This window comes from Diabrotica undecimpunctata, chromosome 9 (genome assembly GCF_040954645.1).
Source record: "Diabrotica undecimpunctata isolate CICGRU chromosome 9, icDiaUnde3, whole genome shotgun sequence".
Classification (NCBI taxonomy): Eukaryota; Metazoa; Arthropoda; class Insecta; order Coleoptera; family Chrysomelidae; genus Diabrotica; species Diabrotica undecimpunctata.
The window spans coordinates 68,122,294-68,186,502 of record NC_092811.1 but is presented as its reverse complement, the minus strand read 5'-3'; the positions used below and the strand labels follow the sequence as shown (position 1 = coordinate 68,186,502).

The window sequence follows — 64,209 nt, the reverse complement described above, 5'->3', positions numbered from 1 at the left end:
TTTGACGAATTGGCTTAGCATTACCAGTATCAATTTTATGCTTAACAACGGTAGTTCTTCCCGTCTTTTCTCCTTTCGAGAGGCCCATGTTCTTAGTGAAGAGTTTGATATAATCCTATTAACTGAAACATGGCTTATAGATGGAATCTCCGATGAAGAACTTTTTGATAATCGCTACATAATCTTCCGCAAAGATAGGGCCAGTGGCAAGACATTGGGTGGTGGAGTTATGGTAGCATTAAAAAAGAAATTTATTGTAGAAAGTATTAAAGTTAATTGTAATATAATTGTTGAGTGCTTGTTACTTAAGGTAAGGTTTAAAACATATTCATTTTATGTCTCCTGTGTATATATACCTCCTGGTATAAGGTTAGATATTTATGAAGAACTTTTAGAACTTTATAACCAAGTATTGTCAGAAAATGTTAATATTATCATATTTGAAGATTTTAATATTCCTGGATTTATTAACTTAAGTTGTGAAAAGAGCAGCTTGCTTAAGAATTTCAAAATCTAAACAATTTAAATCAATATAATACAATTTCAAATTGTACAAATAAACTGCTTGATCTTATACTGTCAAACATATCCATAACCAATCTAACTAGGTCTGGGTCTCCTTTGGTACCTGAAGATTATTATCACCCGGCACTAGAAATGTTACTAGAATATAAAGATAATTCATACACTGAGAGTAATATACAACAGTCTTATAGGTATGATTATGCCAGGGGGGAATTTAATCTTCTGTATCAATTAATAAGGGACACTGACTGGTCAGATATGTATAACTGTATAACTGCTACAGATTGTATTAATCAATTTTACGATAAATTGTATGACTGCATTGATCAAGCCATCCCAAAAAAATTATTAAAAATAGACAAAAAGAGAAATATCCAGCTTATTTTAGTATAGACCTTATTAAAAAAATCAGACAAAAAAACAAATTAAGCAAACATATAAAAATAAGGAAAGCTAGTGCTATCGATAACAATAAATTCAAGAGTCTTAGAAATACTATTAAAAAGCAAATCAAAAATGAATTTATGCAACATCAAAATAATATTGAAGATAACATTTTGCATGACCCAAATAGTTTTTGGACATTCATAAGAAGTAGGAGACAAACTAGCGGTTTTCCTCACGAGATGTCTTTAAATGATCATACATATACAGGCCCTCAGGATATTGCCATGGCTTTCTCTCATCATTTTAGCTCCATTTATCAGGTATCATCCACACATCAGGGTAGTTCACAGGGATCTTTTAACTTTTCAGGTATTAGTGAAGAAGATGTGAAGGTTAGTATAAAAAAATTAAAGCCAAAAAAGGCCACTGGTAGTGATAATATCCCTGCCTATATCTTTAAAGGGTGTTCTGATATATTTCAAAAGCCATTATCACATCTATTTAATCTATCTCTTAAAACTAACACCTTTCCAGACAAACTCAAAGAGGCTACCATTACTCCAGTTTTTAAATCAGGTAATAGAAACAATATAGAAGACTATCGTCCTATAAGTATCCTTAATTTCCTGGCTAAAATATTTGAATCTATTCTCTATATGAATATACTGAAAAATTTTGAAAATGAATTTGCTCCAGAACAACATGGCTTCTTGCCTGGGTTATCCACAACTAGTAATCTGTGCATTCTGTCTAATTTTGTTAGTGAGGCAATAAATAATAAACTCTAATTAGATTTAATAATGACTGACTGCTCAAAGGCCTTTGATATGGTTGACCATGGCATTCTTTTATCGAGATTGAATGAGTTTGGTTTTTCGCATGATGCTTGTACATTTATAAAATCCTATGTGGATTCAAGGTTTCATCGAATCAAAATTGGTAGGTGTTTATCAGATAAATTTCAGGCTATATCTGGTGTCCCCCAAGGGAGCAACTTAGGGCCTTTGTTTTTCTTAATTTTTGTCAACTCACTACCACAATCTCTTAAATTTTCTTCTAGTTTGATCTATGCCGATGATTTTAAGCTTTTTAAGACTATACATACTTCAAATGATTGTCAGTTACTACAGGAGGACCTGACCTCAGTTGTGGAATGGTTTAGGGACAACAATATGATCTTGAATATTAAGAAGTGTAGAGTCATATCTTTTACTCGCAAAATCGACTACATTCAAAATAATTATAGAATTGACAATTGTGTAGTATCTAGGAAAACCAAATGTAAAGATCTGGAAATATACTTACAGGCTAACATGAAATTTAATGAACACTATATAAATATTGTTAATAAGGCCTACTAAATATTGGGATTTGTAATAAGAAATTCCAAACACTTTAGTATAAACAAAACCATTAGACTATATAACGCTTTAGTCAGACCAAACTTGGAATATGCATCAGTGGTATGGACTCCTGAAGCCAAAGTTTATATTAATCATATAGAAAAGGTACAAAAAAGATTTCTAAGGTATTTATACCTTAAGAAATACAATGTGTATACTCACCTTACGCCATCAAAAGAGTTGCTTCAAATATTTGGCTTGCAGTCATTAGAGCAAAGAAGAAACATGCATTGTGTTGTATTTATTCATAATATCATTAACAATGTTAAATATAAGACATGTGGTTTGATCAACTTTATTAGGTTTCATGTGCCAAAGGTCAACCTAAGGGTAAACAGTAATGACCTATTTTCTTGTAGTCCATATAACTCTTGTGCAATAATAAACTATATGCAATATCAGTGTAATGAGTTAATAAAGATCTGTGATATAGACCTCTTTACCTGTAGTGTAAGGAATATTAAAAAATGTTATGAATAGATAAGTAATGGACTGAATTTTAAAATTTTATTAACTTGTGTCTTTTTTTTAATGTGTTTTACTTTCTGTGTTTTTATTTTGTACTTGTGTCTATATTGTAGTTTTTGTGTGTATATTTTTATACCAAGTAATGAGCACTCTTACATGTAATTACTACCTAGGTGGTGTTTGTAAGTTTTAATAAATAAATAAATAAAATAAATAAATAAATGGGCTCGTAGAAGGTTCTATCACACAGTCTTTCTTCATTTCCTAAACAATCGTTTCGGCTTCCTCTCTTTTCGCCTGTGGTAATCGTCGAGCTGTTTGACGAATTAGCTTAGCATTAATAGTATCAATTTTATGCTTAACAACGGTAGTTCTTCCCGTCTTTCTTTTTTTTTCGGTACGAAAATATCACGATACAGCCGAAGAAATTCCCTTAATTTCCTTTTCTCCATCTGATTTAGAGACTGTCCTGCAACTGCAACCATTTGGTCGAATTTGTCGTTGGCATTATCAGATGTTGTCGCCTGACGGATTATGGATGCCACAGGTACACAAGTTCCTACTATTGTCTCTTTCTTGATGGTCACTGGGTAGTCATTGATATTGATAAGTCATCTCACAGGAATTTCTTTAGCCGAAGTCACCAATTCCTTTCCAATTATGATTCCACGGCCAACCTTGTCATCATGGTTCCAAGGCTCCATCATAACGGGTGTCCCCTCGTCCACAATTCCCTGTAGCCGCGCTACTATGATCGTTTCGCTTCTCGCAGGCACGACTGTATCTTCTGTAATGGCTGCTTGCACAGTGTTGTCATTATGTGGATGAAGAAATACCTCTTCGTGGCCAACTTTGATTACCTTATTCTTAAAATCCAATTGGAATCCATGCATATTCATTACGTCCATGCCTAATATAACATACTCTTCGATGTCAGCAACTATAACAGTATGGACGAACTTTTCTGCTCCAATTCCCAATTGTACCTGGATTTCTCCATAAATGTTGGATTTTCACCTGTAGTGGTCCAAAGTCGCAACCTTGTTGATAACAGTTTCTTACGGCTGTTTATAACTATCTGGCGTATGATGGTTCTGGTCGCTCCGGTATCAACCAACAACGTATGCCTTTTACCATTTATTTCTCCATCAACATATACACTATCTTCACAACATTTCAAAGAAGCTATTAGTATGAGAGGGTCTTTGGAAAAGTTCCGGGTCGAAGCTGCCCCCCTAAGGCCGACCCGTTCTAGTTTCCCTAATGGTGAGTTTCTTGATTGGCATCGTACCTAGGGTGCTTACATGAACTTCGTACGTGTCCTATTTCGCCACAATTCCAGCATCTTATAGTCTTCGTTTTCTTGTATGTCATACTTTTCATCATATTAACGAGGTAGTCCAGTTTATCTTCATCTCCTTCCTCTTTTACAGTCCTAACTTTACTGTACCCGCCAGAGGCCTGCGTAGCTGAGTCGTATTCGAGGGCGGCATTCTCTGCATTTCATGATCACGAAGATCATCAATAAACGTTTGAACGGCCATGTAGTTGTTCCATGACGATTTTCCATCGAAAGTTGGGACTTTCACATGAACAGAACCTCCACTTCCTTCTAATTTCGGCCGTGTTTCCAACTTACATTTCGTCTCTTCTTCTTTTGTCTCTACTGTAATTGGATTGTTTCCCCTCTCTGCTGTCCCTGTTTCCTCCATCTTCCTTTCATCTCTTTCCATATCTTTTCTTCGAAGGTCAACATATCGGCAGCAACTTGGTCTTTTAACGAAGACATTCTATCGTCGAGGGCAGAGATCTCAGAAGTGATTTTAGAGATGTTAGCAGAAACTTTACTTTCCAGAGAAGAAATCTCGTTAGAAACTTTGTTTTCTAACGAAGCGATGTCGCCGGAAACTTTCGAAATATCGCCCAAAACTTTGTTCTCCAATGATGCGATGTCACCAGAAACTTTGGCCACATCAGAGGAAACTTTCGAAATATCGTCAGAAACTTTGTTCTCTAATTTCGAAATCGACGAGATGACAGCATCATGTTTATCTTCAAATATATACTTTTCTGGATTAAACCCATCTTCCTCCAAAGCGTTCTTTAGTTGTTGGAATAACTCAGCCTTTTTTCGGTAGAAGCTAATTCTCTGTCCTCCAGATGACTTCTTAAATTCGTCACTGTGAGCTCATAAATCGTCGTCATTTTCAAAATTTAAAAAGATTCACTTGTTATATTATTATAAGTCTAATTTATTTTCGAGTCCACTTCTGACACCATTGTTATGTCTTTATTAATTTTAATTTATTGCTTATTTTAATTTACTAAAACGCGATCATTTATATCAATTTATTAAACCACTGTACAACAATTTATTTGACTAATAATTACATAATTTATCTATACGGACGTTACATTTGATACGCGCGCGATCTTTTTTTCTGACTGTCCGTTTTCTCCAAAAAGGTCCTGTTATATACCCAATACCGTTAGACTAGAAAAGTCGATGGCCTTCTTTACTAGACAGAGCAGCGAATGGTTTCAAAACTGGTATTTTTACATCGACTCGTCTCCAGAAAGTTCGATTGTTGTTTTTATAGCGGAGGGGGACCCATCGTGTGTCAGGTAGGTATTACCTAGAAAATACGTGAATGAATGAGAATATTAGTAATAAATATGTTTACGGTTTTGGGTCAAAATTTAATGTAACAATAGTATTATCCGAGTGGATGGCCAGTTGCAGAAGTGAACCTACGAATACGATAAAAAATATCCAATAATTTTGTCATCTAAACATGTACCTACTAACACGTTTAATTTTAAAATCTGAGCATCAACGATTGATGTATTGTGGGCCAACTATGTTGTTGGCTTCGATTCGAGAAAGCTTTTGGCCAATATTAGGACGTAAATTGGCAAGGGAATTGGCAGAAACTGTATCTCATGCATTAGAGCAAAACCTATACCTGGTAATTACATTATGGAAGAATTACCAGCTACACGAATAACCCAATATTTACCTTTCATTAATATAGGAACGGATTTCGCTGGTCCGTTTTTGTTAAAAGATCGATTGACTAGAGGTTCTAAATTAATAAAAAGCTATGTATGTATATTTGTATGTTTATCGACAAAGCCTGTGCACCTAGAGGTTACATCTGATCTAACCACTGCTTGTTTTCTAGCTGCTTTTAGACCATTTGTGAGCAGACGTGGAAAACCAAGTAAGGTTTATTCAGATAATGGAAAAACATATGTAGGTGCAAAAAAGAAACTACAAAGTCTTAATAACTTTCTCAAAAATCAAGCGATATCGGAAGAATTCAATAGTTACTTCACCGAGCAAGGAATAGATTGGCATTTCATACCTTCCAGAGCGCCAAATTTCGGAAGGATCTGGGAAGCTGGGGTTAAGAGTTTTAAATTTCATTTTAAGGGGGTTGTGGGAGAAGCACATTTAAATCTAGAAGAATTTCACACAGTACTGGTTCAAGTCGAATCAATTCTTAATTCACGTCCTTTATGCTCTATAACATCCTCTCCTGATCAGTTAAATCCTTTGACTCCCGCTCACCTTCTTCTGGGAAGAAGTTTAGTTTCGCTGCCAAACAGAGATGTCAGTCATATACCAGAAAATCGTCTCAAGCGTTTCGAGAGATCTCAAAAAATTCTCCAGCATTTTTGGAGAAGATGGAAGAGATAATATCTTGCTGAACTACAAATCAGAAGCAAGTGGAAATAACATTCCGAGAGGACCATCCAACCAGGAGATATTGTCCTAGTGATAGATGAACAGACTCCAACCCTAAGTTGGCCAATGGCTAAGATCGAACAAGTTCATCCAGGAACTGATGGAGTAGTGCGAGTGATAACAGTCCGCATAAAACAAAAAATGTTTATGTACGACCCGTATCAAAACTTTGTATATTACCGAATGAAGCACAGGACATAGTTGAAAGTGTTAACACGTTTCAAGGCGGCCGGTATGTTACGGAGAATTAAAACATAAGTGCAGTTGCGGTGAGAGTGGGCGCAGTTGTCCACATCTTTTGTTGAGAAGTGACAGCAGATGAAAAAAGAAGAAGACCATGAAGTTAGAAACAGATTTAATTTTGAGCGTAAAAATAATTTTTGTAATGAGATTTTTGTAAGTTTCTTTTAATAAAAATAAAGTCTACTAGTGTATCAGTTTTACGCAAGCGAGTTATCAAAACAAGCGATTTACCCCAACACGTGGAGACTTTTACGAAACACTGAGTTGCCTGAATCTAATGATATACTAGCATTTTGGAGTCAAGTAAGTGAAATGAATTATGGTAGTGGACTAAATATGTTCCCCAATTTATCCCTACTACTTGTTTTTAATGTATTGACCTTACCGCATTCGAGTGCAAATATAGAAAGAATTTTTCGGTTGTCAATACATTAAAAAATAAGCAGAGAAATACATTAAGCACAAAGCCTATTGAGACACTACTACATAGCAAGAGAATAGTTGGCTCCGACGAAAGTTGCTATAATTTTAAGGTAGAAAATGATATGGGAAAACTTCTTAATAAAAACATTTACGAGCAGAACTCGGACATTGACGAGATCTAATGGTTGATTTTTTATAATTCAGTGTTGTGTTTTGTTTTACCATATTTTTAGGTTTAGTTTTGATTTCAGTTAATGTTTTTGAAGTTTATTTAGGTTAATTTTTTAATAAAAATTATGTTTTTAAAAACATTGTATGTATTTTCTGGTGAAAATAAATTATAAATGAATGTACTGTTAAAAAAGGCATTTACATAGAACATTGGCATTAGATAATATAAAAAACAACAAATTTGACATCTTTATGGTATTTCTACCGTTTTCTACCGTTTTTTCAAGTTAGCCCTACCGCAAAATGGTTCATGTCACCTGGCAACACTGTGTGCTATGATATTATCTGCTGGTTCGGCGTTGGCGTGCCCCTATGGGATCAGCGATGCCAAAACTACCGATTTTTCGGTAGATCTACCGATTTAGGAAGTAATCTACCGATTTTGTAACCTCATCTACCGATTTTTATTATTATATTATTGTACTATTTTAATTTTTGTTTGTATTGTGTAATAATTGATTTTTATTTTTTATAAATGTATTCGGTGGAGAAAGTGATAAAACTTCCGAAGGAAAATGTACAAATTTATTAGACATTATTATATTATTTCTAAGAAGTTTTCAGCTGATATATAAACAATAGTACATATGTACAAACGATAATACAAACAAACAAATTCTTTCTTAAAACTATTGGTAAGTATTCCGCTGACGCATCAAAACATCAATGTGGGACGTGGATGTGGATGTATATCTCGGATGTAGTCTAACTAAACAAAATATTGAAATAATAACATAACTAGGATGATGTAACATATTTATGCAGATAGGGTTCTTCTCGTCTCGTATAAACATATTTTGCTGAATTTAAAACCCAAATCCTATTATTTTTCTATCATACATTGATTTATTTATTTATTGGTCCTCTAGATTTTTTTCAGTTCTTAAAAGGTTTATTTATAAGTCAAATTAGTGCAATGTAAATATTTTAGATTTTTACACAGCAATTCTTATCAGTAGTGAAGACGGGAAGTCGTAAATTTTTATTACATCTTTCTATGTGAGATAAAATAAAAATGCGATTATGAAGAAACATAATATGTCATGTTTATTCGATATACTATATACCTACTCGATATCATTATTACCACGTGCAAATCCTACTCTGTCGCCTAATTTCCTATGACATTTATACATGGGAATACCCTATTTATGTAGTATGAAACTATTTAACTTGTCTTGAAAGGATATTGTTTATAGTTATCAGTTATCTTTCGGTTTTATTTTGGCTTTATTCAAGCAGAGTAAAAATTAAACTTGACTTTAATTAATATTAAATTAAACATGTCATCAAATGAGAGTGAAAGTCGTGAACCGAAAATGAAGAAAATTAAATATTTCCAAAAGTATAAAGAAGAATGGGAAAAATTACCAGAGTTTGTAGGATGGTTGAAAAAGAGTACCAAAGGTGAACTTGCATTTTGTAAAAGTTGTAATAAAGACATTAATATAAAAAATGGAAAGGATTTAATTATTAAACATTCTAATACAAATATTCACAAAGAAAAATGTAAGGCTATTGCTACACAGAGACCAATTACTTGTTTTATGAAAACGGGTATATCTTCTAAAACACAAGATGAAGAAATAAAAGAAGGTAAGTCATACTTATTTACTACAAACGGTATATTTTTCAAGGTATTAAACAGATTCATGTTTTAGCGGAAATACGTTTGGCAGCATTTACCGCAGAACATAATTTACCATTTACCGTTATTGAACATCTCCCAAATTTAATTAAAAAAATTTGTCCCGATTCTAAAATTGCTGAGGGACTAGCATGTAGTCGGACAAAGACATCAGCGATAGTGAAAAATGTTTTAGGACGTCAAAGTTTTCAATCAACTTGTCAAGAATTACGAAGAAAGAAATTTTCTTTGATTGTGGACGAATCAACAGATAGAAGTACAATAAAACATTTATGTTTAGTGGTTAGGTATGTTAATGACAATAATGATATTCAGGATATTTTTTTGGGTCTCATTAGATTTACTGGGGCGGATGCAGTGACATTATATAATCATGTAATAACATTTTTTAATGAAAATGAAATTCCATATAAGGATAACTTAATAGGGTTTGCATCGGATGGTGCCAATGTTATGTTTGGCTCTAAAAATTCATTAATGACATTATTAAAACGTGATATATCCTCATTATTTGTTATGAAATGCATATGCCATTCTTTTCATTTATGCGCTTCTTATTCATGTGAAAAATTGCCGAGGTTTGTGGAAGATCTTACCAGAGACATATACAATTATTTTGGTTCTAGCCCTAAAAGGATTGCCGAGTATGCAGAATTTCAAAAATTTTGTGGCGTTAAAATTCATAAAATCCTGCGTCCATCGCAAACTCGGTGGCTATCGGTACATAGTGTGGTTTGTAGAATTTTAGAGCGATATTCAGCACTACAGTTATTTTTTTACCGACTGTGTAGCAAATAATGATCTATTATCTGCAGAAAACATTTTACAGATACTTAACGATCCTTGTACAAAGTTATTTTTGCAGTTTCTTGAGTTTAGCTTACCATTTTTTAATACTATTAACAAAGAAATGCAATCAGAATCTCCAAAATTGTACAATTTATATAATAGGATTACAAGCGTGCTTAAATCTATTTTTGATTGTTTTATTAAAAGGGAATACTTATTTAAATAAAACTCAAATCGAAAATGTTGAATACGAAGATCCTTCGAACTATTTACCTATTGAAGAAATTTATTTTGGTGCCAATGATACAAGATCTTTGATACAGTTGAATTTAACAAGTGACCAAAAAACTTTTTTTAGATTGAGGTGCTTAACTTTTTATAAAGAAGCATGTAGCCAAATAGTTCGAAGATTTCCACTTAAAGAAAATGTACCTAATTAAATTCGTTAAATAACGTCAGTTACTGAGAAACACTGACGAAATTTAATAACAATAAGTCAAAAACCTTAAATTGGGTGACAATTCCGAGTTGTTTAATATCGTAAGTTCGTTTGCTTTCCATATTATCTTTGCCACACTCCTCGGCTCTAATGTCGAACGAATTTTCTCGGCTATAAATTTAATGAAAACAAATCAGAGAAACAAATTAAGTACAGAAAGTATAGCAGGCTTGTTACATACTAAAAAATGAATACAATTAGTACATTAATACTTTGTAGGTAATAATTACTGTTATACTTTCCGTATCGAAAAACAAATGTTATCCTACATGAATAAACATAATTTATTTAATTTTTCATCATCAACTGAAAACTAGATTAGTTTATAATTTTTTTTATAGCCGTTTAACTTTTTTGTAACGTAATTTTAACTGTTCTATACCTTTTTTATTAAATAAATAACATTTTTTAAATTTGCCGCCGTTTTTTTAAATCTACCGATTTCTACCGATTTTTTTTGTATCAACATTTGTATCATTTGTATTTTGTATCAAAGAATATAGACGCTTAGCGTCTATATTCTTTGCGTCTATATTCTTTGGTATCAATCTACCGATTTCAGAAATTAATAGGTTGCAGGTTGGGTTGGCAACGCTGGACGGCTGGACACATAGATAAAATTACACTAGCCGGTCACGGGAGGAATGAATCCTACTGCAACGCCCCTAACGAACATTTCCGAATTAGCGTTCTTAATTCTTAATTTGTTCATGTCACATTGTCACATGTCATCCTTTACTTTGACGGGAAGGTTGAAAAATTCTGGAAAAAACTGATGGATATAAAATAAGTTGGATAAAAAATGAAATAAAAATATTCATTTTCAGTTTTATTGTGTAGTAGTGTAGTTAGTTATTAATGTTGAATTTTAGATTTATATAAAGTAATTATCAGTAGAATTTTAAAATATCAGTTACGAAATTTAAATGATTATGCTCAAATATGATAGCAAATTAAAGTAGCAGGAACATATCAGAAAGAAAAATCAAGAGCTTAAACTGAAATACTGAAACTGAAGTTATATTGGTTATTAGATAGAAGTTCACAACTTACAATCAAAAACAAGGTAATAGTTTACAAACAAATGCTCCAACCAGTATGGTCCTATGGTTTACAATTATGGAGCTGTACTAATGAGAGTAACTATGCTATCCTTCAAAGAGTCCAAAACCGAATACTAAGAAACATAGTAAATGCCCCATTGTATATCCGCAACAAAGACCTACATCGGGAACTTCGTATAACAACAATTAAATAAGAAATAAAGAAGATTGTCAAAGGTCACGAAAACTGACTCCACAACCATACAAACAGGGAAGTGTTAAAACTTTTAGATAATCAAGACCTAGTCCGCAGGCTCAAACCCACCAAACCTTTTGAACTTGTGTGATAGTGATCAATCTATAAATGTCACTGTCAGTTTAAATTCGGGCAGTTAGCCTAGCCACAACAGTGAAGTGTGCAACAATAATTATTAGATTCTAAGGTGAACCCTTGGGAATACCTAGGAAACTACAGTAGTAGATTAAGTTAAACATAATATTAATAATAATAATTAATATGTTTATTCAAATTAGAAATTGTGCTAAACGTTTTATCACAATATTTACAAAGGTTTCTTGTCACTGCTTTTGTTTCCATTATAAATATAATATATTATAATACAAACACAAAACCTCGAAGTAGCCGAAAATAAAATCCAGGATATAAAATTCACAGTACGAATAATTATAAAACAATAAAAGAGTACATTAGATATAAAAGTATAAAGGTAAAAATAAAATGCAGGATATAAAATTCACAGTACGAACAATTATAAAACAATAAAAGAGTACATTAGATATAAAAGTTCTAGGTTATTTTCAAAATTCAAATTCAAAATAAAACCGAACTTGTCAATAATGAGTTTGATATATTTCCGCTTGGTGCGCCACAGTAGAAATCATTCCTCCCGCGACCGGCTTGTTAAAATTACACCTAGATTGGTAACAGGGATAGCCAAGGTCAAATCATGTTCGGATTAGGCGCCCATTCGTTTGGTAGCGCTGCTAGTCTCGTTCTTGCGCGGAGGGAGTGTGCTGTGATCAAGTCAAAGTTGAGTTTAGACAAATACGGCGCCATATTTGTATTTGTTTTATTTGTTATAATTTATTTTATAATGTAAAATTTTTTATATAAATAGTGCAAAATCGTACAATTTTCGACGATTTTTTATTATGTAATCGAACACATTACATGGAATAACAATGTAGAGACGAAGAACTGAACAAAAAAGATGTGTTCCAGATTGCATGGATACTACTGGCAAGCAATACCGTTTTTTAAGTCCAGGACATTATATGGATATGTTTGATAAATGGGTGAATGCTATTAAGAGCCCTAATTAGAGAATGCTGCATTTTAAAGAGGAAGATATAGTCAATGTTGGAAATAGCGGTATTACGAGAACAGCCGTTCCGAGTTTGTTTTTACCAGGACCAGGTAAGAACTATTATACCACTGACCTATATTTTTATTCACATTATATCTGACCTTTTACTTATAAAATTAGTTTATAAATTTAACCTAAAATTAAGTATATATTATAAAACCAGTCTTACTTAGCTTAGTATTTGAATTATTTGTAGGTGGTGGTTCAACAACTATCTTAAAAAGCATCACCTTAGAGAGGGTTCGGCATAAATTTCTACAGGTGTGCGCCTTTCAAAGTTGGATTAGATTAGCAGACCATGACTACACTATCATGGAGAGGTCTATGAGCTTGCCTGCTTTATGTGTGAGGAGGGACCTGTCCCTCTCTTGTGAGTGAGATTGGTCTTAGAGTACCATATTACCATGGTTTGCCTCATCTATGTACTTTTAATGTTCCATTTTGTAGAACAACCTATGGTGCTAATAGCCCACTGAATAGATACGTTTCTTTGTTAAACAACCTAAATGTAAATGTATTTAATATGTCCCTCAAAATATATAAATATTAGTAGAAGAGTTACTGGTACCATAGAGTATACATATATATATATATATATATATATATATATATATATATATATATATATATATATATATATATATATATATATATAAAATAAATATATATATATATATATATATATATATATAAAATATATATATATATATATATATATATATAAAATATATATATATATATATATATATATATATATATATATATATATATATATATATATGTGTGTGTGTTTGTGTACATAATATATTTTTATTTCACATTATTTAATTTTATTATCTTAAAATACTGTGTACTTAACCACTATTTTGTATATTGTAAGTTGTAACATTTAATCGGCTTGTCCCGTATATTAGCCTGCATCCACACAGACAGCGGTAAGGCATTCAGAGTTATGAATAAATAAATTTGAATGTGTCGACAGGGATCTTTCCTATTCTGTTGATGATAGGGATCGGATGACTGATCTTAAGATGACATACTGGTGAAAAAATCTGTTGATTGTAATTGTGTTTGTCATTTCAGGCATAAAAACATTATTATCCTCTGTTGTTTGGAGTTTATACTGAGCAAATAAAGTTACTATATCAGGTTTTAGCAAAGCTTACATTCTGGGTGAAAACTTTAAGCATACCTTAGAAATAAATTATTTACCTTATCCATTGTTTGTTTTTTCTATTTGCTATCATTTGGTTATTCCTCATTCTTGGGTTTTCTTTTTGCAAGAAGCAATATTTTGCTAATCTAATCAAAATCATAATTTTGTTGATAACCAGAATATTTTTCTGGAACTTATATTATGATTCTGATTTATATATATATATATATATATATATATATATATATATATATATATATATATATATATATATATATATATATATATATATATATATATATATATATATATATATATATATATATATATATATATATAAAGTAGTTAGGTATTATTGACTGACACGTTATGTAAAATAAAGTTTTATTTTGAGGTTGCAAATAATAATATATAATAACAATCAAGAACTAGTTATCAACAACAAAAAATATAATAAACAGAAACGAGTGTCTTTCTGACATAAATCAAACAATCAATGTCAAAATGAATTTTTACAAAATTAAATTAAATTGGAATATTGTACTTACATAACTGTATAATTTTTAAAATAAGTTAAGTTTTAATGTTTTGCAAATTTGAAAATTTAATGGATTAACCTCATGTTGTAAGTTTTTTTACTAGTTTTATACAATGCTATTTAGTTCTAATTTCGTTGTATTTACTGATACCATATTTTAGCATATCCTGAAGAAGCAAATAAATTTTGCGAAAGCTTGATTAAAGAACAAAGAGTTTTACTTTCCTGCCCTATTAATGACTGCAACCTCAAAATAAAACTTTATTTTATATATATATATATATATATATATATATATATATATATATATATATATATATATATATATATATATATATATATATAAAGAATTAAAGTATTATCATATAAATATATAACATATAGTATGAGTATAAATGTATATAAACTTCTTTCTAGAACTAAATCATTTAATTATTGTTCTGTTTTCAACTTAGCAGGGTCCTTGAGTTCTCTCTTTCTGTGAGTAGAACGCCAGACTGTAAGAGTTTTCACTGACCACTGATAGTGTGTGTTATTACATTAGGATGAAAGTACTACAAAAAACTCAGAATGTCTGATGGCTGTCTGTTGCTTATTAGGCTTTAATTTGACATTAGAATTACAAAAAAATTATTTAAATACTGACAAGTTCCTGTCACAACATTTAGAACACTAAATTATACTACATTCACCCGTCCCTATTTTTGAACAAAATATTGCAACTATCTTGGTTTATTTTTAGCTCCAGCTGATTTACAGCTAGAATGAAAATCTGAATTTTCCAATCTTGGTTCATCATTATCATCAGGTTTTTGAACAGGTAAATTTTCTGTCTCATCTGGTATTTATTTAGTAGTGGAATTGTCTAGTGTGTTATTTGGACCTTCATCATTATCTTGATTCAATAATATAACAATTCAACAGTAAACTTCGTATATAGTGCAGAGCACATGGTAAAGCAGTTTTCCATTAAGTGAATTCTAAATTTTTGGTTTTCTATGCTAGATTCACCAATTTCCAAACTCATTGTATTTTTCGACTTAACCATTTCCTTCATGATTATATGGTGTTGTTCTACTTGAATATATTCCTTTAGAGTGTAGATAATTAATAAATTCTTGTGAAGTAAAGCTAGTTCTCCTTTTTAGATTTGATATATACCGTCATTCTATATAAACCAAATAGTGATTTAATCTGTAATTGGTTAGAATTGCTTTTCTACCAGATAATGTCTGCATTTTTTTTAATACTTCAACTCATTTGCTTTTTTTCAATTGCATAATGTTTTCATTCAGAATATGTGAGGGTATGTGTGAAAAAAGCAATTGGTTTTCCAGATTGATTGATTCGCTTATGTAATCGTAGATTAATTTTTTAAAAGCATGTACTTATCTTTATCTTCTAGGGATTTATCTTTAGATTCATTGCTTTCTAAAAAATTCTTGAATGTTATATACTTACCAATGTTTGAATTCTTTGGTGGAAGTTTGACAGTTTGGATCAGCCTCTAGTTTATCTGGTCTAAAGTACTTCCCCATTGTAAATTCATGCGAATAAAATTGTAGTAAAATGTCTTTTGCAGAATTAGACTTTTATTCACATAAAACTTGATAAGAATGACAAAACAATTATTTAAATACTGACCAGTTCTTGTCACAACATTAAGAAAACTAAATTATACTACACGTGGCTTGTATTATTAATATTTCTTGTAACACATATAATATTTCTTGTAACATTTTTATAAATAAAGATTTTATTCTATATTTTATTCTTTAATTTTTTTAACCACTTTGGCATTTTAATGTAATGGAAAATAAATATAGTCCCAACATAACAAGAAAACCCAAAAAGTATACGAAAAATATTTATTATCGTATAGGATAAGGATTTTTCTTGTTATTTTAGGATTATATCGATTTTCCTTTACTTTAAAATGAGTTTACAATCCTAGGTAATATTACTAAACTTTTGAATTTAGCGCCATGTATATATAGTTACGCGCCCGATCACTAGGTGATGCGCCAATCATTGTTTTATTCCTTAACACGGAAGACGGAAGTTTCAATGCTAGGTCACCTAGGTAGTAGTGTGCTATGGCTGGACATATGGCATGGCGAGCGAGGCGTATTTGTGTAATGCCACCAGTAAATGTCAGCAACCATGAATGTATTTTTTTCGTGGAACAATTGATGTAAGTAATATCTTTAGATTATAACTACTTATTCATCCTATTCTTAATATTTTCTCTGTATTTTCCCAACTTTAATCCTATTCTTTAATATTAATCCTATGCTTAGTTGCATACATTTCCACATAAATAAAAAATCAAGATGGTGCACAGTATCAAATATCACATCCCAAGGCGTTTTTGTGTAGGCATTACCCTATTATTTGTTAAATCGGGATTTATTTTCCTTAGGAATAGTTAATCTAGACTTTGGTGTTGGTAGGTGATCTAGTGATTAAAATTCTCTATAAGGATATATGAAGCCACGCCCTTTGTGCTGGCCACTTGAGACATTATGTAATGTTGAAATGCATATTATCACCTAAATATTGTAAAAAATGATTTACCTAATTTTCTTTTAATAAAACCAATGTAAAGAATATATTAATGAATGTTAAAATCAGAGTGAGTCTTAAAATGACATCTTGTTAATTTTATCTAATGCCTGCCATTATGCCCAAACATATCGTAAAAAGGGTTGTCCATTGTAGGTGGCTGACCCTTTATTGTTTTCTTCCATGTTTTTCCTCCATTCTGATCTGTTCTTTGCTTTATTCCATACATTGTGTGGGGCTTCCATTTGACCTTTTTCCCAATATTGTCCTCTCAATCTTTTCTTTGGTGTTTTCCTTTTGCTTCTGATGAGCATGGCTCATCCAACGTAAATTTCCAATCTTTATACTTACATGTTATAATGTTTGGTTCTTTGTATGCTGGCTGTAGTTCAAAATTATATCATCTGCACCATACATTATTTTCACTCAGTCTTATCAGGGCTTTTTATATTTGGCATTAGGTTTTTGTGTTTATATCAGATCTGAAATTGCTAATTAAACCATTATATTTTTTTGTTAACAATCTGCATCCTTCTTTAAGTCTTTCTGACATTACTTTTTAATGTAATTTTTTTTTAATATCCATGTCTCAGCTCCATATAATAATATTGAAAATATATAGCATTTAATGTTGTACATTTTTTAAATTGAGATGCATGTTAGGAGTGACATCAGTTGTATAAATGCTGATCTGCCATTGTTTGTTTCTTTGTCAAAGTTTCTTAGTATTGATATTGTCAATATTTGTTCCATATTTTGTGATTATTTTGTAATAAGCATACTATATATTTCATTTGTTTAACACTTATATCAATTCCCATCTCTGCACAATTTATATTTAAAATTTCCACTGCTCTTTGCAACTATCAGTGTCATCTGCATATTGTAAGTTTTAAGTAATTTTTTATTGTCAGTCCATTAAATTGTACTGTAGCACTCTGGTTCTGCTATCTTGGTTTGTCTTTATAATTTGATTGTTCTTATTAATGAGTATTGCTATTAGGTTTTCCTGTCTTAATCCATCTAAAGGTTTTTATAGCCAACATGAGTGTTGTTATCACCATATAATAATGTTATCACCATATAGTATATTATAGCAAATAATTCTCTAGTACCTATTTCATTTTGGAATATGGACTGTGACCCACCAATCTCCTCTTCTAACTTTTGATAAATTCACTTATGGCTTACGTATAACTGATAATTGCTAATTAGGGTAATTTGATTGTTAGATTTAATTTCTTGTGCACAATTTCATTTTTCATTTGAGTGTTAGATTAGAATTAGAAGAGGTTTTATTTGAATAGAATAAACTCAAGAAATGATTTTTATTGTTGAAATAAAAACAAAAATCTAACAAAATATAAAAATAAGAAAGTAAAACAATATAAAAAATAAAAATATAATATATATGAATTCCATCATCAAACTATCTATGATTAAAGTCATAGAAGCAACTTTTTCTAGTGCAATACATAAATTGAGATTGTACTTCATGCAATACATCTGAGTATCAGCCTTTTTAAAATATTTGCACCTTTTATTTCTGGTTTTGTAGTGAATACCTGGATTATGACCTATACCATCATATACATTATCTGGTAGATGAAGCTAGTTTGGTCCAGTCCTAGACACTGGGCTAGGCTTTCCGATTTGAGGGTATTCCTACAGCACAGATTGATGCTTATTTGCAGACACCAGCTGCTATTGGCTAGCGAAACAGTGGCAATTTGATCTTGGTCACTTCTATGTTATTCAGGTGATAAAATATCCTTAGTATGGGATTTTGAGTTTTTGGTCAAATGTGGTACCTGCCCATTAGACCATCCATAAGATCAATACCACCCATATGACTATTGTATATACGTTTATTGCAATACAATCCTGCTTAGTAAATTCACCACCAGTTGAATTTGAAAAAAAGGCATCCTATTCTTCTTTGGTAATGGTAAATGAGGTCGTTTTTTTTTCTAATTTTAACAGTAATTGTATTGGAATAAGTGTAGTAGTTTTAACAGGACATTTTCGCAATGAAATGTCTGCAGTAGGCTCAGCAGAGTACAATGTTGATGGCATCGCTGCACCAGTCATAATGGAGATGATATTTATGGAATAGCTTCTTCATTGATATTGCTAAAATTCAGTGGTAAATTATCATTTATAAAGTCCATTTACAGCATCCATTTCCTTCAGATAATGGGACACAGCGAACTGAGTAGTCTCCTCATATTTCAGTTCTCATCAGTGTCAGACGAATAATTATTTTTTACTGAATCTAATATATATTAGCCACTTCATTAGTCATTTTAGAAAGATCATATCCTTTATGACTACTTTATTTTATACAGTGGCGATCCAAAAAAAAAACATGAAGTAAACTGTTATGACCTTAGATGGTCATGAATTATAATGCTAAAAATTGTAATAGCTTATCTAAAACCAATAATATATTCCAAAAATATATATCATGATGTACTTACAGTAAATTTTTCAGCAAAAGATAGACGTTATAAACCAATTTTTCACTTATATGAAAATTCTCTTCAGATTACAATAATTTATACATCCATTTTGGCAGATGACTAAAAGCAACTGCTTGTACCTGCTAAATGGGACAACAAGTAATGTTCAAATGCCTATTAATGTGCATCTGTAAGCTCATTTAAAATCAATACCATTTAAGCTATTTATGTATTAAGAATTCTGGATTTAACTAGAACAAAAGTAAACACTGTCTACAGACAGTTAATATAATGGTTAGAGAGTTAAGGTTCAGTGTTCGATAATCTGAGCACTTTTTCAGGGATAGTTATAAATGCTGACTTCAACCACTTTTGCAGTATTATTTCCCCGTCATATACTGTTTTGTGCTCTGTCAACACTTCAAGTTATCTTATTTATTTGACATAAACCCCCATTACAGTATATACATTTAAGTCCATGGTTGTTTACCCCTTTGTCATCATTTAAGCACACGAAATAAGTTGGAAATTTACTCCAATCAATAGCAAGTGACAGAAAATGGCTACTGCTCCAATCACGGATTATATTATAAAATTACAGTCACATTTGAAGTAGTTTAATAAATTCTTTTAATATCATTAGTGATTTATAAATAAATAAACAATCTATAAAAAAATATAATTAAATATACAATATTATTTACAGTGTGTTAATTATTTAAGTGTGTTGAAACATTATTTAGCTCAAATAATATTGTTGCAAGGTTTTAAACATATGTTTTCTTTCCTCATATTTCATTTTCATCACCTTTAGAATTTGAACTGTTATCTCCAATGTTAATGATTACAGGATCAATATTAATATTACACATATTTTCTTCTCTAACAAATTTGTGGTAAACTTTCTGGCAAAATGATGTCTCCTCTTTTATTTCGTCTTAAGTCAACCATTTCAAAAGTGTCACTGTTGAATGAAGTTTTATATTGAAGATATCCAAAATTTTCTTTGTTCACTCTTACGATCACTGATTTTGAAATTTAAAATGACTATGTCAGTATTTATTTTCCAATTAATAAATGGACCTGTTGAAGAATATAAGCATTCAAAATTTTTAAAATCACTGAGTTCCATGTTCACAACTTCGTATTTACTAGAATACTGACAAATAAATTGTTGCCAGTCCCAGGGTGTTAATATAGTTAGACTGGGTAGTTTTTTCCGTTTTCTTTCAATATTTTATTTTTAATAATTTATAATCTATTATTTGTAGTTTCGGATATCTTTGTATGAGGTAAAGTGCACACATAACTACACATAGGTTTTTGGTCTAGCCCCAACAGTAATCTGCCTATATGGTGACACATTCGACGTCAGATGAAAGGGTATTTAGATCAGCCCACTTTAAAATTGCTGAAGCAATTTCATTTCCTCCTCTGTTCGCTTTGGTTTCATCCCATATTATACAATACGCAGCACTGTTATATCCATTGTATAAAGTGTAATTCAAAGTCCATAATTTTCGCTTATAAAATTTTTCACAATTACTTTTGTAGATCACCAGTCAGTACTTTGTGCTTGATATTTGCTTTTGCTTCGATCATATTAACAGATCTAAATTTATATCTGCATTCTGCTTCTATTAAGTGCATATCTTTCTTATTTTCAATCAGTTGTTTGTCAGTATCAATATGAGCTGCTCTTATTTTAGCTGCAAATATATCACAGTCGTCGCAAGGGTCTACTTCTGGAGGATTAAGTGTTAAATTGAATTGCTTATTAAATATATCGCAATACAGCCACGGCTTTGTTATGAGTTCAGTAACATCATTATTCTATGTTTTTTCCTGTTTGTATAATTTATACATTTTTTCAATTTTTAAATCAGGCCCCCAAATAATTCTTTTTGGACTTTTCCTGATTGCAGTGACACTCTTATTTTATTTCGGAAAAGATGAAATATGTGATACCACAGAATCAATAATTGTTTGTGTTGTCTTATTACTTGGCTCATGAGGGCCCCTAAGATCTGATTGAACCATGCCTCTATCCTGCCGCTTTGATAAAGCAGTATTCACTACTTGTTGTGAAATATATAACGTATTTAAGAACATGGTTTTACATACTACAGTTCTAATACTCTTAGTTACAAAAAAGTAAACTAAAATATTTGTTCTTAGTTTAGATTCATCCTGAGTGAAACCTATGTCGTTATGTAGGTTTCTTTTGGACACAAGATGATATAAATTGGTTTTGATATTATGGTCTTCTCCAATATTTTTTGAAAATATCTTCCCTCTAAGCTTCAGATAATTTTGAACTATATTTCATGCGGCAAGATATTCCGCGCGACACTTTAAGGTTTTGCAAGGAACATTCTTACCCTTCTTACTAACATAGGCCTTTTCACCGCCATGGTTTCTTTTTCTCTCATTTGCTTTCCAGTGAAGAACATTTCGTGTCATTTTCTTTCCAGTTTGCTTTATTTTTGTTTTATTGACAACTTTTATCTTGGTCACTAGAGAATTGGGGTTTATAGTCCCTTCTACTATATAATAGCTACGGAGCCTAGTACAGCATTAGATGTATTTTAAACACCTTCTGACAATGCCGGTAAAATTGCAAGAAGTCTACTTCCACTTTATCTGAATCTGGTTGATAATCTTTATCCTTTATTGAATCATCGCTGCCACTTAAATAAAGGTTGGCACTTACCACATAATTTTGATTATAGTGCTTTTCTTCTGCAACAGTAGCTGGTTTGATGATTGCATCTTGGCCACATCTATCGCTAAATTCTTGATGTGGTGGTATTTCTTTATCTGCACCTGCAAGATATTTTTGTTACAACGGAAGCAGACATTAAGTAAAATAATTATTAACAAAATTGATTTTCTAATAAAATTTAGAAAGGCAGTAAACGTTGCATTTATATTTTTTCGATTGATTCAAAAAAATAATAATTTAGTGATAAAAATTTACCTTTTTGTAGTCTGGGGTCTGTGTTTAAAGACATGGGCATATCGGAGAGCGACAAATCTAAAATTCTTAAAGTTCTTTTACAAAGAGCCATTTTTAAAGCAATAAAACAATGTAGACTCACTAAACACATCTAATTTTTTTTGGTTCGAATTAAACTGAATTGAATACAAATCTTAATAAAACGTTTCTGACTTTTAACCTGTTTGCTATGCTGGTAGGTTAAAAACTAAATACTATATCACAGAATGCGCCTGCCTGTCAGTAAGTAATGACCGTTTTTCGTTTAGATACTGCTTAGTATAATCTAATAAATAAAGTAGAAATTATATATTCAATCTCCAAAAGTCGTAAACGCAATCAATTGGAGGGCCTACCATAAAATGAATACATAAATTGTAAACACTCACCACTTGGTGTGCACTTAAAGATTATACTACGCGTTTAACTTGAGTTTGTTAAAAAAATAAATATTAAGTTTTAAGAAAATGCACTCCACGTGTGTGTATTTTATTATATACTGGATGTCTTTTCATTGAGAAGCATAAAATCCTATATTGGACTTAGGATACGATTCATAATTTTTAATTTGAAGGAATATAAGTTTAAGTCCAGATAAGATTATATACCTTTAAAGCAAACTGTACTAGCAAAACTATACATAGTTTCTCGTTTGATTTTGTTTTTAAAAGCGTTTGGACTTAGTATAGTATTCTCCTAAATAAATTAGGATATTCCTATGCGTCATGTAATAATATATTTTTCTAAAAAATTGGACTTAATAGTATACTTCCCATATACAGATATATATATATATATATATATATATATATATATATATATATATATATATATATATATATATATATATATATATATATATATAATATATATATTCCCATTAAAAATAGTTAATATCACAAATTTTTTATTCCACTGATAGTTGGCCTTAACGTGAAACTCTCTTGCTTAATATTGGCTTGAGATAGGCAACGATGTTGGAAATTAGTTTTGAGCTTCGCAATCCACACATTAGTCTATTGCTTTCGAAGTTTAAAGGGTTATTAAAATTTGGAAATGCCTTAAAAGCGCTTCATAAAACGAATTGTGCAAATCTGCTGATAAATTAACATTAACATATAGCCAGATCATGTATATACCAACCTTTAATCTTTTAATATTATTAAAAACAAAAACAACTAATAGGTGTTGATTTACTATAATTTTATTTTTTGTTTCAGGTTAAAAGTAGAAGCCGTGCGCAAATCACTGTCTGAATACATATAAATGGAGTTTTGGTTAAGAAGTGCAGACATCATCGAGTTTGATTTTCTGCTTACTACTAAAGTCTTTCTGCAGAAGATGTAATTTTAAGTTCGGTTTTTTTATGGATTCGAAGAATCAATATGCTGGTGTATCGGATCAACGATTAATTGAATGCAGAATATAAGAAATGATAGCAGGAATAAAGCAGAAATAGCCGCCTATGTTTAGAAAAAATAAAGAGATAACGGCGAATAGCATTAAAAATCTGGGTCTATTGTATAAATATATTGTTAATATTAAATGTTGTTTGTTATGGTGTTTTATCAAGTTTTGTTCAAACAGTTAAAATAGTAGATATGTTATAAGTTTATTTGTAATAATCAGTACGTTAGTGTCGGCTTTATATTAAAAAAAAAAAAAATAGATCTATACTTATACAATAAGGAATAGAGAAAAAAGTAAAATTCAAACGACGCCGATGGTACTTACGAAAAGATATTTATTGTATTTTATGAAGTGGTAAATGGTAGATCATGGTCAAGGATTTTCAACACCAATGACGACATCCTGTACATAATAAATTTATTATAATAATCATAGTTTAACATTGACTTCAAATTTGAAAAGTCAATTTATGCTTATTATAAAACAAGATATTGGAAGAACATTATAGTCTTCATCAGAGATGAACAGGACGAAAGTTACTTCAAAGTGAGGCAGTATCAAAGATTGGTTATAATTTGACAGAAAAGTTTATATTTTGAATGAATGTTGGTCACAATATACTTATACCAACCCTTCTAGTTACTGTAGTATATAAAAGGAAATGTCGAATAAACGTGGTTCCAGCAATGTTAACACACATTTTACAGTGTGCCATGGTAATATCGCACATGTTAGAACAGTTAAAGTAGTCTATATGTTACAAGTTTATTTGTAATAATCATTACGTTAGCGTCGACTTATAATTTAAAACAATCGATTTATGGTTATAGAATAAGGAGTCGAGAAGTGAAATTCAATATTTATTTTTATGGCCTGAAAACTGGTAGATCAGTATCAAGGATTTTCAACACCAAGGACGACGTCCTGTACATAATATATTTATTTATAATAATCATTAGGTTAACATTGACTTTAAATTTGAAAAGTCAATTCATGATTATTATAAAACAATAAATTAGAATTATATGAACAAGAAGATTCTACAAAAAAATCTATAACTGTCGACTATAATAAGTGGATTGATCTGGAAGTTTCGGTAGCGCCTGATTTTTTTGACAATCTAAGCTCAAAATCAACAAGTTATCTTTGACCTCCTTAAGAAGGTCATAAAATGCTGTATATTTTAACTTGTGCACTCACTTAGTTATTATGAGAGTAGCTTTTTGCTGTACATCTTTGCATACTTTTATTTACTCTGTAAGTGACAAGCAAGTTCAACAAATATCTTCCCATGGGCTACCAAATCCTAGTTTATATTCTGTGTTAAAAATATATTTAAAGTATTGCTCTTTTACTTCAACAGTTTTGTCTTGGAACAGCCGTTATGTATTTTCGCCAAAGTTTCCATACATTAAGGTCAGCTAAGAGATACTTTCGACCCATCTTAATTGCACAATAATGTGTTTCGCTACAGTTCGAGCAGTTCTATCCCCTTCTTTCTTTTGGCATTTCACCAGTAGTAAAGGAATTTTGGGATAGGCGATTCACCCTAAACCTGGATAAATTTAAGGTTTCCAAAAATGTAGTATAGTAAACTGAGACATTTTTCTTTTCATTGTTTCGTATAAAATATTTCGCTCTGGTTTGCTGTACTGTATATTTTTAGGACGCCTTCTTTGGATTTGCTGCATAGTCAAATGTTTTAAGATAAAATTATCTTGCGATATTTTATCCTGTGTTGAATAAAACTGTGTGAAAGCGTCTAATATCCTGGGCTGATATTGTTCTGCGTAATAGTGCTCCACTATGGTGGTTGCATGTCGGGAAGCTTTTGCCGTATATCTAAAAAAAATAACGGAAGATAAATATTGGTTAGATTGGCTATCATCTATTTTTTATCTGAATATTCAAGTTAAGCAAGACATCTTGAATTTAACAATGCACAGTTAAGATTAAAGTTAGGTTAAATACCTGCATTTTTTTGCCTCACTTCTCTTCCATTTTTCCGGTGCTTTCACGCGTTTCCTAGCAGTTTCACCAATACTTTTATTTACTGGTCGTACAGTTACATGCATTATTTTTGTATTTTATTACTTTAAATATTGAAAAAAAAAAAACAATAACTTAAAAAAGGACTTCGCTTGTGTGTAACTAATTCATAATAAACTAAGCCGAAAGGCGAACACTGCCGCTAACAAGCAGCCTAGGTGGCGCGTGACCGTAGCCCTCCACTCTTATAGGCTAAAAGGGAGAACGTGAGTTCTGCAAGTTAATGTGGCGGTAAATGTTAGTTTTGAGATAACGCGATTTTTATTCATTAATTTGTATAAGAGACTGTTAGTCCTGCTCTCTCAAACTTTGAAAAATTGTGTATATCAATGTGGAGAATATGAAACAACTAAAAATAAATTTTTGGCAAAAAGTGGAGAATGTGACTTTTGTATCTATACCCTTCATATTACGTTAGTGTCGACTTAAATTTAAAACAATCGATTTATGGTTATAAGGAGTAGAGAAGTCAAATCCAATATTTATTTTTTTGGCCTGAAAACTGGTAGATCAGTATCAAGGATTTTCAACACCAATGACGACGTCATGTATATAATATATTTATTTATAATAATCATTAGGTTAGCATTGACTTCAAATTTGAAAAGTCAATTTATGATTATTATAAAACAAGAAATTAGAATTATATCAACAAGAAGATTCTACAAACAAATCGAAAGCATGTGGTTATAATGTGACAGAGAAGATTCTATTTTGAACGAATATTGGTCACAACATACTTATACCAATGCTTCTAGTTACTGTAGTATACAAAAGCAAATACCGAATAGAACGTGGTTACAGCCACGTTAACACGTTCATCTTCCGTAAGATATCGCTTATGCACGAGAAAAGTGTAACATTTCAAAAAAACTACTGAGATATTTCCATTTTAATGTCATGTCAGTTTTTTAATTTCAACTTGTAGCTACATAGAATAACAATTTACTGTAGAACCTTGGCAGCCTGGTGCCTCGGAATTGTCTTTACAACCTGTGCGTATATTGACGGTAAATTACCCAATATTTTTCTAGTTCTGGCCAAGTGTCACTTTTCATCTAAAAAAAATGGGAAGGTTTTGTAGAAATAAGACACTATGAAAAATTTGAAAATGTTTTATTGAAATATTAGCTACAAACTCTCATAAAAGGGCCTATAGTAAGATCGAATGATATTTTTGCGAATAGAGACATAATCCCAGTCTTCTTTTTTTCATTTATTTTTGGTTTGTCTGGATATGCTGGTAATATCACTTTGACTTTGCTTTTGGTTTTTCGTTTTATTGGTATGGAGGAATACTCGGATCCAAATGAATCTGTACATTCTATTTTTGTTGTTGTTTGTAATCAGTTGTTAAATGAATAATGCGCAAGTCTCGAATTTCGATAATCCCTTGTGGAATTACATCGGGCATTGACTTTAAGTTCAAAAAGTCCTTATAACTCATTTTGAGAACTTGAAAATTTTTCTTTCCTATTTTTATTCCTCTCATGATTGAAAAGTACTGATCAGGATGGAAAATTGATGATGCTTTTCGAAACAGCTTCACTTTCTTTTTAATGAGTGAATGGGCTAAATTTCCTTTATTTTCGATATGGCCCTTTATGAGAAACTTATGGGTTGTAGATTTTAAATACGGTCAGGGCCGCCCAGAGCCAGGCCGGGCCCCGGGGATGAGACCTGGCCGCCCTCCCCCAAACCCAGTTGAACGAAAATTCCCAAAAATCTGATAACTCATAAACTGGGATATGTAATGGTGAACACTGATGCTATTGACACAGGAAGGAAGAAAATTAAAACAGTTTTAACAATTAAACTTTGTTTTTAATTATTTACAATAGAACTGTTAGTTACAACATAACTTTTCTTGCTTTCATATCCGCAAAGTTTTGGATCACGTGGTTGAAATCAACGAGTTTTTGCAAGTTTCGACTCTATGCTTAACAGTCCCAAATCAGATAATCGTTATTGACCCATAGTAGATCTTAAACAATTCTTAATTCGGCTCAAAACACTAAATGATCTCTCGGCCTGAGCAACGGATACTGGTAGGCAACAGAATATGCGAAGAGCAATGCACACATTGGGGAAAAGATTTGTCACATTAAGGGACACGAGCTTGTTCAAAAGGTTTGCTGGTTTCAGCGACGTATCTGAGATGTTTGATTTACTAACAGTTTTCAAGTACATCATTTCATCAACTAGATCCCTGCTTACATCTGAATTGTACTCTTCGGCGAATCTTACACAACTTTCTGAGATCGTATTCTCGTCCATTTCGTTAAACTTCCATAAAAATAAAAATTTCATTTCGATTTCTCTCAGTGCTGTGAACCTCGTTTTCAGGTTGGCCACCAAAACATCAATTATTGTGTAAAAAACTTCTGTTTTGAAGCGTTCTTCCGGGGATAAATTTAACATTACATCTTCTGTAGCTGTTTCATCGTGAAAAGTCTTCCTCTTTCTCGCACGGGAAGTGCTTATGCAAAGAAATAATTTCTTGCATATTGCCTTTTCCAAATGCATAATCTTCCTTATAATAATTTCATAATTAAAACCGCAAGCAAATTCAATCTGTTGTAAAATATTTTAATAAAAGGAATTTTTTTAACCCTTTCAGTGAATTTGTCCCTCCAGAGGGACATAATGATAAGTACCCTTGAAGTATACATCCGTTATTTTTTGAGGAAAAAATTATATTATTTATTTTACTTGCTTTATTTGTCATAGTTCTAAGGTTGTTATTCGTAAAAGTACCATTTTTACACTTTTTATTGGTTTTTTGTAATGTCCCTCTGAAGGGACATTGTGTCTTGGTGAATTAAAATAATAAAAAATTCTATTTACGCTAGAAATATTTATTCACATAAAAATATTAAAACAAACATTATTTTGAATGAAATTTTGAAACAGTTCCTTCCCTTCATCAGACACAGATGGACTTCACATTTGGAACAAAATATGTGAGTCTTATTTTTGCACCCCTCCAATTTGCATCTAGAATTATCTTTTTTTTTCGTCTACATTGGGCATATGATTGTAGCCGTCATATCTCATTTCTACAAATGGTCTTGCTTCACACTTTTTTTTCGCTTGAACTGGCGAATCCGTGTCACTTGGCCTTCCTCTCTTAGGAGGATTTTTAAACAGTATTAGATGCTCCGATACACTTTCGCGAAATGCCAGAAGATCAATTATCTTATTTTTGTTGATTCCTAAAGCAAGAGCTTGACGTTTGTATTCCAGCCATGAATTCACTAAAGCCTGATCAATTGCATGAAATATCATTCTAATAGTCCATTTTCTAGATCTGACGAATGACCTATAAATGCTCAACAAAAAGTCAACCTTATCCACCCCTCCCATATTTTCGTTATATATTTTTATTGCTTCTGGTCTTCGGACTTGGAGGTAACTACTTGTTTTTTTGTCCCATCTAGTACAATAGTCCTCTTTTCCGATTCCAATAAAATTGGACGCTGTGATAACCGATGTGTTATCGTACCATTTGGTTATTACAATTCCGTCTTTACTAAGTGCAATAGAAGAAGAGCCACGTCCTTTTTTCTTTAATTCTTTATCAGTGGGAAGTTGGGGATTTAAAAAGCGGTTTACTCGTATTGTACCCACTGCAAAAATTGATTTTGATAGCAAAAATTGGAAGAGATGGTAATTTCCGAAATAATTGTCGAAGTAAAGACCATGATTTTCTTCACTTATTCTTTCTGTTAATTGCATGACAACCCCAGCGGCACAGCCAAAATGTTTGTAGACCGGCTTTATTTCAGTAGTGCTACCTTGATATATTAAAAAGTCATACATTATACCACTTTGTCCTGCCAAAACATAAATTTTAATTCCCCACTTTTTCGGCTTATTTTTGACGTACTGTTTGATGTTCAGTTGGCCTTTAAATGGAACTATTTGTTCGTCAACACAGAGATTAGTTTCTAGAGGAAGCTCCTGACATCTTCTTCTAATACAATCATATAGGTCCCGGACTTTCCAAATTCGATCTGTGTTATTTTCGGGACGGCTAGAAATATCCACTAAATGTAATGCTTGTCTCAGCTTGAAAAACCGGTGTAGGCTAATGGAATCTTTTATTAGAGAAATTCCATAGAGGGGACTCCAATACGTCCGAACTCTCGGAAACTGCAAATTGCCTATTGCGATATGGACACCAATAAACTTTTTTATTTCTTCCAATGTGGTTGGACACATTCGTGGTATATTCTTTTGAGTTATATACAAATTAGTCATATTCACCATCTGCTGCATTATTTCTTCTGGAATATATCTCATGAAAAAAACAATAGGAGGAGGTATTTCATAAACAGGGTCTGGAATAGGTTTATACCACTTAACAAGTCTTGTTTCATATGTAACATTATTCATCCATTTAATTTTAGATTTTTCAGTGAGGTCATATGTTTTGTGAAAGTCTTCTATTTCTTGTTTTAGATCATCAACATTTTCTTCTAGTTCCGTTTCATTTTGATTTGGTACTTCTGAGCACGTTTTGTTTACTTCTCTATTTTCTACATCATCTGCAACCGGGACTGAAAACATGTTATCTTTGACAGTTGTGTCTTCTACTTCATTGTCATACTCCTCGTCAGACAACAACGGAATGTCTGAGTCGTCATCATTTTCTAAATAGTACAAAAGTTCCTGTTCAGTAAGGGGCTTTCTGTTTTTCGACATTTCCTAAAATAAAAAGGATACCATAACTGTTTAAATTTGCATTCAAAATGCAGTAGAAATAAACACACCAAGACACATTAAATGCTACTAGGAGCACTCCCGAATCATAATTTACAATGTATAAACTTTGGAAATCATGATTTGGGATTTACAATGTATATACATTGTAAATTATGATTTGGGAGTGCTCCAAGTAGCATTTAACGTGTCTTGGTTTGTTTATTTCTACTGCATCTTGAATGTAAATTTAGTAGGTATAGTAACGAGTACCTAAGTCAAAAGGTCCAAATCATAAAAATTACATACAGGTTTTAAAAACTTCATAAAAAGAATAGCACTGATGCATTATTTATTTAACCATAAAGTCAGTTTGTCCCTGCACAGGGACATAACAAAAATACCACCTCTATAAACACCACACTATCTTTAAATGCAAAACTGTTGATAGGTGTAGCAAAAATAACTCTTATACTTACCAACTTGACAGTATTACAGTTGTTATTTGTCAAAAAACCAGATTTTTACGTAATTATTTATGCACAAGTTTCACAGCACAGCAAATATAATTGAAACGGCTGACTTATGTCAATCGGAAATCGTTTGAACCACGCCCATAGGCGTACGCAGTATTTTAAATGATTTAGAAAGGTTGTCGGTTGCAAGGTACAGTGTGTTTTCAGCGTTCAAAAAACACAATCCGTTCATTAATTAATATTATAGAAAAAGTTGTCCCTCTGGAGGGACAAATATACTACGAGGGTTCATTTTTTTTAATATAAGTGGAACTGAAAGGGTTAAATTTGCTAACGGCCGGGCCCGGGCCCCGGGGATTTTGCCCCCCCTCTGGTCGGGCCTGAATACGGTAAGGTGTCCACCGCATATTTATATAAGTTAAACATTGGATAGTTTTTGTGTTGCTCACAACAGTTGTCTGTGTAAAATATTAAATTAAGTTTTTGACCTTTTGCATTTAACACTTTCGCTGCGCAATCTTTAATAAATACTGAACGCCGTAGCCAGCCGTACGATCATCTATCAGTATGTGCGTTAATTAACGTCATGGGCCATAGACAATAAAAATATAGAATATTTGTTCTGGAAATTAACCAAAGAAATAAAATATTTAAAAGAAAGGCCATTATGTATACAATGTGAATGTAAACAGAAGATAAAATGATAATTATTGAATAAGAGGGTACGATTTAAAAATGCCGAATTTTTTTGTGGACTTCTCTTTAAAAGTGAAAAAAGCTCAAAATTTACTGTTTTCTTTGATGGAAACTAGTAAAAGTGTCCAAAAATCAAGTAATACAAAAAAATCATTTTAATTTTCTTTTAAAAGTAGGTAAGAATAAAATATAATATTAAAAATCTAAATTTTTATTTTTCATAAGAAAACATATTTTGTATAACTATGGCAAAGTTGGTTAGAATTATTCTTTTGAGAATACGAAACGGTTGTCGTTAGTGTCATTTCTTGTTGTTTCATGCCATGGTATATAATTGCGGATATTAGCGGTGGTTTAGAAAGAAGGCATATTTTAAATGAAAATTACATGAAAACAACGTTTGGCACCCAATTAAAATGCATTGTACAATCATCAGTAAGTGAAGCAGAATTCATTGATATAAATTTCATATTCGTAACTATCGTACCCTCTTGTTCAACTAGTACCGATAAAGTATAATAACAGGTTGACTGCCACGGCGGGCGTATACGTCCGCTTCGTAATTTTCCCAATATGCCCCGGCGGGCGTATACGCCCGCTATGCAATCGAGACAAAATTTTAAGTCTTGATTTGCAGCGGTCGTATTTAGAATGGATTTAGATACAGTATACGACCGCTGTGGCATACAAGGATCGCATATAATTGCGAGTTATAGAATTGCTAGACAAATATTGAAGAAAACTGCAATTTTTATTTTTTTATTTTTTAATAAAAAATTAATGTACTTCTATCACACACAACAAGAAAAAAAGGCTACAGTATACTATAAACAAATAAATATAACTACGTCGAATGTATATTATAACAATCTAAACAAAAATGAGGCTTTTCCTCGCAGATATCGCAATAGGTCACCACTTTTTTTACATTGTTTTTGGATATTTCTCCACGAAGTTTTTTTGCATAACAGCCTTTACAATATTTTTTGGCTTTGTTAAAAGGCCCTTCTTTTTTAAGCAGCTTATGAAATTGTGCCGATTTCTTTGATGGTTTCTGTTGTTTCATTTTCATTATTTGTCTCTTCATAAGTTAGCAGGGATCTCACTAATTCTTCACGAAACTCTGTAATTTTAATTTTTTTGTCAGCAAGCTGGTTATATATTATGTGAGAATTTACAACCGCTGTCCCCAGAATGAATTCTATCGCTAGTTTTCGATACCACTTTAGTGATTTTCGTAAAGATGAATTATAAGAGGTCATCTGATCAGATTGATCAATCGATGACTTTCCTTTGTTGTATTCAATGCCTTCGGTTTATGAACCATACCACTGCGTCGTTGTATGGCTACGGTTTCTGTAGTGTGCTTAGTGGTGAGAAGAACATCCCTTTTATCTTTCCACTTCAGGACGCAGACACCTTTTTCGTTTTCCTGTCAAAATACTTATCCTTTTTTTAACTTTTTGAGTATGACTTCTTTCGGATTTCCACGCCGGTTAGCTCTCAATGTACCGATGTAATGTTCTATTATCCAACAAAATATTTGTTAGTTCAAGACTTGTATAATAGTTGTCAGCAATAATAGTTCGTCCTGAATTTAGTAGGTCCTTTGAGAGGTTAAGGACAATGTTAGTTGGTACAGAAGCGTTGCCCTCCTTTTTTTCCTTTCCGGCATATATTCGTAGATTCCATGTATACCCATTGCCACTGCATAATTTAAAAAGTTTTACTCAATAGACGATAGACTCATCTATACAAAATGTTCGTCCTGGAGTATAAACCTTTTGAAAATTTTTGATAAGTTTTTCCACTAGTGGCTGCACCTTAAATAATCGATCTCCTTCTGTGCAACTTTCATTATCTGAGAAGTGCCACATTCTAAGCAGCAGCTGAAATCTATTTCGGGACATGGATTTTGGTATAATCACATTTTTATATAGGTCGTCGTTGCTCCAATACTTTTCCAAGGAAGGCATTTTTACCAGACCCATGTAAGCTACTATACCAATAAATCTGATCATTTCGTCATCCGAAATAAAATGGTGTTATGTAATTTTATTTCGATCTGAATACACAGTAAGTAAAATTACTAATTCGGATTTGACAGTGGAAGATTCTGCCCAAAATGCTGATTTTCAGGCATAACTTCACTTAAGTTTTTTTAGAATACTTTCCTTTTTAGTTTTTGGTATTCCACATGGAGCGCTCATGGGGTCCGGTATAGCAGTAGAATCATTTTTCTTTACTTTTATTTGCAAAAAGTCTAACTCTAGCATATCTTTTTTTATAATCCGTTTGAACTTTTAATGTGAAAGCTCCTTGTTCAACTATAATTTTTGTTATCTGAGAAAGATAAATTCGTGGACAGATCTTCTTTAGTTTTGCTTGCGATGAAAAATTTTTCCATTCACGGAAATCAGACACCATCATTTCTTTGACATCTACGTGTCCAGAGTTGGATTTTTTTACAGCTTCCACAAAATCATAAGTCATACACTTTTTGACGTGACAACGTCTTAAATTAGGTTGTGGCTCGGAGTCACTCATGAAAAAGTGTAACGCCCGCTCACGTCTGTTACGATGAGTCACCGAACGAGAGAGAGGCCCGCCGGACCGGCGAATGCCTTGCGTCTCTCTCCCTCTCAAACATGATCGGTCCGCTGGTGCGATGCTATTTCTCCTATCATCGTCCTATCCTCAACAAAATCACTCAAATAGAAATTAGTTAAGTTTAAGTTTACATGTACAATGTTTTGGTAAACAAAATATATTTCTATAGTTAAAATTTGTGCAAGTCTTATTTTCATTCAATTCCTTGTTCCTATTGTGCAATTTAATAATATTCATATCAATAAATATTCTACCGAGAAAAAAACGTTGTCACGTAAAATCTTCGCCCGTAAAACCGACTTTACAAGCAACCGATTTTTTTTCATCCTTTTTAGAGAAAGTTCTACCTGGTGATGAAAGCTATCCCCAGACATGAAGCTATGTCCAGGTTCAAAGTAATTAATTACAATATCTGTTGCGGATAGCTTGTTCGAATTTATTATATACACCAATAATGACAAAAAGGACCAATTTTTGTTCTGAGAGGAACAGTTATCTAACCAAAAGATAAAGTGTTTAGCATCCCGGTTGTGTAAAAGAAATGCATAAAATGTGCTGATTAAATCTTATTTTGACCTCCCAAATATGGCTTCATACCATAAGGCTGCATATGGTTTTCTAGACCTAGATTTACCCAAGGACACAAAACTTTCGTTATATACAATTCTTTGAGTAAATATCACTTTTTGAACATGTCGGTTTGTTCAAGCATAATTACTTTTTCAAGGTCTGCAGAAACTTTTATCGTATCTTGATTAAGGTCTCCCTCGGCATCTTGTCGATATAATTCTCTCGAAAGTTTTGCTTTATTAATGTTTGCTCCAATTTTGGCAAATTTCACAGGTCTCAAGTAAATTATCTTTTGAATGAATTGTATTATGTAACTGAAATCCCTCATAAGTTTCACACTCTTCATGTCCTAAGTTTGTGAAAGAAATATTCTTTGATTTAAATACTTTTCTATAAACTTCATAAGAACACTTATGATTTGGATGTTTTTCGATATAGTCTTTATGCATTAAATTAATAGTTAGATCACTTGGCAGATAAAGCCGACTTGGGGCACGTTCCCTTCGATAATAGGATATGGTTGGATTAACTAGTTCAATGTGACGTTCAATGTCATCAGTAGCAATCTTATTATGCGAGAAATGTTTTCCACGCTTATCTTTTTCGGGTACAATGTGACGTTTCTTAAAAATATTTTGTCTAACAAAACTGTGAATTTGCCAATCATTTTTCTTTTTATAACCCAGTGTAGTTAGGAAAAATATCTTTCAAACATTTTGGCTTTCACCCTCTGAATTCTTAAAAAAATATGTTGGTATCGTTGTGGAATAATTTCAGTGGCACGTAACTGGGTTAGGTCCTTAAATTTGTCCAAAGAAATAGGTCTAAATCCATCATAACAATCTTCTAATGCTACTTCTCTGGTGTGAGCATTTCGAGTACTTCCCCTAGTCACTACAATTGTTTTGTAGGCACTATCCAACTCATATTTATAGTCAAAACGATCAGGGTAGTTGGGAAGAACGCGAAGTTCGCGAATTTTACACTAACTGACTTTCTTTGTTAATGTTTGTGGTCTAATTTTTTTTACTCAGCAATGCTTTATAATTCTTAAAATTGTTGCTGGCCATCTCTTTTTAAATATATGGATCTCCGGAAGTTTTTGTCCACCTTATCATAGTGTGCCATTCAGTTGGTGTAAAAATATCTTTAGAGTGACTTGCTTTCTCTATGAGCGAATGTACGTTATCCCCTTCATTTTGCGTATGGCCTTTCGTATGGTCTTGCGTATTTCATTTAAGGTTAGGTTAGGTATAGTAATTGAATGGTACACTGGATTATAAAATTAAATATATTCATGATCATATTTACAATCCTTTAAAATAATTAATTCATTATTTACAAATTCATTTATAATAACATTTTCGCTTGTAGAAGCCTTTGAATAGAAGTTCTTTTTAAGACACTTCTTTTTTTTGTTGAACAGAATGATTTTTGTTTAATAATTTTTTTTTATTAGCAGGTTCATTTAAACTATCCTTACTTGTTTCAAAAATGTTGATTGGTTTTACAGAGGCTAAAGCAATAACTGTATTCGAGTGTTTCAACATTAACTCTAGTTGTTCTTGGCTTAACTTATCATCTTTTTCAATTCTTTCCATGATTTGTAGGCAGTTGTTTTTAATTTTTTCTTTAATATCATCACTGCTATTGTTAGTGTTACCTAATTGTGATGATAATTCTGAAATATCTGTTTCTATTTCTGGTATATTGTCATTTTCCTCTGTTTTAGATAGATTTTTACCTTTCATTAAATAAATTATTCTCTCAACAGTTTTATCACGTATAAAGAGCATTAATTGGTTAATAGTTTTGTCTAATCTTTTTATTTTTTTTCCTACTAAATAATGATATTTAATTGTTTTATGAAAGCTTTCCAAGTGCATATTTGTATTTACACAACCAATTCGGTGGCAATATACCCATTGCTTAGTAATGGGTAAGTAATGTGTTTGGATATATTTTCCAAAAACTTTTGTATCATTATCTTGTAAAAGAGTTTGAACAAATTCATTGAATTTTAGATTAAAAATATCTATGTGTAGTAAATTTTGAAAATATTTCAGGGTTTTGTAGACCCAAGACCTTTTCTTTTTATTTATTATTTTTAATAAATTTGACTGCCATGCTCTGTCTACGTGCCATGAACACAACAGTCTTTTTTCTACGGATCCCATAACAAAGCACCAGGCATTAAAATAAGTATCAGTTATATCTGACATGAAAACCTTAGAAGTAATTTTACCTGTTATTTTTTTTATTTCCAAAAAAAATGTGACATAAATAGCTGTGTTTTGAAAACATAAAGGCTACAGGAAAACCTCTTTTATTCTCATCCAAGACAAGCAAAGTCGTGAGTTCAAAATCATAACTATTTAAGCCATGAGTACAATCTATTGTTACTAAAGTATTTCCAAAATCCAATAACGTTTTTCTCTGAACATCGTTCATAATTATTAAACAAAAATCATCATTTTCAAAACCTATACATTCTTGTCCTTGAGGCTTATAAAATATAACAGGATTATTTTCATTTTTTTTGCATTCTGCAACCCAAATATCCACACTGGTTGCATCATCATGATGGAAGTAGCCGTCTTTCACACTAACTTTATAAGACATCTTAATATTGTTAATGTCCTTATTCGTAAGAAGATCAACTCTTTTAAGATCCTTATATATCATATCTCGTGTAGAAGTTAATATCCTAAAAAATATTTTAATTTATACAAAAAAAAAACATTAAATGTAGAATACAAATAAAAATATTTAGCAAAACAAATATACCTGAATACATATTATTTTGTTGATGATACCTTGATAATAAAAAAGACTGTAGATGGGTACATTTATTTATCAATGTTACTTACGCTTTCGCAGGAACTCAGGAAGTTTAGAAGCAATTATATCCTTATCTTCCTTTGTAATCTGCAAATGTATATCTTCACCATGTAAATAATGTGACTTGTAATATGTAATAAAACACTCATCTGATTCCTCATTTCTTTTTAAAATAATTTGGCTTACACATGATTTTTCCAATTTACAAGATCCCTGTGATTTCAATTTTCTTTTTCGCTTCATTTTTAAATCATGCTTCTCTTTCCTGTTTCTATGTGAACGCCTACAATCATAATATTAATTTTCAAATTTGTTTACAGTTCTTTTCCCAGTAGATTTGACATACTGAACTTTATTTAGAGTTTGTACTTCCAAAAGCCATTTAGTGAAATCTAAAAAATTTAAACATTTAGAAGAAGATTCCTTAAAAAAAGATGATAATTATACATACCCATATGACTTTTAAAATATAATTCTTCCACAACATTCTCGAAATTATGATTATCAACCAAATGTTTTCTCAAGTCATTATTAAATTTAAAGTTAATATTACAATCAACACAAGAATACTTTGTATCACACATATATTCAATATTCTCAGGTTCCTTATTATGTACAGTTCTGGAATGTTTATTCAGATTGTATTGAAATGAAAAAGTTTTCCCGCACTCAAAACAAAATACTGGCATTTTGTATTATTAGATGCCAAGTACAAGATAAGAACAAGAAATATTTTAATCGTCGTCAACGTTACACGTTACTTACTTTACAAAAATATGTTGTTTACAAATGAATCTGATGAATTCGCGCCAATATATTATTTGACATTTTGTGGACATGCGTAGATCATGGAATATTGTACTCCTAATAGGCGCTCCTATTTATTTGTTCTGTTGATGTTCAAGATATTTTTTTTTGTTCTTCAGAAGAAGGATTTGTTGTGTTTTTAAAAATATGACACTGATCACAACAATCTTTATACAAATTAAACATCCTGGCCATATTTAAACCTTCCTCTAGGTAAAGCTTAGTTGAATTTTTTTCTCACGTAATGAGCTTCAATGGGTGCAAATGAGTTTACGTGATCACAGACGCTCCTTATCACACTTTCATTGATCATCTTTTTGTGAATATAGAGACCTCTCAGGACCTTTTCTACAATACCACAACCGTCATATTTTTACCACACGCCGTTTTAACAATACACTCACTTGTCGCAAGAGTACTTAGGAACATTATTTTGCAGGCGTTAATAGATTGATAAGCGGTGAGAGAATTAGAGTCATTTTGTTCTTCGTTTAGTTTCTTAGGTAAAAAATACTTAAAGGTATATTCTCTTTTATGACGAATAATATCTGTTGTAACTCGTCTTTTGGCTTCTTTGGTAGTATATTTCAACACAAATTCCCACTGCTTGTGGCGATCTCCTATGTTCCAAAATTTCTTAAAAATGTTTGAACGCTGTTTAAGCGTAAACTTTTGAAAACACTTCAAACGACATGAGCATGAATTTTTTATTACTTTTTCTTTAATTCTTTTTCCCCTCTGATTAATAAACTTTTTTCCAAGATTTTTCTTACTCTTTCGTTGAATCTTTTCCCACTGATCCTTCTGAATAAGTCTCTTCTTTCTTGTATCTTTTTTCTATGCTGACTTACGCTTACGACTACTTATACTAGATAACGTGGCTAAACTTAAGGATGGCGAGTTTACGCTTAAAACTGACGATGGCGTTGACAATCCTTCGGAAGATACAGTAACACGATACGATGCACTAATGCACTATCTACGATATCGATTTCTTGACAAAGACAGAATGAGCCATCGCAAAACTGATCACAGGGCTCTGGTGACGGATATGGTGTCATTCATCATCTGAATAAATACAGATCGTTGCTTTAACTAGTGCAGGGGACGTATTATTTACTTCAATGGTAGGTTTTTTCCAACAATTTGATGTGTAAATTCTGATGGCAACGCTTCACCGGTATCTGTAACGTAAATAAAATGTATTTCTAAAATTTTAAACAACCAATCTATCGGTAGCAAAATAACACAAATAAACTTAGTTAACCTTACCCTCTTCACCATTTGCTTTCAGCAGTGGTGGCGATAGCTGTTCTTGTAATATAGTTGACTCATAATCGTTATGTTCTGGAAGTATGGTACAAACTTCAATTGGTGCAGGGGTCTTATTGTTCACTATGTTACTAATTTCTTTGTCAAAACCTTGATTTGCAAGTTCTAAGTGATTAGGTGTATCAGTATCTGTAATAACAAATATGGGTTTATCTAAGATTTTAAAAATTAACAAATAACAAGCTGCAACATTTACAAATTACTTTTTATACGTTCAACAATGTAGCATGCTTTTTTTAAGCATTTAACAATGTTGGATTTATCACATACAACAAAGTATCAAAATAAAAGTGCTTTCAATAACGTCTGATGTGTCAGTTACGACAATAAGCATATTTTGTTTTTCAGTTAAATTCGTAGTATCTGTCACATAATACTTTTACTTAAAAATAATTAAGCAATAATAAACATCTTTTTTTTTATTTATTGAAAAAGTTTCACACAGTACAACACAGTACAGTGAAACAGTACTCCTATTGCTAAAAAAGTTAGACCAGTCTTTATTATCATTAAAAAGATTAATAGTCTGTTATAAAGTTGAACTTGGCGACATTTGACACTTGCATTCTTTTTAATAAAACATTGAAAGTTTCATATGTTGTTCCAGTAAGATTTAATAATTGTTCTTCATTTGAAATAGAATTATATCCTTGAAACAACATATTTTCAGTATTTACTGATTTGTCACTCATTTTAATACATATTTGTACCACACCACTTATCTTCCTGTCTTTCACAAATAATAACTTTTTTGTGTGTGTTAACATCTGTTTGGATTTCAACTTCCAAAGTGTCAGCATATCTAATACAGGTAAATGTATTATCATATGATTTTTTATCTTTGCTATTATCTTCTATAAATACTTGGCATGCTGCATCAATTGTCTATCTGACTGGCTGTATTTCCAGGGCAAAATTAACCTCCTCATCTACTTCAACAACATCATTTTCATTCATATTTTCTCTGTCCAATGAATTTGCGATATTTCTGCGGTTCATCAATCTATTGTACCTAAAATAAAAACATTGAATAATGATAAATGAATTTTAAAAACACTAATGTAAACACAAAAACAAAATTATTACTTGCTACTAAACACACTGACAGGCACACAACTTCTTACAACTATTAATTCCTTTTTTTTCTATTGAAAAAGTTTACCGCATCCACCACAAGGTGATTAGCGGGAAAACAGTGTAGGTGTACAATTCTAATAGTTTAAATTTTATATAATCCTATACATTTTAAATATTTTCCCAAATCAGCATAATTTAAGTCTGTACCTAAGAGTTTATTGATATTGTTTGGAATATTGAATCTGTTGCGTTCATTTACAAAAAGTGGACAGTCAATTAAAAAATGTTGAACACGTTTGTTTCGTCACAAATGTCGCATTTAGGGGGATTATCTCTGGTAAAAAGGTACGAATGCGTATATCTTGTATGGCCTAAACATAGACGAGTAATGATGGTTTGCAGTTTTCGGTTTCGAGTTCTAGCTAGCCATGGATAAACATTGTCTTTAATTTTCCATAGTGTTGTCTGTGAATAATTTCATTCTTGATTCCACTTACACATAATTAAATTTTTTATAGACGTTATTATATCACCCGCGGGATTTTGACACTCCGTTACATCTGTTTCGACACTTTCCGACACTTTACTCGCGCACTGGTCTGCAGCTTCGTTTCCATCAATACCAATATGGGATGGGATCCATATGAAGGTAATTCGTCTGGAATTTTCTTCAGCTTGCTTTAGTTCAGATTTTACCATTTTTTCTAGGGGGCTTTTAGGATACATATGATTTAAGATTTGTAAAACACCAAGGGAATCACTTAGAATTAAGCATTTTGGTATTTTATTATTGTTGATATGTTCAAGAGCTTTGAGTATTGCATAAAGTTCAGCAGAGAAGATGCTGAAATATTTGGACAGTCTCAATTGAAATTGATTGTTAGACGTTACATATGCAGCACCAACTCCTGTGTTGCATTTGGATGCATCTGTAAATATCCTGTAGCAATTTTCTCCATGTTTGTTTATGATTGAATTGAGGTTATTTTTAATAACAGCCGGATTTGTAGAATGCTTATTAAATACAGTAAGATTATAATTTATTTCGGGAATATTGGTACACCAACGTGGAGGATGGTCCAAATTTATTTGAAATATATCTGGAAAGTGTAGGTTTAAATAGATAGAATCGAATTCTCTCATAGAAAGGTTTGCGTGAATTAGATCTATTTTGAAGTGTATGTTTGTTATTGAATGTATTATCAAAAATAGGGCTATTTCGATTGGATGCTATAGAAGTTGCATGTGTTAATGTTAAATAAATGCGACCGTGTAGTAAAGATCGTTCTCCAGTTTCACGATATAAACTTTCTACCGGTGTTGTTCTAAATGCTCCCAGAGCAATTCTTAATGCGGTATTGTGTATACTATCTAATGGTTTTAGTGTTGTGTCGGATGCAGAAATATACGCAATGGAGCCAAAATCTATTTTAGATCTAATTAATGCTTTATTTGGCATTGATTAGATCTTACCGCTTATTTGGCGTAATTATCACTGTATAAATACTTAAAGAACTGGTTACACTTCGTAAATACGTATACACAAGTTGTCGATACGACTGTTGACGTCATATACCGTAGCCTCGCTGCGAGGAGCCGTTTTTCTAGCCACCATCAAAATTAAAATTAAGAATTGATTTATCTTAAAAAATATATATATTTAAACAATTTCATGTTTGCTATATTTTTATATATTTTATAATCTATTGAATTGAACTATATTTCAAAATTAGTGAACATCCCCATATTTAGTTATAGATAGAGACCTACATTTGCCAGAAGACGTAGAAGTGGAACATGAAGAGAATCTAAATGACCCTGTACAAGATATAGACAAAATAATGTGCTTTCTTAAAAGAAAAACATTTTTTTTGTTTTATTACAGGACCTCAAAACTACCTAAATGATGGCAGGAGAATTCAGGGGCAACTAATTGAAAGACATTTTAGATAAATTAGTCTTAGTAGATATGTAACCTGTGTCTGGGCACATCCTCTAAATCGCAACCCCTAAAATCGCAACCCCCGGTCGTAAGTTCCAAACGGCTTAACGTAGGATGACGTACGAGGGCTCGTTGGAAAGGGGATGAAAAATGGGGTTGAACGCAGTATGTGCCATGCGCATCGGAGCATGCCAAAAGGTCTTTACGTCATATCTTTGTTTCTATTGGTCCGATCGTGACGTACGAGGGCTCGTTGGAACGGGGAGGAGACGGGGAATACTTTGACACAAAAAACAAAGATGGCAGCATTGCCAAATGGGCGCTAGAACGTATCTTCGTTGCTATTGGCATGATTTTGACGTATGAGGTGTCAAATGAAAGCGTTGGTGACACACACACAGAAGCCATGTCAACGATCAGTATGAACATTCTTCTTCTTTTCCGTACAGTGCCTAAGAGAACGTGACATCCGACGTAGAACGTGACATTCGATACAGAACGTGAAATGACGTGACATTCGACGTAGAACGTGAAATGTCACGTGACATTCGACGTAGAACGTGAAATGTCACGTGACATTCGACTTAGAACGTGACAGTTATGTGTCAGTCAAGACGTCGCTTGACATATAAAACGTGACATTCTACGTAGAACATATTCAGTAGTAATGCGTAGGAGAAATAAACATATCTTTCTAAAATATCTTTTATTATTGAGTTACATATAGATACAAGTTATATACAACACTGAAACTTTTATATTAAAAAAAGACAGACGTGTACAAGTATTGTTTATTTACATTACATTAGTACCAAAAGTACTTCCTTATAATCTTCTTCCATCTTTAGTAAGCGATTAGGATATGCCAGCCAAAATCGTCCCTTTTTCACAAAACCTAGTAGTTCAAGTAGCGTTTTACTCAGGTAACCTCTATTCAAATATCGGATAAGGGTATTTCGTCGATCAGTATTTTTAATTATGTGATGTAATTTAATTTGAACGTCGTCTGTTAATGCCTCAATTTGCGTTTTTATGTGTAAAAGTCGTTCTTCTCTAAGTATTCGTTTTGCTTTCAATCTCCTTTGATCTTCATTCTCTCGGTTTGACCGTTGCTCAGCTTGTTCTTTTGATTCTTCGTGATGGTGATGTTTGTTACATGATATGAACACAGTTCTAGTATCGTTCCAATCGTTCATTTGGGATAGTCTTTTACAACCGCAAGGTTTTTCAGATTCACTTATTGTCTCATAAGGCATTGTGTCTCCTAACCAGAGGAATAAATGTAAGAGACTTCTGAAGAGGTATCCGAAACGTTTAAGAAAAGAACTAGCATACTCCAAAGTGCTATTCTCTGCACACACACAGATACAGAGAGCAACAATAAGGCATGTAAACAGACCAGCACCTTGATTTATACTAATCTCCAAAAATTGTTAATACAGTTATTTATACAAAAATCCAAACACACACACACACACACACACACACACACACACACACACACACACACACACACACACACACACACACACACACACACACACACACACACACACACACACACACACACACACACACACACACACACACACACACACACACACACACACACACACACACACACACACACACACACACACACACACACACACACACACACACACACACACACACACACACACACACACACACACACACACACACACACACACACACACACACACACACACACACACACACACACACACACACACACACACACACACACACACACACACACACACACACACACACACACACACACACACACACACACACACACACACACACACACACACACACACACACACACACACACACACACACACACACACACACACACACACACACACACACACACACACACACACACACACACACACACACACACACACACACACACACACACACACACACACACACACACACACACACACACACACACACACACACACACACACACACACACACACACACACACACACACACACACACACACACACACACACACACACACACACACACACACACACACACACACACACACACACACACACACACACATTCCCCCCCCCCCATTAAAAAACTATAAATACGTCCCTGACACACACACATTGAAGAAGTTTTGGTGTAATATTAACCGTATTTTTATAAAGCATATATTATATGGATAAAATTAGAATTAATCAAAGAATTGAAATTATATACAGAAATATATTAAATATGTTAAAAAATAGTGCATATGTTAGCAAAACCGGATGAAGCCTCGTGATAACGCGGTACCGCATAATTCAAAACACGTAATTATCTGATAACAAAATTTATTTTTCATTTCAAAACGCCGGAACAAAAACCACAGTTGCTACATTTTGTAAAATGTATAATGATAGTGGTAAGCTATGGTATCATGGGTTTTTACTTATAAAACCAGAAAAATATAACATTTTCAGAACATTGTACATCGCTTATCTTTGTAACGGATCTATCGATGTAACCGTACGCGCATTAGGTTAACGCAACTTGGGCTCGCTTGGCGCGATGTGCAGTTCGAGTCTTTAAAAGACCGAGGAGCGCATACGATGTCACAGTGTGCATCTCAAACTTACTACAACAATTTCGCAGTGTTCAGTACGTTGTGCCGTGACTTCCATATTTGATATAGGTAAGCGTTTTTTCTTTTTACATTTTTATGTATTTTATGAGAATTGTACATCTTTGTTCGTATTTCATACAGTATTTTATGAAAAATGTATACTTTTTGTATTTATTATGCCCATTCTATCGTGGTTGCTCTAAAATATTTCACGACCGCTAGTTTGTTCTTATAAGAAGTGTTCTCTTCTTTTCGTATTTCGATTTCTTGTAATATATGTAATATGTAATGCTTCTCTCCATTCATGCTAAGCAGAAAAACTATAGTTTTTTAATATTATTGTAGATGGATCTATCAAAAATAAACGCAGTTTCTTTGGTGGCAGAACAAAAACCTGCAATAAAATTAAACCTACTGCCCATAGACGAACCGAAGAAAATTCTAGCCGCCAAGCTGGTAAATGCTGGAAAATTCTAGCCGCCAAGTAGTAGGTATGGGTCATTTGGCACCACTTTGGGTATGTTGACACCACTCGTGCGGTGAAGCGTCCGGGGTGTGGTGAAGCGAGGGGGCGTGAAGCGTTGTGACGGGTAAGGCGTTGTGACAGGGTGCGGTGAAGCGAGGGGGGTGTAAAGCGTTGTGACGGGGTGTGGCGACGGGTTGTAGCGTCGATGTGTCATCGGGATGTAGCAATGTGGTGAAAAGGGTAAAGAGGAAACAACGTATCATTGGTAATACGCAGATAATAATGTATATTACGCTAATAGAATTAAGAAAAGACGTGATATTCTACATAGGACATAGTCAGCGTGACAGTCAACGCAGGACGTGAAATGTCACGTGAATGACATTCGACGTGAAATGTCACATGCATGCCATAACAGCACAGCTGGCCGACTGTTACGGGGAGGGTAACGAATACATAGAAAAAACATGGTAGCGCCAAGAGGGTATTAACCATGTAAAAGACTGACGCTCGTTGGAATGGGTTAGGATCAACGAATACGTAGACACATGGCAGCGCCAAAATGACGCTAGCAGTGTCTAAACGACACATCGGGGTGGGATCAACGAATAAATGAGATCCTGCACACAAGGAACTAGGAAAATAACCGTACAGGATTATCAGAAAAACATACAAATGATAGAAGAATAAATTCAACAACATTCAAACAAACACGCTGCGAACTATTTTGTCCAAAACTGAACAAAGAAGTGAAAATACCTTGAGCGATCAGTTTCGGTGAAACATCAAGACCGTTAAATGTTAGATTAAGTGAACATCAATCTTAGAGAATTTGATAGATCTGAAATATGTAAGCACGGATCCATAGGTTTCACTGGAATAATTGAAATGTATTATTGAAACGGATGAAAGGAAAATCAAAGAAGCGGCTTATGCTAAATGAGACCAATTGTGTCGCAAATTCCTCGGCAGAATTTAGTGAAGTCAATATTGAGGATACATTATGTTTTTTAAATAACAACAAAGTAGAATGTTTAAAAGTATATATTACATTAAAAAAATAACAGCATATATTAAGCAGTTTTCATAATTTATATATCAAAAGTTGTTTTATGTAAGCCAACAGTTTGGTCAGAAGTAATGATATCTTCTATTTTGTCCAGTAAAGCGCACATATCAGTGCTACTGGACATAGTTGTGGATACCGGCGTGTTAAATTTATCATTAAAAGCCACTATACGTATTTTGTCACCAGGTTTATAATTAGCCAGCTTTTTGGCATTGTGTAAAGCATCGCTCAAGGTGGTTTGCAAAGAGTCATGTACATCTTTTAACCCACCACCTTCTTTAACATTTTGAAGTTGATAAGTGGTAATGTAGGTATTAAACTTTTTAACATGACGTGTATGCAGGGTATGCAGCAACCAAGGACCATTCATGGTATCCTGAAACACAAGTGTGACTGTCTGTAAATAAAACACAATAGGTGCTCTTAGCCTTTATATATAAAGTCTGATGGTAGGTATGTATATAAACAACGTGATTAAGGTTTAAATATTTTTATTTCATTACAACTAATACAAAAACAGGAAACGGGTTTGGTAGTACCCAGAATATAGTTGTTACAGCTACAACAAAATACAATATTACATGTTTCAGTACATATTAGCAACTCCCGTAATATGCTATTTTCTAGTTGTTGGGCCAATTTTAATATCTCTAAATCATCCACCAATAACTCGTAGTCGTCAATACAATAATCATCAGACATAGCTCTGTGTTCTAAAATGAGAGTGCTAAGTACAAACAAGAATTAACTTAAGAGTTAAGGTTATAATGTAAAAATGTCGTGTGTATCGAGATGTCAAAACGTCGTATTAACGCATTAGTGGAAGCTACAAAAGGGTTTACCTTGAATGAAAGACTACTTCAGGTACCAAATAACTATATTTAAAAACAAAAAATACACAATTAACTTTAAATCCTAAAACTACTAAACTACATCAAAACTAAAATTAACGTATAACTATCTATATATATATATATATATATATATATTATATATATATATATATATATATATATATATATATATATATACAACCTATATACACAACCTTGTTAAGTCGATGCATTATTTAGAAACCGTAATTTGTGGCGTTCACGCTCCGCCATGCGAAAGCGCTTCTGCGCCTTCGACATTTTCGGCGGCGGTTTACGAATTATGTTTTTAAATAATGCACCGACTTTAATGAATGGCAAAGGTGACACATGCCATTCATCGTCCCAATTTTCATCAGGCTCGGGATGGCACGAATCTCCACTGCCGCCCTGGGTGTCGTCACCTGAATCTCCACTGCCGCCCTGGGTGTCATCACCTAAGTGTAGATACATGTATCTACGTGTGATGTGGGATAGTGGAGATTCATGCCATTCATCGTCCCAATTTTCATCAGGCTCGGGATGGCACGAATCTCCACTGCCGCCCTGGGTGTCGTCACCTGAATCTCCACTGCCGCCCTGGGTGTCGTCACCTGAATCTCCACTGCCGCCCTGGGTGTCATCACCTAAGTGTAGATACAAGTATCTACGTCTGATGTGGTGTAGTGGAGATTCATGCCATTCATCGTCCCAATGTTCATCAACAACAGCTGTGTACAGGGGTGCACACCTCACACACGTAGCTGTTGTCGACCACAAAGCCATTATCTACAATAAAAAAAAGAGATAACTAAGTATGATGCGTATACATACAAAAGACTAGGTGATAAAATCAGAATGTTATTAGAAACCCCAGGGTAGCGTGTCTATTATTTTATTATTTTCGGGTAGCACTCTACGTTTGTTATAGTCCATGCGGTATGTTTTTGAAACTCTCTCTTTAGTTACAATATTTTTTGTATGTACGTCTCTACATATTTGGTCATAATATAAAACAGTATCTTCTAGTTTGGCTGTAATTATATCAACCATAGGATCCTGGACACACATTTAAAAAGCATGGAATACGGAAAGTCTACCTTGGACAGTGGAGTCCTGTGGTGAACATTTAAGTCAACCTTGGACGAAAATTCAATACAAATTAAATAAGTCAATTCTCTGTTAGACATGATAAAGTCTAACTTGGACTGAGCTATTCTAAATAAAATTCCAATGATGACCACATTCAAAAAGGTTTTTTTTGTTATGAAATAAAATACCAAAATGTTACGTATTGTTTATTAAAAAATTATAATAGATCTAACAATTTTAAAATAGTTTCTCTTTGCAGTTCGGCCTTTTTATTTAAACCTAAATTCATTAGTTCAGCAATTATGTTACGTTTTTTAAACATTTTTTCGATTTTTAAGATTTTCGTATTGTCATCCCACGTTCAGTTTTGTAAAATTTTCTTCTCTTTTCATTGGCTTCATCTTTTTTTCTAATACCTTCCTCACCTCTTTCACACTTGCAGGTTGATTTTACGTGTAGTTCATGCTCTGATGTATATTTTTCTAAATTGTTAACGCCTCTGCTCGCTAAGGTAGAAATTTCATTACGTATACCTGCACAGAACTTTCCTCTCGAATGCAACCATTCTAATTTAAATACTCTTCTCTCGTAATGGGAGTGAGGTTTGCCCAAAAGTCCATCACCATCTCGACGAAGGGGTTTTTGACCATCAGCACAGGCAATGTATCTCAAAACACCAACACAATGATCCAAACAAATAATTTTTCTAAATGTAGTCTTTTCCCTGCACGTTGTATTTTCTTCTTGTAAGCCAACATTGTAGATCCACCTGTAAAGTGAATTAATGCATGGAGGTGTTCGTGTGCAGTACTTTCGTCGTCTGCTACTAAATGACATCGGCAAATGGAATACCATTTTACATTAGGAGCACATACTAGAAGAGAAAAGTCACTCTCATTTAAGAGTAAATGATACCATTCTCTTGGTGACTCTTCGTAATCCTTTGCCATCTCCTCTGGCGAAAGAGCATTAATGTCGTTGACACTCAAAAGAGCCAGATAGTCGCTTTTTGACAAAATAGACATATTTTAACTGAATGCTTAAGAACAAAGAACTGAACTCTCGCAACTGTCTCACTAGACTAAAAGAGTCCTTACGAAGTCGTTAAATTTATCTACCAGTACAGCTTCCCCCACCCTAATTGATTATTTCACGCATGCGCTATTAACACGATCAAAGGTCAAAGTGTGCCTTAAGATGGTAAATGTATTAGGTTAGATTATCTCTGAGTGTCTCTGCGTACCTCTGTCTACGTATCGTTAGTTACGTAAAAACGTCACGTTTTTACGTGTCGTGTGACGTTTTTACGTGTCCCTCTGCACGTCTCTGCGTACCTCTGTCTACGTGTACTGAAAAACGTCACACGTTACGTAAAAACTTCACACGACACGTAAAAACGTGACGTTTTTACGTAACTAACGATACGTAGACAGAGGTACTCTGTCAGAGTGCTGCTGCTGCTGACAGAGCTTTTTAAATGTGTGTCCAGGATCCTATACTAAAAGAAGATAATTATGTATGCAAAAAGCATGTACATTGAACGGTCCAGGTAGTATCAAACAAGACATGATCAAATGAATTTTGACACCAATTATCTGCTACATCATACAAATATTTTATGGCATATTCATGATGTTCATCCCAACTAACAACCTGTTCATAGCCATAGCATTTATTTTTCGATTTAAGTACGTTTTGGAAACGTTCATAACAACCAAAACAAAAGTTTAAAGCAATATCATCTGCTACAAATGCAGAATAACGGGCACAATACATATTAAATTCTCTCTCTTTATAATGTGATCCACAAAGATGAATTCTTTCTGCTTCACATTCATGTTTTCTTTGTTCAAAATTCATTTGATCGCATACTTGTATTAGATGCAAATAATCAGATTCATATAATTTTCGAAAGCGATAAATACTATAATTATTACAAATTTCTAAAGTAAGACTCCACGGTAGAGGAGATATTTCAACAAAGTCAGTTATGTCCAAGATATTTTCACAAATAGTTTTTATAGATTGTGTGCGTAGTGTTGGTACCATCCTGCTGTTTTTTCTGCAACAACAAATACATGTTATTCAACAAGATAATGTCCCCACGGAAGCGTATTAAATGATTTTGGTATTAAGTACCGCTTATCGTCATAAGGACTTAGAGCCGTTTTGGATTGCTCGATGCTGAATACTGAGTGTTGGTACGACCGAATACATCTTTGGCTCGCGGTTTGAATTTTGAATTCTTTAAGACATTTTTCATATTCTTCGTACGTAATTTTATTTTGAACGACGTTATATTTCACTCCTTTTGCCTTTTTTGTTATTCCCAAATTTCCTATGTCACATTCAATTCTCTCTTTGTTTAGTTGTTTTCTTTCTAGACGCTGTCTCTCTTTTTCCCTCTCCTCGTCAGTTATTTGAAGTTTAAATGTGTACATTTTTGATCGTAATCCAATAAAATGTGTAATTATTTTCCCATTTGCCTCGTCCTTCATTAATCCGGGGATTTTTTTATTTAACCGTTCTATTTCGTATGGGTTGTTTTCGGCATAGTCGGAGGTATCGAATTTACTTGGATGCGCCTTTAAAACCTCTCTATATGCATCTGAACATTGCAATTCATAAATAAAGCTGTCTGTATCCATATAGAGCAATGAACAGTTTTTTTCTCCCATCGTTGGAAGCATAAAGTTGTAGTGAAAATCATACATACATAATTTGAATATATCGAGGATTGCTGCGCCTATATACAGGGGTTTATTAAAGCATACTTCTGATTTCTTAAGTTCGATAGCTACCAAATTTTCGCTAAAGATTGTACGACTATGAAACCGAATACTTGCAATCAGATTTCTGGCTCCGTACCTTCCATGCCATTTTTTACATAATTTTACAATACGATGACGTCTTTGATTCTGTAATGTCTTCCCGAACACAGCATTATTCATCAATTTGAACAAATTTTTCTCGAAGCTACTTGTGGCTGCTGCTCCTAAGTTGGTATTCAACTCAATGTACGGTCGCAGCCACGCAGATTGTTTAAATTTCAAAACTCTATGTATCTTTGTTAAAATTAATCCGTTGGCCAATGTCTGTTTAAGATTTCTATAATGAATAATATATTTTGTTTTGTGATATAAGGTTGGTACTAACTTTGGCAATTTTGAACCGGGCGGAATGCGGTGTTCGGCAGCAAATGGAAAATCTTTATGTTTGTCATGTAATTCGCGTGGATACTCCAAGTCAACTTGGAAAAAATAGCCCTCCTTTGCATCATCCGGTATTTTCATAATATCGATATGACCTTCGGGAAGATTACCAACACCAAATTTGGTTACGTCTTCAATCCACTTGAATCCTCCTATTGGTAAAGCTTCACTCATGGCCCAGCCATACAGATTGTTTACGTCTAAGTACAGGATGTACTTAGTGGGCTGTGTGGTATCATAACGCGATGTGTATTTATTATTAGCTTCCGAATATCTATTACTACAAACAGATATTCCACCTCTTATGCCTTTTTCCATAAATAAAATCATATCAATATCCTTTAATAAATCTAATTTGCATTGTGTATATTTGAGCATACAATCCCACGTATACCCAGGCATAGTATAATACCATGCTGGATCTAGTTTATATGTGTCTCGACATTTTTGTCGAAACTGCTCAAACACATCAGCCAACAGCAGAATATCTGTTTTTAAATACAGATCGCTATATTCTCCCAAATTTTTACAATTAAATTTCTTCCAAACATTTTGCGCATGAGCATACTTCTCATCACTAATATATTCATCATTCAATTTGTTATAGAAATGATCACTTGAAGGCAAAGAAGTTTCCTCTAATTTATCTGTACTGTCAATATAATCATAGCAAAATACTCCTTTGCAAGTTAACAAATTAAATGAATCATCATCTAATTGACTAAATTCTCGTCTTAAAATCTTCTTTTCGGATGTATCTAAAAGTGATGCCAATTCGTCGAGTGAAGCTCCCATAAATCTTAGAGAATCAATAAATCGTAATTTAATTTGATCTTGATTAGTTTGTAATGTAAATGAAATGTATTTTTCTTTGTTTATGGGAAGTAAGCTCAAGTGCCCATGTTTGCAAAGATCTATAATTATGAAATGCAAGTCGTAACCACTAAAATTGTGAAATACAATGGGAACGACAAACAATTTTTTAAAGTTCAAATTACATGCTTGGTGCGCAAATCCTCGTACTTCTCCAGTAAAATGGTCGTGATCTACAACAATTGTATCTGTAGCCAAAAAGCGTTTCTCACAAATATGGCACACAGTTGCTCCATTTGAGCTAGGCTTTTCGACGATAGGTACAATTGTCTTTATTTTGGAATATTCAAATGTGGAAATTTCGGCCATTTCTTTTGCGAACCACTCCATGCAATTTTCACCTCTATAGCTATTAAAATAAGATAAACTATCATCGTAAGCACATTTCAAATAATAACCTGCACTAAAAGGTACATGTTTCTGATATTTTGCTGTTTTGCTCAATGTGACATTGGAATCCGTAAAATTATGTAATTGACATTCAAAATCGGCATAAACTATAAACGGAGTTGTTTGTTTGTATGTAAAATTGCGAATAGCCACATGATCATATTTAGGAACAGTCATTTTGCATTTATTCATATCTGAACACATTTCTTCGTGCTCTGCTAGTTTGCTGTCACTGCTAAAATAGTTTAAACAACGATCGCAAATATATTTTTTACGTGTGTCTTTGTTCAATTGCGAGTTTACTAATTTTCCTAAATCTTTAATCCAACAATAATGAAGGCGTATTTCAGTCTGATCGTCATCTTCTGGAAGAACATCGTAATCGTTTAATTTCGGAAAATATTTATCTTGTACAAGAAGCAAATTCACATGCTTTGCCATCTTTTGCGGTGTCAGTCTGGCAGGTACTACTTCGTAAAATTGTTTGTCCTTAACTACATTTAATTCTAATACAAAAACATTGACTGATATGGCGTTTAATTTTTCGAATTTGGAAATTTGGTTTAATGGCATTGGGCTTTCTAATTTATCCGTTTGCAAAACAGTAGAATAATGTGGATATTTTGATACCCTCTGTGGATTTGTAGTAACAGGGCACAAAGCGCTAACTATTGACCAATAAAAGCATGCCTGATCGAAATTATGCACATTAATGCACGCTCGTTTTCTCTGAATCTCTATTGGCAAGTCAATAAACGATGAGCCGTTTCCTATTTCCACTTTATTAATATTAACCTCCAATGAAATTACTTTAGATAGCGCGGCCCCCGAATCCTTTTCAGCAAATTCAGACAACTTTGTAAAAATTTTATCTTTAACGTATTCAACAAACCAAAGATGTAAATCGGTCGATGTATCTATAATAGCATTTTTCGTATTGAAATATTTTAAATCTAAACTTTCACTATCACTCGTTTTTTTAATAAATTCACCACAAAATGCAGTATTGACTTTAAGTATTCTATTTGTTTTCAATATAATTTTAATTTTTCTACTAAAAACTGTAAATGCATCATCCAAAAACATTCCTACATCCTTATGACATAAATTTACTATTACTCCGGTTTTAATTCGACTAGCGAAACACGAAATGACATTTTCCCATTTAACTCTATTGCGTAATTTTGAACTAAGCCCCAACCCAAGGTACTTATTATTGAAATTTAAAATAATTTGCCTAAAGTGCTTAAAATGTTCTATGTAAGTTTGCAATTTTCTAACTGTTCCTACGGATAGTTTACTGTTTTTAATTACATTACTACATCTCCAAATTTGACTATTTAACCGTCTTGTCCAAACTTTACGATCCCTTTCATTGAATTTGTCAAAAATTATTTTACTAAGCTTTTTAATAATGTGCATCAAATCATCAGACTGTTTAATTATTTGTTTATGCATGGCTACTCACACACAAAATAAGAAGAAAAAATCACTTACCGTTTTTCTTTATTCTATTATTTCAAATTTTGCTGCTGGATGAACACCTCCAGTGTTGACTAGTCCTCGGAATATGATGGAATACTTCTTAGTTGCGAAGTCTGAGATGAATGGAATATATACGTCTGTGACTCTATGTGGCAGAAACACAACGTTTTCCTCCAGTTCCAGCAAAACTGCTTGACCAAATTTAGCATTTACCAGCTTGGCGGCTAGAATTTTCTTCGGTTCGTCTATGGGCAGTAGGTTTAATTTTATTGCAGGTTTTTGTTCTGCCACCAAAGAAACTGCGTTTATTTTTGATAGATCCATCTACAATAATATTAAAAAACTATAGTTTTTCTGCTTAGCATGAATGGAGACAAGCATTACATACTTGGGAATAGAGAAGAACCATTTATTACAAGAAATCGAAATACGAAAAGAACACTTCTTATAAGTACAAACTAGCGGTCGTGAAATATTTTAGAGCAACCACGATAGAATGGGCATAATAAATACAAAAAGTATACATTTTTCATAAAATACTGTATGAAATACGAACAAAGATGTACAATTCTCATAAAATACATAAAAATGTAAAAAGAAAAAACGCTTACCTATATCAAATATGTAAGTCACTGCACAACGTACTGAACACTGCGAAATTGTTTTAGTAAGTTTGAGATGCACACTGTGACATCGTATGCGCTCCTCGGTCTTTTAAAGACTCGAACTGCACATCGCGCCAAGCGAGCCCAAGTTGCGTTAACCTAATGCGCGTACGGTTACATCGATAGATCCGTTACAAAGATAAGCGATGTACAATGTTCTGAAAATGTTATATTTTTCTGGTTTTATAAGTTAAAACCCATGATACCATAGCTTACCACTATCATTATACATTTTACAAAATGTAGCAACTGTGGTTTTTGTTCCGGCGTTTTGAAATGAAAAATAAATTTTGTTATCAGATAATTACGTGTTTTGAATTATGTGGTACCGCGTTATCACGAGGCTTCATCCGGTTTTGCTAACATATGCACTATTTTTTAACATATTTAATATATTTCTGTATATAATTTCAATTCTTTGATTAATTCTAATTTTATCCATATAATATATGCTTTATAAAAATACGGTTAATATTACACCAAAACTTCTTCAGTCAGAAGATGTGTGTGTGTCAGGGACGTATTTATAGTTTTTTAATGGGGGGGGGGGGGGGATCCTAATTTCCAAATTAAGTAAAACCGGGGCTTGGTTTTGAAATACCTTTGAAAAAAGTAATAAAAACAAATTTCTAAAAATTTTATTAAAACTTAAAATACCGTTTTACAAAATTAAATTCATTCTCTTCCTTCTTTCAGCTAACTTATTTACAATTTCTGAGGAATTTAGACCTATTGTCACATTCCGATGAATACTCATGAGAGCTAATCCTGTAAGCCTCTCGTCTCCCATTCTATTTCTAAGATAAGTTTTTAACCGTTTAAGTGATGAAAAAGTACGTTCAGGTGTGGCAGTAGATACTGGAAGTGTTGCTAAAATTTGAAGAAGTTTCCTAACCGTTGGAAAAAAAATTTCATCACATCGGTCCATAGCTTCTAGTGCAGTAGACGGCTGTTCTTGATTGCACCAGTGGTTGTGCCAAAGCTCATACTCACTTACTAAATGTTTTATTTCAACTTCCCTGAGAAATATTTCTCCGATTCCTGCTATACATTTCTTTGCTCTCTCAGTATTTTGGGTGCGATCTGGTAGAAGCAACTGAATTCCTGAAATTGCTTCTTCGTGACGTTTAAAGCGAGCATCAAGCTCGGTCACTACATGTTGTATAAATGGATAAAATATATTTCGCCGATAGTAAACTTCAGCAGTGTCCCCTGGTATATTATTGCGGTTCAATTGTCTCCTACTTACTCTTGGAACAGTTATATCTGCTGAAATTAATTTTTTTGCTTCCTCAAAAAGATTTGAGAATTCACGTTCGTTACGAAGGTTCTGTAAAGTGGTTTTTATTGTTTTTACGTAACTGCAAGAGTCGGTTAAATCTACATTGACTTTTTGTAGGGTTCGGTTTAAGCTTGACGTATAGGAGAAAACCTTCCTTAAAATAGTTAGTGAAACTATAAATTGACTGTTTTCCATTGCGACTTGTAACTGGTAAGCTTGGGTTGCAATTTCCCTTCCAGATTCTTGAAGTTCTTGAAGCACGGAATTTACTACAGGAAACATCTCAGCAAATCTTTCGACGGCTGTATGTTTTTCTGTCCAGCGTGTCTCACAAAGCGAGATAAGCGTTGAATGAGGTGCTTCAATCTCGTCCGCAGTTCTTTTTAAAAGTCCATCCCGGAGTGCAGATTGCCGAAAGAAGTTAATTATACTTTTAATAGTTCCGATGCAGTTTCGTATTGCAGGGATCTCGCATGAATGACCCAAAACTAAGTTTAATGTGTGCGCCACACAGTGTACGAATAGTGCTCGAGGATATTTGTCCATGATTATTGTTCTTACTCCTTTAAATCGTCCGCTCATCACAGCCGCACCATCATATCCCTGGCCAACTAAATTCTCCAAATCTAATCCAAACGACTTAAGTTTATCGATGATTGTCGTAGCTAGAGCTAATCCTGTTACTTCATCAACGTGTATAAATTCAATGAAATCCTCTCGAATAAGTGCCTTTCCAGAAGAGCAGTCTACATACCGAAGGCAAAGTGAGAGTTGTTGGTGACGCGAAATGTCTTGAGTTTCGTCAGCAAGTACAGCAAAGAAACCTGATTGTTTCACTCTATTTATTATTTGCTCCTGAACAGCATTTCCACACAAATCAATAATTTCATTTTGAATGACGGACGATGTGTACATAGCCCGAGAATGATTGCTTTGAGAAATAAGGTGATTTTTAAGTACTTCATCACCAGCTTGCGCACGAAAACGAAGTAGTGCACGAAAATTACCGTCATTATGTAGAGGATCTATAATACCGATTTCACCAGAGTCTTGATTTCCTCTCAAAGGCAATTCCTGCCGTCCGCAAAATAAGATTGTGTCCACTATGGCACATAGCCTCTCTCTATTTTCTCGGGCAATTTTTTTATTTTCTTCATTAAACGACTCTGTAATATCACGAGTTTGACCTTCCATAACGCTTACAAAATTTCTTGCCCGTTCAACAGCATATTTATGATAATTTGTATTTCGATGATGTTCCATTTTTTCCAGAGCCTTTTTCCAGTTATTAAATGGTTTTGTGACAAAACTTCCAAGTTTTTGATCACCGCGACCACCTTCGGTCTGTCCAAATAAAACGCACATTTTGCATAATGATCCTTGTAACATATTTGAATATACTAACCATGGATTCTTTTGGGTCCAATGACGTTGAAAACAAAGTTTTCTTTTACCACAGACGGGGAACTTAAAAGTCTCTGGAGGGGTCCAAGTTTCTTTTAAAACTGTTAATTTTTCTTCGTCATTTTTTGGATTATTTGATAAATATTTACCAAAATCGTAGTCCATACCAGAATCCAGACCAGCTAAAAAAAATGCTTTAAAATGGTAAGAGATTAAAATTAAAGTAACTTACCATTGCTTGGTTCTCTGTTTCTATCTGAGGTGGAGGGAGGTGGAGCATCCCTATCTGTACTAATATCCATACTCGGCGTAGTTAGGATTTTATCGTTTTGTGGATTCGGTTCATCATTAGTTTTCCCCTTCTTTGGAAAAAATCCCAAAAGCGACTGCTGTAAAGTTCGTTTCATACTTCTTTCACTAAAACATTAATATTAAGCAATATCCAAATAATAATTATTATATTATCTATATATACGTAACGACACTGTAGATACTTACACAAACACCACAAAAATTTCGACAAATACAACAGTTTACTGGATTTGTACTTGTACGATAGCAACAAAATAAAGAAAACAATACACAAACAAGACTGGCACTAGACAGACAGCACTAGACTGCGACTCATATATAACCACCGTTCAGTGATAAAATAAGTTGGGTCACTCTCGATTTAGCGCCGGTTTACCTGCCCCCGTCGTCTCACGCCCCGTACCTACCAAATTCTCACCGGTCAGTCCTCTCTAAATTTCTATCGTTCAGGCACCGTTCAATGTATTTGCGGAGCGTTCAATATCATTTATGACTACCGGCAAAAAATCTTTCGGCAAGAGCCGAGATCAAAAGAGTGAACCTACTATTTGGAATAGGTGTACGGTGATATAACTACTAATAGCGTTCTAATTCTAATAGGTATTAGTTTATCTGTATCTACGCTGCTACTGCGGACCGACAGCATCCGTGCGCTGACTCATTAATTTATTTTTATTTTTTATACATGTAATATTGGATTAAAAGTAATAGTTTTGCATGGACTGCAAGGAGGGGGTTTGAACCCCCTAAACCCCCCCCATAAATACGTCCCTGGTGTGTGTGTGTGTGTGTGTGTGTGTGTGTGTGTGTGTGTGTGTGTGTGTGTGTGTGTGTGTGTGTGTGTGTGTGTGTGTGTGTGTGTGTGTGTGTGTGTGTGTGTGTGTGTGTGTGTGTGTGTGTGTGTGTGTGTGTGTGTGTGTGTGTGTGTGTGTGTGTGTGTGTGTGTGTGTGTGTGTGTGTGTGTGTGTGTGTGTGTGTGTGTGTGTGTGTGTGTGTGTGTGTGTGTGTGTGTGTGTGTGTGTGTGTGTGTGTGTGTGTGTGTGTGTGTGTGTGTGTGTGTGTGTGTGTGTGTGTGTGTGTGTGTGTGTGTGTGTGTGTGTGTGTGTGTGTGTGTGTGTGTGTGTGTGTGTGTGTGTGTGTGTGTGTGTGTGTGTGTGTGTGTGTGTGTGTGTGTGTGTGTGTGTGTGTGTGTGTGTGTGTGTGTGTGTGTGTGTGTGTGTGTGTGTGTGTGTGTGTGTGTGTGTGTGTGTGTGTGTGTGTGTGTGTGTGTGTGTGTGTGTGTGTGTGTGTGTGTGTGTGTGTGTGTGTGTGTGTGTGTGTGTGTGTGTGTGTGTGTGTGTGTGTGTGTGTGTGTGTGTGTGTTTGGATTTTTGTATAAATACCTGTATTAACAATTTTTGGAGATTAGTATAAATCAAGGTGCTGGTCTGTTTACATGCCTTATTGTTGCTCTCTGTATCTGTGTGTGTGTGCAAAGAATAGCACTTTGGAGTATGCTAGTTCTTTTCTTAAACGTTTCGGATACCTCTTCAGAAGTCTCTTACATTTATTCCTCTGGTTAGGAGACACAATGCCTTATGAGACAATAAGTGAATCTGAAAAACCTTGCGGTTGTAAAAGACTATTCCAAATGAACGATTGGAACGATACTAGAACAAACATCACCATCACGAAGAATCAAAAGAACAAGCTGAGCAACGGTCAAACCGAGAGAATGAAGATCAAAGGAGATTGGAAGCAAAACGAATACTTAGACAAGAACGACTTTACACATAAAAACGCAAATTGAGGCATTAACAGACGACGTTGTAATGTAAATAAACAATACTTGCACATGTCTATGTCTTTTTTTAATATAAAAGTTTCAGTGTTGTATATAACTTGTATCTATATGTAACTCAATAATAAAAGATATTTTAATGAAAGATACGTTTATTTCTCCTACGCATTACTACTGAATATGTTCTACGTAGAATGTCACGTTTTATATGTCAAGCGACGTCTTGACTGACACATAACTGTCACGTTCTACGTCGAATGTCACGTGACATTTCACGTTCTACGTCGAATGTCACGTCCTGCGTCGAATGTCACGTGAAATTTCACGTTCTACGTCGAATGTCACGTCCTGCGTCGAATGTCACGTCATTTCACGCAACATTTCACGTTCTGCATCGAATCTCACGTTCTACGTCGGATGTCACGTTCTCTTAGGCACTGTACGGAAAAGAAGAAGAAGAAGAATGTTCATACTGATCGTTGACATGGCTTCTGTGTGTGTGTGTTACCAACGCTTTCATTTGACACCTCATACGTCAAAATCATGCCAATAGCAACGAAGATACGTTCTAGCGCCCATTTGGCAATGCTGCCATCTTTGTTTTTTGTGTCAAAGTATTCCCCGTGTCGTCCCCGTTCCAACGAGCCTTCGTACGTCACGATCGGACCAATAGAAACAAAGATATGACGTAAAGACCTTTTGGCATGCTCCGATGCGCATGGCACATACTGCGTTCAACCCCATTTTTCATCCCCTTTCCAACGAGCCCTCGTACGTCATCCTACGTTAAGCCGTTTGGAACTTACGACCGGGGGTTGCGATTTAGGGGATGTGCCCAGACACAGGTTACATATCTACTAATCTTTATTAAAATAATTCATCAAAATTTTCTAAATTGCCAAAATGTTTGATGTATTCAAATTTTAATTTGGCCTTTTCCACCACAGCTAGTTCCTTTGTTCTTTCTTTATAGTCAGAAGTGAATTTTTCGATGCATTTTGCCAATTCAAGAATGTGTTCCCTTTTTGCTTGTTCAATATCTTGAATTGTTTTTTGGGCATCAGCAAATGCAGTACATGCAGACTGCAACATTTTGTCCGGTATCTACTGCTGGTAGTTGACTCTGCAGTTCTTGGAGTAAAATATTCTATCAATAAAAGAATTATTAATGTATGTTTAAGAAAAAAGTGTTAGGTTTATCTTTTTTGTTGGTTGATGTTTCTAAAAATGAAATTTAAGATTAAGTATTTCTAAACAAAAAGTATATCGTCGGCATATTGCAAAAACTGACCAAGTCAAAAATTACTGTTTTCGGTAAAATGAAGTTTAAGTTGAAAGTTTTATATAAAATCGGATATTAGCTTTATATGACTGCAATTTTAATATCCTGTGTATTAAAAACGTTAGTTTCTAACCACCATATTTAAACATTGGAGACTTTGAATAGTTATAAAAAAAATGTACATGGTCACTTTTTGTTGTAAAAAAATTAGAAATTTGACTTAGTCAAATTCAAAAAATATAATCAACACCTTATTAGGAAATGACATTTATTTATTAACTATGGTCAGTACATAAAACAAAATTAAAGTCTAATCAGTTTCTGTGTCCTCGCTTTCGGAAGAAGCTGGTTCCGGTATTAGAACCTTTTTTTTCTTGTCGACTGGAATCGATTTATACCACTCATGGAACTCTGGCGGAATAATCTTATTTCTGCACAATTGAAGGAGGCTGTTTCTCTTTTTCTCTGGTATAGACAATAGCTCATTGTAGAACATTGGAATGTTCTTTGGAATAACAGCTGGTCTTCCCTTGCCACTTACTCTAAGAGTCTTATAATTAGGATCACTATAATTATACTTATAAAGAATACAGCCCGGTAGACTTTTCTCATAACGCATTACTTTTAATTTTAACCATGATACTTTGTCTCCATGTTCATCTTTGACTCTATTTTTGAAGAACACCTGTGCTAAGGATTTAAAATCGAAAAAGTCTGAATACCGTAATTCTTCAACTCTGTAGGCACTGCTCTTTTTGTTGCGTCTTGTAGAACGGGCTAACTTGAAGATATTCAACAGATCATTCATGGTAAAAATGGCAACATTTTTCTTGGCAGACTCAATGGCACTGTGCATTGAGTCTATCTCCATGTACGAATGTCCTTTCTCCATAAAATTATGCTGCAAAATCTCAATGTGGGTATGTGTTACAACATACAAAAATAATGCGGCAATGAACTGATTGCGGTTTTGGCCGCTGCAGGTGTCAGAATATAAACTGATCTCTGTGATGTCTTTTGGCGTGAGTTTGTGAGTCTGTGAGTTTTTATCCACTTGATCAATGCTGTTCCAATCTCGGAGCTGCCACGTTGACCATTAATCTCTGTCCATGCATAACAGTGTGCATTATTTGGAGGTGCCGCTTCATAGATTGTAAACTTGTAAGCACACAATTTAAGAAAATAATACATTTGTGACACGTCTGAGGATGGTATTTGCAATATACTTTGTAAATCGAATGAAGCACTTAAAAATGTTTTTTCTTCAGCTGCTAGAAGTTTGTCAGATTTTTTTGGCTCGGCTGCTTCATCCCTTCTTTGTAGATGTTGCTTATAATCTTCTTCATTAATAGTTTTATTCTTGTACTGGTTGCAAATTGCACACTGGTCTTTCTTGGGATTAAAAAATGACATATTATAATGTTTTCCAAATATTCTACGATAAGTGATTTCAGTAACATGAGCTTCATCTCGACGTTTGCAATGTTCCATAATATAAAGCTCAAACATTTTGCTGATTGACAAATTGGGATCCAAATATAACCTATTTGAACTTTTCCGACAATAGTTTGATTCCATAGTCGGAAAGCTCTCGATGTGTTCCTTAACTTTCTGTACAAGTATATCTGGAGTTTTATTGTAAGGAGCATCCCTTCCCCTTTTATCCTTCATATTAAATAACCCGTTTTGATTTTTGCCTTTTAAGCATAGTCCACTGGACCATGACTAATGCACAGAGTTTTTAAGAAAAATTTTTTGCATACTTGAATAATTTAGCTTCCGGTTCACTATCCTGTTCATAATTACCTTTTTGAAGATTACTTGTAAAAGGTATTTCGTCATCGGTAAATCCAGTGAAGTTTTCTGATGATTGAAACTCTGCAGCTGCTTCGCCTGAAATAAAATATAAAAGTAAAAAATCTAGAGGTTTCAGTTTAAATACAACATGTTTATTATCAAATTTCTGCTTAAACGTGTAGCCCTATATAAATAAAAAAAATAAAATCTTCAAGAAAACTACAAAAACACACATTGTTATTTCATGAATTAACTTTTACTTATTCTTCTTCTTCTTTTATATAGGCAGTACGGCCTGTTTTTGTTCAACGGTGCCTTTTATTCTGCCCCTAAATTTTCGATCCATCTTTTCCTTGGGCGTCCTCTACTTCTTTTGCCCCACGGTGACTTGTCCCTGGCTATTCTTATTATCCTTGATTCAGACATCTTGCTTATGTGTCGATTCCATTCTTCTTTTCTGTTCTTTACACATGTATTAATTTATATTGTTTGCCCCACATAGGTTTCTGATTTCCTCACTTCTTACTCTGGCCTGTAGTCCTTTACCGAGTACTAAATTAGGTAAAGAGCAATACGGAAAAAAATC

The 64,209-nt window shown here is 33.3% G+C and overlaps 3 protein-coding genes and 1 long non-coding RNA gene across 4 annotated transcripts; 2 read left to right on the top strand and 2 right to left on the bottom strand.

Moving 5' to 3' along the window:
* The first annotated feature begins 5,763 nt into the window (after positions 1-5,763).
* LOC140451060 (uncharacterized) lies at positions 5,764-6,486 on the top strand. Its single transcript, XM_072544778.1, has one exon. It carries the CDS (start codon positions 5,764-5,766, stop codon positions 6,484-6,486), a length of 723 nt encoding a protein of 240 aa, XP_072400879.1.
* An 8,296-nt stretch (positions 6,487-14,782) lies between these two features.
* Positions 14,783-24,078, top strand: LOC140450123 (uncharacterized). The gene is made up of 2 exons (XR_011951964.1): positions 14,783-16,686; positions 23,738-24,078. It is a non-coding gene; the product is annotated as an uncharacterized lncRNA (long non-coding RNA).
* Positions 24,079-27,941: 3,863 nt separating this feature from the next.
* LOC140451059 (zinc finger MYM-type protein 1-like) lies at positions 27,942-28,502 on the bottom strand. The gene has a single exon (XM_072544777.1). It carries the CDS (start codon positions 28,500-28,502, stop codon positions 27,942-27,944), a length of 561 nt encoding a protein of 186 aa, XP_072400878.1.
* Positions 28,503-55,122: 26,620 nt separating this feature from the next.
* On the bottom strand, positions 55,123-58,754 carry LOC140451058 (52 kDa repressor of the inhibitor of the protein kinase-like). Its single transcript, XM_072544776.1, has 3 exons — positions 58,685-58,754; positions 56,476-58,634; positions 55,123-55,425 (listed from the first exon to the last, which is right to left on the bottom strand). The coding sequence occupies exons 1-3, from the start codon at positions 58,752-58,754 to the stop codon at positions 55,123-55,125; spliced, it is 2,532 nt and encodes an 843-aa protein (XP_072400877.1).
* Positions 58,755-64,209: the final 5,455 nt, after the last annotated feature.

Bases quoted from the DNA above. Each gene is read 5' to 3' on its own strand.
- LOC140451059 (XM_072544777.1), bottom strand. From the start codon at position 28,502: ATGCATTTGGAAAAGGCAATATGCAAGAAATTATTTCTTTGCATAAGC.
- LOC140451058 (XM_072544776.1), bottom strand. From the start codon at position 58,754: ATGGATATTAGTACAGATAGGGATGCTCCACCTCCCTCCACCTCAGAT. The intron at 58,635-58,684 runs GTAAGTTACTTT...CATTTTTTTTAG, and splicing joins AAACAGAGAACCAAGCAATG to CTGGTCTGGATTCTGGTATG. The intron at 55,426-56,475 runs GTAAATAAGTTA...ATATTATTGTAG, and splicing joins GTCTAAATTCCTCAGAAATT to ATGGATCTATCAAAAATAAA.
- LOC140451060 (XM_072544778.1), top strand. From the start codon at position 5,764: ATGGAAGAATTACCAGCTACACGAATAACCCAATATTTACCTTTCATT.